At 45.5% G+C, this 72089-nt stretch overlaps 3 annotated features.

Annotated features, from left to right (window-relative positions):
• Positions 34270-34842: an enhancer, noted in NCBI's record as "NANOG hESC enhancer chr16:48995358-48995930 (GRCh37/hg19 assembly coordinates)". NCBI's record gives its function as "activates a minimal SCP1, AML or CMV promoter by ChIP-STARR-seq in naive H9 embryonic stem cells {active_cell/tissue: H9 hESC(naive)}" and the evidence as "EXISTENCE:reporter gene assay evidence [ECO:0000049][PMID:30033119]".
• Positions 36116-37315: an enhancer, noted in NCBI's record as "CDK7 strongly-dependent group 2 enhancer chr16:48997204-48998403 (GRCh37/hg19 assembly coordinates)". NCBI's record gives its function as "activates an origin of replication core promoter dependent on BRD2, BRD4, P300/CBP, MED14 and CDK7 cofactors, with strong dependence on CDK7, by STARR-seq in HCT116 cells {active_cell/tissue: HCT116}" and the evidence as "EXISTENCE:reporter gene assay evidence [ECO:0000049][PMID:35650434]".
• Positions 69755-70403: an enhancer, noted in NCBI's record as "H3K27ac-H3K4me1 hESC enhancer chr16:49030843-49031491 (GRCh37/hg19 assembly coordinates)". NCBI's record gives its function as "activates a minimal SCP1, AML or CMV promoter by ChIP-STARR-seq in primed H9 embryonic stem cells {active_cell/tissue: H9 hESC(primed)}" and the evidence as "EXISTENCE:reporter gene assay evidence [ECO:0000049][PMID:30033119]".

Here is a 72089-nt window from a genome sequence, read left to right on the forward strand (position 1 = left end):
TGCCACGGTCTTGTTATACGAACAGGTAAGTCATCAATCTAGGTGTATGGGGAGATTTGGATATTTACAAAAGTATGAGTCTAGGGTTAAAACCAAGAAATGGTGCAGCACCCTAAAAAGAAACAGAAGGAATGCTTACCAACCCTGGGGCTGAAGGGGCAAAGGAGGGAACAGTTACAGGAGGCCAGAGAGAGTGGTTATTGGAGAGGGCTCCCTGATAAGAGATGGGTCCTTGACAGAGTCATAGTCAACCTCAGCAACCTGGCAGAAAAGAAGCTGAGGGAATAAACATCTTGACTCACTGTCTTCCCACCCTCTGTATCTCCTGCTGGGGCCTTGCCTAGCTGAACCAGTGCTGTCCAATAGAACTTTCTGTGATGATGGAAGTGCACATCTGTACCATCCAAAACAGCAGTGCCTCGCCACTTGTGGCTATTTAGCACTTGGAATGTGGTTAGTGTGAGAGGAATGAAAATTTAAATGTTATTTAATTTTAAGTAATTTAAAATTAAATTTACATAGCCACATGTGGCTGCATTTTGTACAGCACAGGCTGAACTATCTGAAAGCCAGGGGGTTAGAGTGCCCTTAGATGCAGTCCACAAAAACTGACCTCCTGGGCGTGGAACAGAGGTGTGGGGTTAGAGGGGCAAGTGGAAGGTGTCCCACAGCTACATCTAGCTGGAGCTGAGACTGACCTCGTTAGATGTAGCACATGCTGCTTTTCCACAGTTCTCACCCAGGTGGGGGTCACTCATGGATGTGACCTTTCTGGCTCCTGTTGGGTCCCTCACACTTGGTGAATGATGTCATGGGCTGGACTGTGTCTCCCAAATCCATATGCTGAAGTCCTAGCAAATAGTGTCTCAGAGTGTGACCTTATTTGAAGACAGGGTCTTTCAGAGGTAATCAAGTTACTATGAGGTCATTAGGATGGTCTGTAATCCTAATAAAAGGGGGCATATTAATCCATTTTCATACTGGTTGGAAGAAATACCCAAGACTGGGTAATTCATAAAGAAAGAGGTTTAATGGACTTACAGTTCCATATGACTGGGGAGGCCTCACAATCATGGCAGAAGGTGAAGGAGGAGCAAAGACATGACTTACATGGTGGCAGGCAAGATAGTGTGTGCAGGGGAACTGCCCTTTATAAAACCATCAAATCTTATGAGACTTACTCGTTATCATAAGAACAGCACAGGAAAACCTGCCTCCATGGTTCAATTACCTCCCACGGGTTCCCTCCCACAACATGTGGAGATTATGGGAGCTACAGTCCAATTTGAGATTTGGGTGGGGACACAGCCAAACCGTATCAGGGGGAAATTTGGAGACAGGCATGCATAGAGGGAAGACAATGTGAAGAGACACAGGGAGAAGGCAGCCATCCACAAGCCAAGGGGAGAGTTATGCAACAGGTCCTACCTCAGCTTCAGAAGGAAGCAACCTGCCAGCTCCTTGATTTGGGACTTCCAGTCTCCAGAATTGTGTTGTGTAAGACACCCAGACCATGGTCCTCTGTTACAGCCGGCCTTGAAAACAAAGACAAATGGGAAGGCCATTTCCCACACCCTGGCTTCCAGGATTCTGTCTGCCCATCCCCGCAGAGTCAGCTGGGAGGGACGGTAGGACTCTTGGGGAAAGGAGGTTTGAAATCCCATGGGGCACTGCATACCAGGCCATCCTATCTCAGTAAGGCCATGTGACGATCCCGCCACTCACTCATCACCACCATGGAGCCCTTCTCTCCAAAACCAGTCTCTCAGCCTCGTTTGGCATTGCAGAGCTTTACAAAGGCCATGGGCTTCTAATTGCACCTCTGTCAGCTGTACTGGGCTTTCAGGACGAGAGAGGGGGATGCCTTGGCTCGTCCCGGTTGCTGTGGTGCTGCTTTCATAGGGTCTGACAAGTCCCCTCTACGTGGATGTTCTTAAATACTCAGCCTCCTTTCTGTCTGGATTAATTGGTTGGTAGCTATGAGCTGGACAAGCCTATTTTTACTGCATGTGCCAGCAAGACTTATACCAAATTAGCACTTGAAAAATTTTTTACAGCAGCAACCACCATGACCACAAAAGAACCTGAAGATGTGTCTGTATTTTTGAGCCCCCTTTGAGGCTGTCCTTCTTCTCACCCACTTTCCCCTGTTAAGGCTCTCTCATGCCATCACTATGATATGTAGATACTGAAAGAGACCTGGAGGTGCCCTTATCCCACAGCCTATTCTTCTTCCCTTTGGGGTTCCTAAGAAAGGGAGCTATGCACACAAGGAACAATCGCAGGGTTGAAGGTGCAGTCTCATTTCATTAACAGCTGAGTTAGCATTCGAAGTGGAGCTCTTTTCCTTTTTCTAAAATGTTTTCATTGACAAATAATAATTGTGTATATAGGGTACAGTGTGATGTTCTGATACATGTATACATTGTAGAATGTTTACATCAAGCTTATTAATGCATTGACAGTTACAGTTATATTTAAAATCTACTGTCTTATTAATATTGAAATATACAACACTATTATTAACTATGGTCCCCATGCGGTCTAATGGATCACTAAAAGGTATTCCTTCTGTCTAACTGGAGCTCTGTACCCTCTGCAGTATCTTCCCTTTCCCTTCCCTTCCCCAACCCCAGCCTCTGCTATCCACCACTCACTCTGCTTTTATGAGTCTGACTTTTTTGGACTTTTCAGATTCCACATGAAAGTGAGGTCATGCAGCATTTGTCCTTCTGCGCCTGGATTATTTCACTTAATCCCTCTGGATTCATCCATGTTGCCACAAATGACAGAATTTCCTTCTTTAAGTATTCCATTGTGTATATACAATGAATCCTCACTTAATGCCATCAATAGGTTCTCGGAAACTGACTTTAAGCAAAACAACATATAACAAGACCAATTTTATCATAGACAAATTGATATAAACAAAAATTAAGTTCCTGTGGCATATTTCTGATCACAAAAACATCACCAAATTTCTAAAGACTTAAAACACTTCTAATATTGAACACTGAAATAAATGTGAGCTATATATACATTCAAGAAAGATTAATAAAAACAAGTAGGGGAATTATTTGCCTAACTTTTGTTGAAACAGTGAGTGACAGCAGTTGTCATGGTGGTGGGTTAAATCAGGAATAAATGTTGGTAAAGTGAAAATTGTCAGGAGCATCTCCTGCCACCACACAGTTCAAAAACAATCACCAACATAGAGTGTTCACTGAGCGCTTTCGAACAGCATTGTTTACTGTCATGCATTTCTGGGATTACCAGAGACTTTACATATTTTGTACAATAATTTGTACTCATTAATTCATTTTCTAATCTGCTTATTCCAGTTCAGGGTCACGGGTGACCCAAGCCTTTCCTGGCAGCTCAGGGTGTAAGGCAGGAACTTGCCCTGGCTAGGGGGCCATCCCATCGCAGGGCACATTCACACACACACACTTGCTCACTCACATTCCCATACTCACTCACACACACGCATACTCACTCACACACACCCACACTCGCTCACACACTCACACACATCCATATTTGCTCTCACACACACCCATACTCACACCCATACTCATTCATACACCCACACTTGCTCACACTCACACACCCACACTCGCTCACACACTCACACACACCCATACTTGCTCTCACACACCCATACTTACACACATGCATACTCACACACATGCCCATACACACATGCATACTCGCTCACACACACCCATACTCACACCCATACTCATTCATACACCTACACTCACTCACACACACTCACACCCACACTTACACCCACACTCATTGACACACACACTCACACCCACCCACCCACTAACACTTGCTCACACTCACCTATACTCACACACCCACACTCACCCATACTCACACCCACACTTGCTCACACACACCACCCACACTCACCCATATTCACACCCACACTTGCTCACACACACACTCACACACCCACACTCACACATGCTCACTCACACACACTCAGATCCACCCACACTCAATGACACACATCCGTACCCACTCACACATGCCATCACACACACCCACACTTACACCCCCACACTCATCCCTACTTGCTCACACACCCACACTCGCTCACACCCCCCCCACACTTGCTTACACACTCCTTCATACACACCTGCACTTGCTCAGCCCCCCACACACATTCACCCACACACCCACACTCACACACACCCTCAGTCGTCCACACATACCACACCCACTCTCACACACCCACACTCTCACCCATATTTGCTCACACACCTACACTTGCTCACACCCACCCACAATCACACACCCACACACACACCCCCACTCGCTCACACACACACTCACCCATGCTCACTCACACTCACACACCCACACACTCACACACATTCACTCACACACCCATACTTACACACCCGCATAGCTCACACACACCCATACTCACACACACACTTGCTAACACTCACCCAAACTCGTTCACACACCCTCACACACACACCCACAAACACACATACACACACTGTCACAACCACACTTGCTCACATACACTCCCACCTACCCACACCCACACTCGCACCCACTCATACACCCAGCCACACTTGCTCACATGCCCACACTCACACATTCACTCCCACACCCAGCCACACTTGCTCTCACACCCATGTTCACACACAATCACATGCTCCCACACACACCCATACACGCTCATGCACACCCACACTCACACACACCCACACTCAATCACACCCACACTTGCTCCCACCCACACTCACACACCCAGCCACACTTGTTCACATACCCACACACACACATTCACTCTCACACACACACACCCACAGTCACACACCCATACTCTCTCACATTCACCCACACTAACACACACCCACACTTACACACCCACACTCATGCTTGCACACTCACACCCATACTCATTCCACACATACTAACACACACCTACACTCACACACCCATACTCTCACAGTCACCCACACTAACACATACCCACTCTTGCTCATACACATGCCCACACTCATGCTCCCACACTCACACCCATACCCGCTCACACACACTCACTAACACACACCCACACACACACCCATACTCTCACACACCCACACTCACTCATACACACCCACACTCATGCTCCCACATTCGCTCACACACACCCATACTCGCTCACACACATGCTCACACACCCATACTCACACTCACCCACACTCATACCCACAGTCACACACACCCACACTTGCACACACCCACACTCACGCCCACCCACATTCATTCAAACCCACCCACATGCTCACACACCCAGCCATACTTGCTCTCATACACACACATGCACACTAGCACACCAACCCACACTTGCTCATACACATCTACACTCACACACCCCCACACTCACTCACATATCCGTACTCTCTCACACTCACCCGCACTAACACACACACACTTACACACCCACCTACACTCACACCCCCACACTCACACAGACCCATGCTCACTCACACACACCCATACTCACTCATAGCCACATTCACACACACCCACACTCACTCATACTCAGCCACATTCACACACACCCACACTCGCTCACACCCACACTCACACACACCCACATTCACACACCCACACTCGCTCACACACACCCACACTTGCTCACACACCCACACTCGCTCACACATGCTTGCTCTCATACACTCACACTCACACTCTCACTGGGGCCGTGTGCAGAGGCCAGTGAACCTCACATGCACAGCTTGGGGATGTGGAGGACACCAGAGTGCCCCAAGAAAACACACAGATATGGGGAGAAGGTGCAGACTCCACAGACAGGGGCACTGGTCAAGAATCCGTTTTTTCTCTCATCAATCTTACAGCAAAATGACGTTGAACTAAATGATGTTATTTGAAGACCTGCTGTATGCCACATTTTCTTTATCCATTCACCCATTCATGAACACTTAGGTTGTGAAGTGGAGTTTTCTAAGACCCTTCTCAGAGAGACTGAGACTTGTGTAACAGAGACCAGAAATGACAGTTCTTAAACAATGTAGGAGCCGCTTTCTCTCTCGTGTGAAAAAGTCTGGGCGTGTTGCCTAGGGCCAGCATAGTGGCTGCACAGCCATCAGGGAGCTGGGCTCCTTCACTCTTCCTGTCCACCACCCTTTGATGCATGGCTTCCATCACCAAGTTGCCTCCTGGTCCTGAAGGGCATCTGGAGCTCCTGCTATCACAGCTATGTTCCACCCAAAAAGCAGAAGAGGAGGTAGTGATCATAGGGCACATGTCAGCTGTCATTTTCTCAGGGTGTATGCCTCTGCATCCACCCAACATGTCTATCTGCTTATAGCCCACGGGCCACTATAAGCTTCAAGGAAGGCCAGGGACTGAGGCCTTTTCACTGGGCACATTAACTCCAGAATAAAACAGAAGCCTGTTACTAAGAAAGAAGGGAGGATAGATATCAGGTAGGTAACCAGCCACCTCCACCACAACCTAGACCAGCTGCTACCCAGCTCAGCTCAGCACATGGAGGCAGGATTTTCAGACAGGGGGATGGCTGGCCCTGTGTAGGGGACTGAATACTTGGTGACGTTAAATGTAAGGAAAAGATTCACCATGGCGGTAAGCTATGAATGCACATGGGTCTTCTGCACTGGACACTCACAGTAGCCCTGTGTACAACTGTGGACAAATAATCTGTGGCATACCCAGAAAGGAGAATGCAGCATTTAGTAGTGAGAGCATCTCCACTCACCGGCATGAAACATACATAGTGATCCCTGAGCAACCCCACTGCCTCCCTCCCCTCAATTCTATTCTTCAGTTGTCTTGATCTTCCCAAAGGTGGTTTAGAGACTCAGGTGGAGATGTCTGCTTGAAGAGGGAGGGAGGGGTCATCATTTTCAGGAGGCCCTGGGAAAAGAGAGTCAATGTGGAACCTGGTTGGCCTACCCCAACCCTGCAACAGAAAGAAGTCGACATTCAGCTAGAGTGGAATTGAGACTCTGTGTTTCTGGATCTGAGAAATGCTTCAAGTTACTCAGAGCCCAGGCATAAAAACTTGAGCAAACACAGATCCAAAGTATAATCTTCCCTTTGACAAGTCAACTCCCTGTTTCTACAGTGAAGTACTTGGAACTGGGTACACTTTTTCCTAAAAATGGTCTCTGGGGCTCTGATATCTGAGGAGTTCACTTGGGACTATTTAGCACAAATTTACAAGTAGTTTCAGTCAACTCCAATTTTAACAGATGTTTTAAAAAGTAATGCTTTTGATTTTGGATTATAAAAGTTTATTATAGTCAACAAGGCTTATGTGAGCAGAAGGACCGGGGTACTTTTGTGACACAAAATTTCTGGTATTATGTTAAAGGAATCAATTACATATTTTTATGAAGAATGATCATCAAAAATTTCTCAATGGAAAACTTCCTGGGTTACAAAGTAGAATAAAGGTTATTGCCCACTCATCACAAAATATTTTATTGTAGAATATTTAGAACATACAACAAGCAGGAAGAAAAAAGAAACAAACAAACAAAAATTACCCACAGTACCACAGCCCAGAGACAAGCATTGCTAAAATTTGGGTATATCTTAACTGACTCTTTTTCTTTATATGCATGTATATAATTTGCTTTTTAAAATAACTATATCTATTATGTACTGTTATTTACTCTTGGAATATTCTACATTTCTTCATGAGCATTTCCCCACATCCCTAACTCTTCCTCTGTCACACAGTGTGTCATGGCTGCATGCATACTATTTGGTTATTGGGATGAACCACAATTGCTCTCCCCAAACCCCTATTGTTGGACAATCATGATAAGCCCAGTTCTTTTCTATTGTAAACAATGCTGCCTTGACTGTCCTTAAACACAAATCCTGGTGACAGTATAGATTACTGCTTCAGGATACACTTCTAGGAGGAGAGTCACAGTCGAACACATGCACATTTCCAAGGCCTTTGACATGAATTGCCAAATTGCCAAGTTTTCCTTTAGAAAAGCCAGGCCAATTCTCATTCTGAGCATCAAAATAAAAGCAATATATAAATGAGAGTTACAATTTATCCCTCAGAAACATTTATGGAGCACCTACTGTGAGCCTGCCTCTGTCCTGAGTGGAAACACAGTCCCTGCCTTCAAGTCTACTCCAGAGAAGGAAAAGGGACATGGCATCAGCTACCACACAATGCAAACCATCCCATAATCGCTGGACAAAGGGACCAGGAAGCACAAAGAAAGGTGTTTGCCTGGAGAGGCAACAGCCCGGAGAGGACTCTGAAAAGATAAACTCAGTGGTCCTCTGCAAAGACTTTAAAACAGCCAAACAAGGCTATTAAATTATTTCACTGGCATAGCTGCTGGTATCTTGTCAGACTTTTCAAAAGTGGCAGTGAAAATAAGCCAGTTTAGAGGGATGAATACTGCATAATTCCACCTATATGAGGTATCTGTAAGAGTCAAACTCAGAAGCAGAGAATAAAATAGTGGCTGCCAGGGACTGGGGATGGGGAATGAGGAGTTGTTCAATGGGTCTAGAGGTTCAGTTATGCTAAATAAATATGCTCTAGAGAGCTGCTGCATGACACAGTGCCTATGGTTAGTTAACAGTGCTGTGTTGTGCACCTTAAAATTTGTTAAGACGGTAGACCTCATGTTAAATGTTTTTTTTTTTTTTTGAGATGAACTCTTGCTCTGTTGCCCAGGCTGGAGTGCATTGGCTCGATCTCTGCTCACTGCAACCTCCGCCTCCAGGGTTCAAGTGATTCTTCTGTCTCAGCCTCCTGAGTATCTGGGACTGTAGGTATGTGCCACCATGCCCGGCTAGTATTTTCGTATTTCTAGTAGAGACAGGGTTTCATCATGTTGGCCAGGCTGGTCTCAAACTCCTGGCCTCAAGAGATCCTCCCACCTGGGCCTCCCAAAGTGCTACAGGCATGAGCCACTGCGCCTGGCCTGTGTTAAATATTCTACACACACACACACACACACACATACACCCCAAAATAAGACAAAAAGATACAAGAAAACTTTGGGAGGTACTGGATATATGTGTTGCAACTCACCAAGGTTTACACATAAATGTATGAAGTTCTTTGTGTATCTATTGTGCCTTGACAAAGCTGTTTAAAACTGGCCTCAGCAGAGGCATTCTCCCTCGCTTGTGTCTGGGAGAAGACCCTGAGGGGCTCTGAGAGGATGTGATCGCTGTTCCCTTCTACCTCCCATACTGTTCCACGTGAACCATCCTAAGAATTGAATTTCTCATTTTCATCCCCATGGGGAGAGACTTTCCCTATTCCCTTGAGTGACAAAACTTCACAATCTGGACACTCTGCAAGAGTCTTTATGGCTAAGCTAATGCTAGCTGTAAATTCGCTGTAAAGGGACAGGGCCTGCCTCCACCACCAGACATTTTGGGGCCCAGAGCAAAAGGCCCACACAGCCTGAGCATTGTGAGCAGCTCTGTGCTGTGTGGCTAATCCGGGGGTTTGCTCAGGCTTTGGTTTTCCTGGAGCCAGGGACTGACCTTCTTTCAGTTACTGATCTGTTTAATCACCTGCTGATGAGAGAAGGGAAGGAGAAGGCCATGTGTCTTGACTGACGTCCAGCCGCTTGCCCTGGGATGTGGCTCGCAGGTGAATCCTTTCTGCTTCTTTTGGTTGTCCCAAGATCCACACGGAGGGAGCTGGATGTGGCTACAATAAATGCAAAATCAATCGAAACCAAAACAGAGAATGTCTTCAGGACCTAAGTGTGAGCTGAATGACCATAAGAAAGTCAAGAGGTCATGGATGGCTAATGAGCTGGAATCGTGTGGCTTGTTGCCCAGGACTTGTTGGATATCACTTTATCTTTATTTTTGTAGAGACAGGGGTCTCACTATGTTGCCCAGGCTGGTCTTGAACTCCTGGACTCAAGTGATCCTCCCACCTTGGCCTCTGGAAGTGCTGGGACTACAGGCGTGAGCCACTGTGCTGGGCCTGGACATCAGTCTGTAAAGGAGTCTGTGGCCAGTGCTGGATGGAGACGTGTTGTTGCTGACCTGTCTTCACTGGCACTGGACAGAGCTGAGTGGACTTAACCTACCATGTGTCAGACACTGGGTCCAGGAATATGAGGCAGGCACTGTGACAGTTCTCAAGCTCTGCCAGACAAGCTGAGTAATTTGTCTTGGGAGGCAGAGGAGGCAGGACTGGAACTCAGTGCTGTGTGTCTTCAAAGCCCATGCTCTTAAATAGCACATTGTAGGGGAACTAGGTCCTGGCTGAGACTCCCTGACTCTGTGAATTAGAAGGACCTCGAGGAGGTTTTTTAGGTTATGTGGACTGTGTTTTTAGTTACATGGGCTGCTTTGAGAGGCAGCATGGCACCAGGTGTGGGTTCTGAGGCCAAACCACTTTCAAGTAAGTCCTGAGTCTTGAGAGTGGCGGCACAGGGCCTGGATGCTGCCAGTGCTGGGGCAGCAGCCTGATGGTACAGTGTTTCTCTGGTGTGATTGTTCAGGGCACGGGTTGGGATTCACGCAGACCCACTGAGTGACCTGAGGCAAGTGTCTCCAAGCCTTGCTCCTCTGTAAAACAGGGGTAATAACAGAACTCCTACCTCATAGGGCTGTGTAGAGTATTCAATTAATTAATTCATAGAAAGTATTACGAACAAAGTCTGGTGCATTAATGCTACTCAACAGAACTCATCCTATGGAAATGTATGACTTCCTTGGCATTCTACTTCTTGGACAGCCTTAAAATTCTTCCTTCTGCTTGACGAAAACCTCCAGGTTGAGTCTGTAAGGTCCTTCTGGCTTGGAGAGGACTGGAGATGTGGAGAGAGGGAGGCTACTGGAACCTGGGCCTCCAGAATGTGGGCCCCAGAGCCATGCCCCAGGCCAGCAGGAGCACAGGTGGGGACTTAACTCCCCCAGAGCTGTGGAAGCATCTGTGAAACTTCTCAGTCACTCCCAACAAGCGTTTACCTTGCTGCCTCCTCAAGCCCAGCCAAGCTGAGACTCAAGGGGTCTTTCTGCTTTTCCATCTTTGAGGTCTGACCTTTGCAGACCTGTGATGAGCTGGGTACTGACCTTAACCCCTACTGTGCTCTAAGCTTCACTGTTTTCATTAGAAATTCACTCTGTTGCTAATAATAATAATACTAATTTTAAAAATAACAATTCATTACTGATAGCAACTAACCTCTATGGAGGATGTGCTCCGAGTTGGACCCTGTCCTAAGCAGTCTACGTGTCCTAATTTAACCCTCGAAGAAACACTACTAATGGTATTGTAACTCCATTTTCCAGATGAGGAAACAGGTTCAGAGAGGGAACTTGCTCAAGACCACAGATGGATTCAAACCCAAGTCCATCTCAGCCCCCATATTTACTTGTTTGGGGTTAAGACCTCAAATAGTTCAAGAATATGGTGACACTCAATGTGGAGAGTAAAGGGCTCAGTCAGGAAGCAGTCAAGTTCATGCTATTTGTTCTAAAATTAAGGATGCTTTTTTGGACACCAGAGTTCAAGGCCCCAGGTTAGATTTGTTGAGCTTGCAAGGGCCTCTAACAAATACCAAGATGGCTGTTGAGTAAATGCCAGGATCAAGCTGAGGCCCAGACATCCTCCAGCAAGTCAGCCAGGCACCTGAGACTGCAGTGCCCAGAGTCAGAGATGGGTCAGACAGACTATGACCCGGGGCTGGGAAGGCCAAAGCATGTACCATCCTCACCTCACTCAGGAAGAGACCCCAGAGTCCAGATAGGCCAGGCCCCTCCCATACCTTCCAGCCCCCCGCCACAAGATTCTATAGAAAAGGGCCTTTCAAGACATTTGCTCCATTTCTGTAGTTTACAGACCTTGTGACCCAAGAAAAGGAAGGTACGTAGCATTACCTTGAAAGAACCAGGGCCCACATTTATTGAGTGCTTTCTGTATACAAGACCCTGTCCTCATCCTATACCTATTTTATCCCTGCTACAGCCCTAGGAGGTTTTTGTTTGTTTGTTTGTTTATTTGTTTGTTTTTCTCAGAACTTGAGGTTCTGACTTCCAGATCACAATCACTCAATTGCACCTCTGTGTCTCCTAGTAGCCACAGCTCAAGGGTGTTGGCCACTCTCCTCTCAGAGGAGCCTAGCTGAGCCTCATTCCATAGCCACCAGAGGAAGCTGCCCGTTGCACCTTTTAGCCTCAGCTTGGCCACCTCTGTGAGCCATGCTTCCTCGCTTTCAGTGCCTCCAACAGGCCAAGTTTTCTTCCTCAGAGCCTTTGTACGTGTGGCTCTCTCCCTTGGGAATGGTCTCGCTGTCCCATGGCTTCCGCCTTGGCCAGTCCAGCACTACTCATCCTCATGTTTCAGATTAAATATCTTGTGCTCAGAGAAATCTCTTCTAAGTCTCACCTTATCTTTAAATGAGATATCTTCAGTTATTCCTTTTTGTTCCACTTAATTTTGTTTCCTTTGTAGTACATATTCCAATTTGTTAATCAGGCCTATTTGCATAACTCCTGTTTTCTGCTGGACCATGAGGTCATTGAGGGTGGGATGGCGCCTACTTAGCTCACCATAGAATGTCCTTGACCCAGCACTGCATTAGGCACAGAGCTCACTTGACGTCTGTTGAATAAACGATGGGCAGTCGGAAGGAGCAGAAGAATGTTTACTTAAAAGTCTTTATCTCCACCACAAGTTTCTGGAGTACAGGCTTAAATAGAAAGGTTATGGGAGAAATCTGCTGAACTTTCTAAAAAAATGATCAAAGTAGGTAGAAATCAAAATCAGATTTGGGGGTCTAAGTGGTGCATTGACTCAGAGCTGTCAGAGGCTATCAGGGATGCAGAAGCTGATGTCCAAAGAGTGTGAGTGACAGTTCAATGAGAAACGGCAAGCTGGGCTGCCCCAAAGTTTGTTTGTCTTGTGGAAAAGAAAGTTGCACTACTGAGTTGTCTTCATTGGTAGAAAAACCCAGTTCACAAAGAGCAAGATTTGAAGAGCAGGGCACACCACGCTTCTGTTGGGTGAAGGGAAAGTCCTAGAAGTTTACACATGGATACAGCTACGCTGGACCATCAGGGAGTTGGTTGAGAGCTCCTGTGCAATAGAGAGCTGTTTAGAGCAGCCATTAGCTCTGTTATGAACCTCATTTATGATTTTATTTACTTAACAATTCGGTCTTCCGTGTCATGAATTTTTGAGAGAGACATTCAATTAGGAATTATGACTGCAATTTAAAAAAATATATTGCCTCCCTTCTAGGTGGGTGCCAGCTTTCTTTTATGGATGTGCCTGGATGCATTCCAGAACATTTGGAAGAAACAAATTTTAGCACTTTTTCTCCATTTCTCCCTCAAAGCCTGGGACTCCTGCCAGTTAGAAAAACCTTCCTGTGTCCCCTCAATACTAGGTATGGTGTTACATTGGCAGCAGGCAGAGAGGGCAGCTGGCACCCTGGTGATGTATCTCAACTGGTTCCTCTGGACAGATCTTCCCTAAAATCCCACCATCTCAAGTGCTTCCTCAGACCCCACACAGGCACGGGAGTTTCCCCTTTAATGGGTCTTTCTCCCAGCTACTTTCATTCTAATCTTCACTCCTAATGCTTCCCCTCTCATGAGACCCCCAAAATTCATCCTAAGCTTGGGACAGACATACTCACAACTCCTCCACAAACCACAATTTTCCATCTAGACTGTGCTCCAATAGTGTTCCTTGGTTATAAGCAATGGGAATGCACTCTGTCAAACAAGCAGGAAAACTGATTAGTGGCTCATATAATCACTGAAAGGCCGAAAGAACTAAGGAAGGAAAGGACAAAGATGGCAGGAAAGCTGAACCATCTCCCCAGTCAAGACAAATGAACTCCAACCATAATTGCTCTTTGCATCCCTCAGCTCAGGATGGAAGCTCAAAGGGAGAACAGCATTTGGCTTAGCCTGGTAGGTGAGCCCAGTGCACTTTGATTGATGATCTCACCAGATTGTGTGTGTCCAGTGGGAAAAGTGGTCCCCCCTAAACAAAACAAAGTGCCATTGTCCAAAGAAGGTGAAAAACAATCCAAGCAGGCAGACAAAGGCTAACAGAAATCCACTAAAATTGGGAGGAGTCTAGATACCATGGCACCCCAGGAATGGTTAAAGGAGTTGAGGCTTTTTAGCCTGGAAATAAGAACACCTATACTGGGATCTTTAAATTCTTGAAGAGCTGCTATTTACACATATTGCTAATTCCTTACAACAATGTAAGGTAGATAGAGTTATTATCCCCATTTTAGTGATTAGAACACTGAAAATCAGAAAGATTGAGCAGTTTGTACAAAGTCACAGTGCAAGAGGCAAAGCTGGTTCAAGCCCAGATTTGTTTGACTCTCAAACCCATGCTGAAAGCAGCATTTTTCTTCTTGACTGTTAAACGTAGAATTAAGAGCAGTGAATAGAATGGGTGGAAAAGCCAGGCAGGACTTGTTTTCACATTATGGAGAACTTTTTTTTTTAAATAGAGCTATCTAGCAGTGTTCTTTAGAAACAGTGCCATCCCTGGGATGAGCAATTGCTATTTTTATTTCATTGCCCTTATTTACCCTTTCTTTTGCTAATAAGGGGCCCATTTTGCTTTTCAGACAACTTCAGGAATCCCCCTGGCTGGAAACACACTGATGACTGAAACAGATATTTTAGATCTAGCAGAGAATTTGTCTGGGATACTGTGGAGAGGTTTCTTGAATAAGGGAGAAGCAGAGAGAGATGAATTCCAGGGTCTTATTCAACCCTTGGATTCAAGGAGTCTATGAATGCTAAAAAGGTGATAGTAGTAAGAGGCAGAGAGCATTCTACTTTGCTTTACTTCTGATGATCACCAAAACCTTATGTGCATACATGGCACGTGTGTGTGTGTGTGTGTGTGTGTGTGTGTGTGTGTGTGTGTGTGTGTTGGTGGGTAAATGTGGCTGGCTCAGGGCCTCCGTTTCTGAGATAGTCTGTCCTTGGCCACAGGTCCCTCCCTATCCCTGTTTGTACTATGTCAGGATCCTGCTCTTTTCTGCCCAATTTTTGGTCACAGCTTATTAGGCTGGGATAGACCTGACCCAGTGTACCCATCCGTTGTCTTCACTGAGCCAATCAACTTCTCTTTATCTTGAATTTAAAGAAAAATAAACTGTATTCAGGGTTTCAACCTGGTGGCCCATAGGTATACAGATGTACTTGCCTGCTTGCTGACTTTTCTTTTTAAATTAAACTTGAATACATTTGTTGGGGCATGTATTCTCCAGTTTGGCATGGTCCCTGCCCACTCTTATTGTATCACTCAATGCCTGGTTCAGAGGTTTATATTATCTGTTTGGTTCCTGTGGGCATTTGAATTTTCATCCCTCCTGGAGTTTACAATAGCTAGTATTTTTAAGCATTTCCTTGCCAGGCCTACTTCTGAGTGTTTTTCATGAATCAACTCATTGGATACTCACATTAGCTTTATGAGACAGAAACAATTATCATTCCAATTTTACAGAGGAGGAAACTGAGGCATACTGTGTCCAAGATGACACAGATAGTAAGTGACAAAGTGGGAATCTGAACCCCATTCTCCTAACTCCAAGTTTATATTGTCTTGATTATGGTGGTGCAAGACTTAAAGTAAAAAGCAAGCCAAGCCGTCTCATAGCTGACATTTTGGAAGACCAGAGAGGTCACGTGTCAGCAGAAAAAGGCAGATTGCATTTTCTCCAACCAGGGGATGGAGCAGATGTTCCAGAAGAGAGGAGTGATGAGCAGCACCATAAAAAACAGAGATGCAGTCTTGGATGCTGGCTGTCCAGACCCAGACAACATGTGGCCTGAGTGTCCTTGGTTTCCTGTCCTTGGCCGATCACACCTTTTTGAAATCTCTGTTATCTGAGCTGGTTTGAATGAGCCTCTGTTTCTCACCTCTGTTTTCCTGCCCATGACTGCTCCATGAGGCACACCTCCTCCCGGGGACAGTCCACAGAGTCTGCTCTCCACTCAAGGCTGGGACAGCCCAACCAGGGGGTGGGGAGTGCGGCACCCCCAGAACCCTGGACACTCCTCAGGAGAGGACTGCAGGATGTTTTAAGTATCCTTGACTTTGAAAAAGCTCTCAAAATATCCTGTTTGGGCATGACATTTTTGCTTGCTGAAAATGTATGCATGCTTATTGTGCTTTTAGAAAATCAAGGCTTGGCTTACTTCAGCCCACACCCTTAGTAGCAAAAGCATGGCCAGCTGAACCCCACACACCCCAGATAGAGCAAGCTCCCAGGTTGTTTTCTGGGGATCAGGCTCTCTCCAGACAGCCATGAAGTCCTTCTTAGGGTGCTGCAGGCTTGTTCCTGCTGCTCGCCAATCCCAGGCTGCTGGAGAGCATGGCCATCAACTTCTTTCCAGGACATTTTGTTCAAAAGAAAAAAATGCTCTGAGCCTCTCACAACACGAGCCTCTGACCTGTGACAGAAGATCCTCTGGGGCTGGAAGGAGGGTGGCTTCCATGACACAGAAAGGCAGAGGAAACCAATTTCTCACTCCTCAGCAGGAGGGCTCCAAGGTCATCCTCCTACCTCCAAGGTTAAAGGGACACAGGGAACCTGGGAGACTTGCCTAGGCTTGCAGTCATTACCATTCAGAAATGTCCATTAGCGTGCAGATCAATAAAGAAGACAGGAGGCCACCTTTTGCAAGGACAATTCTGTGGCCCGTTCAAGTGGACCAGAACAGGTTCAGCCTTCCCAAGCCAAACCCAAGGGTGCTGACACTGGAGCGATTTCTCTTACCAGCCCTTACCTGAGATGAATTTCTCAAGGGAGGGTGCTTGTGTGGGGTGAGGAAGGCACACTGATGTGGGGAATTCAGGGAGGCTCCTAAAGTAGCTGGCTCAGAATGGCAGCTTCTGACAGGAAGAAAACAGGCCCCATGCCAAGCTCTTACCCACATCGTCTCTCTAAATCTTCATTATAGTCCAAAGACATAGACTGTTGTTACCCCATCTGACAGAGGAGGAAACCGAAGCTCAGGAAGGCTGGTTTATTGCCCCAGGGATTGAGCTGGGACTTGAGGTGGTGATTCCGACCTCAGAGAGATGGAGGCTGATCACGATGCCTCCTACCCGCAGTCTTTGCTCTGGAGGGGTTTTTACAACTCAATTTTCTACCCCCTACCTATCCCCTGCCCCGGTTTGCCAAATCCCTTTCTCTGTGGCTCTTCTCTTCTTTCTCCCCTCCTGGCTGTACCCCTAGCAGTCCTCACTGTTTCCTGTCACCTGCCTCTCACCTCTCTGCACACTTCCTGTGTTACGGAGTGCCCTGCCGAGAGACCGGGATATGATAGCTCAGACCCTCCACTCTATTTCATCACATCCACCCTCTCCTATCTGAATCGTTGACCTTATTTCTCCCTCCTCTACTTCTCCCTCCCCATCTATTTGTAACCTCTGAATAGAGTTCTGGATTTTTTACTCATCCATTCATTTCCTTATGCATTCATTTAGTTGAATAAAGTTTGAGTATTTTTATGGATCTGGGGCCCTGTTCTACGTCTTGGGGATACAACGGCCAGTAAACCACAGAAGATCCCTGCTTGCTTAAGTTCAAGTTTGGGAGACAGATCACAGACAAAAGTACAAATTAACAAAGAAGATAAATAAGCAAGATTGTAACAAGTGTCTTAAAGGACATACTCAGTATGAGCAAATGAGGAGGAACCGGGGAGGGGCGACCTCAGATGGGATGACTGGGTATCATCTTCCTGTGGGCTAAGTGGCCCCCATTGACCCACTGATGAGACTCATGCAGGGGGTTAGTAACCCTTCGTCATCCTTTAGTGTAGGTTCTCCAGGTGTCTGTCCCCTACTGACACTTCTTCCTTCCCCAGGTCAGTTGGGAGTTCTTAGGAGGGGAGGGAATTAGCAGCCAGACTTAATAAAACCTAGTGGAGGAGGAAAGTCTGTGAATTTAACTCCCGTTCGGGCCCTGGAAGGAGTGTCTATTCACTCTTCCCCTCCCATGGGGTTGTTCTTTCCAGCTGCTGGAGAGGTGGTTCAGTCACCCACCTGCAAGATTACTTGTCAGTGGAGCAGAAGGTCAGCCTCAAACTCTCTTTTGTCACCTGTCCAAGTTAACCTGAGGCTTCCCATTCCCTTGGTTTTCACCTTTGCATTTCTAGGCACCATTTTATAACTGTCTCCATTGACCTTCTGCTAGGATATGTTTGTAAGACATTTCATTTATCCTCTGGGGTTTCTGGGAACCTGAAGAGTTTGAGAGTGGCTCTGTCATGTGGGGAGGTTTTCTTTTCTCTGGGAACCATACCCACCTTCCACAGAATGTTCCTCACTCTGAAAGTCTAGGTAAATAGTTGCTGTAACTTCCTACCCCTGTTAGGATAATTGGACTAATGTTGCCCATTAGTGCTATCCTCAGGGGCCTGAACCCATGAAGTCATCAACTAAAAACATCCATTCACCTGCAAAAGCCCAAACTGCTTTCAAACGAAGTCAATTTTTTTCTCTTTATAGATTTATGAACCGAGCCAAGGTAATTTTCTTTTTTATAACATCAGCAAAAGACCTTAATGCCCGCTGAGCTAGTTTGAACTTATAATGAACTTAAAAATTGTCTGCAGCTTTTGAACCAGCTCCTCAAAATAATCTCTGAAATAAGCCTAAACAACCATTGCTGCTGGGCCATTCAAGCTGGTTCACTGGTGCCGCTCTGGCCTGTTGCGGAGGGAGTAATCCTGTGAAATTTGAAAGGACTTCTTTGCAAGGCCTCCCAAGGTGTGGCAAGGTGCTGAATTGACACACACCAATCCTAAACTGGTTCTCACCAGGGAACATCAGAGGTCAGAGAGCTGTGGACACCCGTGTGTCATATCTTCCTCATGTTAGAGTTTGGTGGAGGGTGGGGGCAGATAGAGGACCAGAGGTGGTGGGACAATCCAATTTCTGTACCTAAGATGTGTGCATTTGTCTCCCCCCATCCCAGGGAACTGCATCTTGCAGCACATCAGAATCATCTGGGAGCAGGAGAACCCTTCTGACCATGAAAGCAATTTATTTCCCAGAACCAATCCAGAAGAGGCCACTTCTACTGATCCTGACCAAGTCAAGAGCTGGGCTTGTGGTGGGCTGAACTGTGTCTTTTCAGCCCAGAGCTGGTCAGAGTAAGCCTAGGCTGCCTAGACCTTGCCATCCCCAAACCCAAATTTCATTTCCCTAGCTATAAAGTGCAGGACCTATTCAACTTATTTTAGCTGCTGTACAATTCTTTAATTTCAAGGAAAGGACAGGAAAGCTATGTGAGTTCAGAGCCATTACCCCATTCACCTGGCATTTCCAGTGCCTACACAGTGCCTGGCACATAGCAGCACACTATAAAGATTTGCTGGTTATGAGTAAATGAATGAATGAATCAATGAACAAGCAAACAATACATGCATAGGAATAGAAATTCCCCAGACATGAAAAAACTTGGGCCAGCCTCTCTCCCATTCTTTGCAGGGTTCTGCTACAGGTATGTAATTGTTTATTGAGAGAGATGCAGGGCTAATACTGCTTAGAGTCCAATTCTGATTCCCCTATATTCTATTTGTTTGATTTTGATAAGTTCTTGGATATGCATGAGCTTCAGTTGCTGCATGTGTAAAATGGGATAATAATAGTTCCTATATCACAGCGCATGAAAAAACACTTGGCATACTGCCTGACACACGATAGACGCTTGAATGTTATCTATGCTCAGTATTCATAGAAAGGGTTTGTTTTCCTGTATGTGTATCTGTATCATCCATATCTATTTTTAGTTATTGACCAGTCATAAAGCTCAGGGTTAAGCAATTGCTGTGTTTATCAAACAAATATCTACAGACCATCTCTGGCTCCCTTTAGAACTCTATTTGCCCAACTTATTTTCAGCTCTGAAAGAGTTACAGTCCACGTTTTAAGTGTTACATTAACACTTTCTTTTTGGTTACCAGAGTTACAGCTTATCAACAGCTCTCTTAAATTTTCCATGCCTGTTTTCTATCACTTGTCTCCCGGAACCATCCACTTGGCAAAGCTCTCGGCTCCCTCTCTCTCTGTATTTCTCCCCTCTCCATCATCTGATGTTGTGTCTGTCTCCTCTGTTGTTTTCTGTTCTTCCCAGGTTCTCCTACCTCTTTGGCAGAAATAGCAAATGGTTTTCATCTCATGCATCAGCTCAGATAGCCTGGAGAGCTACATTGAGACTTCTCAGGCCACATCTAGGGTCGGTGAGAAAGAGCATCATGATTGATTAGCAATGTCTGCCACTGTCACGAGAGGGAAGGTAGGGTTGTGTGTAGTAGCCATTTGCCATCCTTATTTGGGCAAAAGAAACACTGTGACTCGTCATTTTACAGCTTTACTACAAATCTTAGCAGAAGATCAAACACTGGCTGAAATACAAAGTTAAATCATCTGATACAGTGTACCACAATTTGGACAGGTGCTAAAAAATGATTTCTTCTAATCTCTCTCTCATAGCCAGAGGGAACATCTATATCCCTCTGTCTTTGGGAAGCTGGGCATCCTCGGTGAAGAATGTTCTTCCTTCTTTCTAGAAAGCACAAGCTACAACAGAAAGATTGTTCCAGCCCTAATAGTAAACCTGCTAAGAAAATTCAGGGATCAGTTTGGGTAGGAAAGAAGCCAGGCTAAGTGAAGGTGAGTGTGGCCTGTGTGGTAAGGCTGACATCCACTGACCTAAGGCCAGTCCTGACACCTGCTTGCTCGCCTCCTAAGAACCCTGAATAAGGCCACCTGATCTTAGCCCCTTTTGTCTCCTTGTTTCAAGAGGAGGTACCTGGGTCAGGGTTAACTTGTGAACAGAGGGCTTAGAAGTGTCCATGGCAGGGTGTTAATGCTTGTATTACATTTGCTCGGCATCTTGCCTGTGCTAAGCCAGGGGCTCATGTCAGATTCAGGAACTGCCTCCTTCTTCTGCTCCCATGCTTAGAAGAGACACAGATTAAGCCCTTGCCATGTTTCTATATCCTGCCCCGGCCCATGCTCCCATGCCCAAACCTCAAGGTTCTCTTGCTCAGAAAACTCTCCTCTGTGCAGAGCCACAGAGCCAGCAAGTCCACCTCTGTGCTCGGCCAGACAGCCCTTGTTCCAAGCCACCACCCTGAGCCCTGCCTGTCAATAGTTACAACCTTGTTGATGATGGCAGCTGCCGCGAGTGTCCTTTATAGTCTGTTAGACCTTGGGCAAGCTTCTCAACCTCTCTGTGCTCAGTTTCCTCATCTAGAAGGTAGAGATTATACTAACAGTACATACTTTGTAAGCTTGTTTTAAAGACTAGAGGAGTTGGCCAGGTGCGGTGGCTCACGCCTGTAATCTCAGCACTTTGGGAGACTAAGGCAGGTGGAACACGAGGCCAGGAGTTCGAGACCAGCCTGGCCAATATGGTGAAACCCTGTCTCTACTAAAAATAGAAAAAATTAGCCAGGCGTGGTGGTAGGCACCTGTAATCCCAGCTACTCAGGAGGCTAAGGCAGGAGAATCACTTGAACCCGGGAGGGGATGTTGCAGTGAGCCAAGATTGCACCATTGCACTCCAGCCTGGGCAACAGAGTGAGACTCCGTCTCAAAAACAAAGAAACCAAAAAAAAAAAAAAAAAAAGACTAGAAGAGTTTGAAGAGTTAACATAGGTAAAACTCTCGAAACAGTGCTTAGGGCATGGTAAATGGTGAAAATGTTAACCATTGTTATTAAAAGTGTTTCCCAAATCTTGTCCTATTTGATCCCCACAATACTGTGAGGTCAGCTAGGGCCACGGGGTTAGAACCCTTATTCTAGAAGGAAACAGAAGTTCAGGAGAGCTAAGCTGGAAGGGCTAAGTTGGGCTGGAGCCAAGTTCTTTTGACTCCATGTCCAGGATTCTTGTGTGATGCCACCTGTGAGTTTTAGTATTTGACCTCAGACCACACTGGTGCCTGATATTGTTTTCCTTTATAATTGTTTACAAAAGAGGATTTTATAAACCGTCTGAAATCCTCAGTCTCGAAGTCAGCCTGGAATAGGCATTTTTATATGTAAGTATGTCAAGTATACACCTTGGTATTACAATTAGTGATTTAGCATCCTTGGGAGAGAAGATATGTAAAGGCATTTCATTTTTTTTTTTTTTTTTTTTTGAGACAGAGTCTTGCTCTGTCACCCAGGGCTGGAGTGCAATGGTACAATCTCGGCTCACTGCAACCTCTACCTCCCAGGTTCAAGTGATTCTCCTGCCTCAGCATCCCAAGTAGCTGGGATTACAGGTGCCCACCACCATGCCCAGCTAATTTTTGTAGTTTTAGTAGAGACAGGGTTTCACCATGTTGGCCAGGCTGATCTCGAACTCCTGACCTCAGGTAATCTGCCCGCCTTGGCCTCCCAAAGTGCTGAGATTACAGGTGTGGGCCACCACGCCTGGCTGGCATTTCATCTTTTATCTTTTCTGTCTGTAGTGGACTGCTGTCATTTTACTGGTTTCAAGACGATTTAACTTCTTTTGCAATATCACCCGAATTTCCTCTCAGGGAATGCCCATACAGGGTAAGTGGTGGGGCTCTCAGTTTTACTCTTCTTGTTTTCAAGTGGCTAGGCCTCTGTCAGACCAGTCCCCCAGCCTCTCCCCTGCCCTCCATTCCTCCCCAGGGAGAGGGAGTGACTCATCTGTTTGGTGCTTTTGAGGGAAGAAACTGGGCATGATCTGCTCAGCTTCTTCTGCCTCCTTCTCTCTTGGGGTATACACATTCCTTTGTCTTCTAAGCTATAATTTTACAAGGCCAGGGCCCTAAAGGGGAGACCTGCAGTTATCCAGTTCTGCCTGTGATGGGCTGTCTGTTCCTGAGATTTTAATACTTAGACGCTCTTTGCAGCCAAACAATGAAACTACATTCTCCAAACCTGTGATATTTTGCACCCCATATGCCTAACCCTGTGTCTATCCTCTTTTAATTGTTCTCAATTCAGGCAGGGAAAAGAAGGAGGTCATTTATTAGCCCCTCATACTCTGACCCCCTCCCTAGCTCTCAGTCCCTAGGATTTACCTGGGGCTGGCCCCACCTACCCAAGCCTGGGTCTGTCATATAATCAGGTCATGCCAATCAGCACATTTCCATCCTTTTGGTCATAGTAATTAGTTCATACTTGGGCACACAATCCAGGTTGACTCAATGAGATGCTATCCTTGAGAGTTATTGGATTATTTTGAGAAAAGTTATGATTTCTGCTGGGATGACTCAGAGAATATAAACCGAGACTTACTGAGCTTCTTCCCGCCATAGAAGAAGAGCCTGCTTGAATAGAGTTGACAGAGCAGAAAGCACAGCACAACTTGCTGATTGGACCCCCATCCCATCTTGCCCTTGATATTGGCCAATATTTACCATACGCGTCAGCTTCCACTGATCTTTCTGTGGCCCTAGGTGTCCTACAGGGTCAAGTTACCCTATTGGATAAATAAAGGCTGACCGAGCCTGGTCTATTGAATGGACGTGTTCATTTGTGTAATAATTAATCACAGGACTTAATGTGCTTGGCAACTGTTACCTTCAGCACATTCTACATGATTCCATAGCTAATCACCATTTTTGTTATTCTCTCAAAACCCATGAGAAAGATGCCCACACCACTCCCTAATTCCCTCTGCACTTAACCAGAAGAGAGAGAGATGATGATCATCATTGCCATCGACATCTTTCTTTTGCTTTTCTTTCTATTTTAAAGTCATGTCAGATAAATGGCTAAATGTAAACCTAAAGACAGGTGGAGGGAAGTGTTCACATTCGTGTGTGAACTAAAACTAACATAAGCTTCTTGTCAGGACAAGTTTCAGAAGGGGCTAAATGGATGTTAATCCAATTCTCCAGATAAGAAACTGAAGCTGCTCCCCCTCCCCCTCCCCCTCCCCCTCTCCCTCTCCCTCTCCCCTGTTTCCACGGTCTCCCTCTCATGCTGAGCCGAGGCTGGACTGTGCTGCTGCCATCTCGGCTCGCTGCAGCCTCCCTGCCTGATTCTCCTGACTCAGCCTGCCCAGTGCCTGCGATTGCAGGCTCGCGCCGCCACGCCTGACTGGTTTTGGTGGAGACGGGGTTTCACTGTGTTGGCCAGGCCGGTCTCCAGCCCCTAACCGCAAGTGATCCGCCAGCCTCGGCCTCCCGAGGTGCCGGGATTGCAGACGGAGTCTCGTTCACTCAGTGCTCAATGGTGCCCAGGCTGGAGTGCAGTGGCGTGATCTCGGCTCGCTACAACCTCCACCTCCCAGCCGCCTGCCTTGGCCTCCCAAAGTGCCGAGATTGCAGCCTCTGCCCGGCCGCCACCCCGTCTGGGAAGTGAGGAGCGTCTCTGCCTGGCCGCCCATCATCTGGGATGTGAGGAGCCCCTCTGCCTGGCTGCCCAGTCTGGAAAGTGAGGAGCGTCTCCGCCCGGCTGCCATCCCACCTAGGAAGTGAGGAACACCTCTTCCCGGCCGCCATCACATCTAGGAAGTGAGGAGCGTCTCTGCCCGGCCGCCCATCGTCCGAGATGTGGGGAGCGCCTCTGCCCTGCCGCCCCGTCTGGGATGTGAGGAGCACCTCTGCCCGGCCCCGACCCCGTCTGGGACGTGAGGAGCATCTCTGCCCGGCCGCCCCGTCTGAGAAGTGAGGAGCCCCTCCGCCCGGCAGCCGCCCTGTCTGAGAAGTGAGGAGCCTCTCCGCCTGGCAGCCACCCCGTCCGGGAGGGAGGTGGGGGGGGGTCAGGCCCCGCCAGGCCAGCCGCCCCATCCGGGAGGGAGGTAGGGGGGTCAACCCCCGCCAGGCCAGCCGCCCCGTCCGGGAGGGAGGTGGGGGGGTCAGCCCCCCGCCCGGCCAGCCGCCCCGTCCGGGAGGGAGGTTGGGGGGTCAGCCCCCCGCCCGGCCAGCCGCCCCGTCCGGGAGGGAGGTGGGGGGGTCAGCCCCCCGCCCGGCCAGCCGCCCCGTCCGGGAGGTGAGGGGCGTCTCTGCCTGGCCGCCCCTACTGGGAAGTGAGGAGCCCCTCTGCCCGGCCACCACCCCTTCTGGGAGGTGTGCCCAGCAGCTCATTGAGAGCGGGCCAGGATGACAGTGGCGGCTTTGTGGAATGGAGAGGCGGGAGGGGTGGGGAAGGGATTGAGAAATCGGATGGTTGCCATGTCTGTGTAGAAAGAAGTAGACATGGGAGACTTTTCATTTTGTTCTGTACTAAGAAAACTTCTTCTGCCTTGGGATCCTGTTGATCTGTGACCTTACCCCCAGCCCTGTGCTCTCTGAAACATGTGCTGTGTCCACTCAGGGTTAAATGGATTAAGGGCGGTGCAAGATGTGCTTTGTTAACAGATGCTTGAAGGCAGCATGCTCGTTAAGAGTCATCACCACTCCCTAATCTCAAGTACCCAGGGACACAAACACTGCGGAAGGCCGCAGGGTCCTCTGCCTAGGAAAACCGGAGACCTTTGTTCACTTGTTTATCTGCTGACCTTCCCTCCACTATTGTCCTATGACCCTGCCAAGTCCCCCTCTGTGAGAAACACCCAAGAATTATCAATAAAAAATAAAAAAATTAAAAAAAAAAAAAAAAGAAACTGAAGCTAAGAGAAGTGAAATAACTTGTGCAGCACTCACACCTGCCTGACTCCAAAGCCCAGGCTCTAGGTCATTGTGCCACCCACTTCTCTTCATAGACAGACTCTTAGTGCCCAGTGGGTAAAGATTGATTTGCTCCTCTCCAGCTGCTAAAGTCCACTTTACCATGGGCTGTGCTGGCTGGGAAGAAATCCTCTGTCCTCTGCAACTCAGAGCCTTGCCTGTCTGCACCGCTTCTTGGGTTCACTACAAGGCATATATTGTCACATAGAGAGGTATTTTTTCCATCTTCACTCCAAACAGGTTGTGATAATATTGCTCAGAAGATCAGGTTGGTAGGAATGAAATCAAGACAGACTCAGTTCCAATCCTAAATGGGATTACGAAGGTGGTGATCTAGACCCTTTCTTTTACTGCTGGTTGGTGAGAAAAGCTATGACACCTGCTGGGTATGAGCCCCCCTGACCCTCACCCACCCCCACTAGCCTTACACACTGTGCCTGGAAGTGTGAAATGATGAAACCTTTTCTGGGGAGGTGGATGAAGCAATTTGATGTTATACAGCAAGCATAAATCTGCATATATGGTGCATTGGTTTTCCAGGGCCGCCCTAATAAAGTACCACAAACCAAGTGGTTTAAACAACGTAAATTAGTGGTCTCACAGTTCTGGAAGCTAGAAGTCCAAGATCAAGGTGTCAGTGGGGTTACTTTTTCTGAGAATGTGAGGGATACTCTGTTCCATACCTATGCTGTAACTTCTGGTGGTTTGCTGGTCATCTTTGGCATTTCTTGGCTTACAAAATCATTATCTCAATCTCTGCCCTTAATTTCATATGGCATTCTCTCTGTGGGTATGCCTGTGTCCAAGGACAATAGTTATATTGGAACAAGGCCCACCCTAATGACCTCATCTTAGCTAATTACATTTGCAATGACCCTATTTCCAAATAAATTTATATCCTGAAGTGCTAGAGGTTAGGACATATAATTTTGGGTAGACACAATTTAATCCATAACACCTGGGAATTTTGCCCCTGGAAATTTAGCCTGGTTATCTATTTGCATGTGTTCACAAAGAGATATTTTATAAGGTGATTTGGCAAAAGCAAAATTGGAATCCTATGTGTTAAAAAAGAAAGTACACCCACGTGTACTACCATGAAAACACTTCTAGGGCATATCATTAAATAAAGAAACATCTCATAAAAGGTGATGTGATCTTAAAACAGAACAAAACTCCTATCTTTGTAAGTGTGCACAGGTGATCAGAAGAACAGACAAGCCAAACAGTTGACAGCAGCAAGTCCTGGTGAGAAGAGAGAGAGTAGAGGATTGTTAAAGTGCCATTTGAAGTTTTCTGGAATATTCTGGTGATTTGAATTTTTTAAAGTTATACTTTAAGTTCTGGGATACATGTGCAGAACGTGCAGATTTGTTACACAGGTATACACATGCCATGGTGGTTTGCTGCACCCATCAACCCGTCATCTACATTAGGTTCTCCTAATGCTATTCCTCCCTTAGGCCCCCCCACCCCACAACAGGCCCCAGTGTGTGATGTTTCCCTCCCTGTGTTCCATGTGTTCTCATTGTTCAACTTCCACTTATGAGTGAGAACATGTGATGTTTGGTTTTCTGTTCCTGTGTTAGTTTGCTGAGAATGATGGTTTCCAGCTTCATCCATGTCCCTGCAAAGGACATGAACTCATCCTTTTTTATGGTTGCATAGTATTCTATGGTGTATATGTGCCACATTTTCTTTATCCAGTCTATCTTTGATGAGCATTTGGGTTAGCTCCAAGTCTTCGCTATTGTGAACAGTGCTGGAATAAACATATGTGTGCATGTGTCTTTATAGTAGAATGATTTATAATCCTTTGGGTATATACCCAGTAATGGAATTGCTGGGTCAAATGGTATTTCTCATTCTAGATCTTTGAGGAATCGCCACACTGTCTTCCACAATGGTTGAATGAATTTAACTTTTTGTAATGATAATGTACTCACATTTTATTACTTGAGTAATAAAAATATTACTCGAGTAAAAAATAAAGACTTTTTTCTTTCTATACACAGTGGTCAGTCTGGACCCAAAGCAAAGTAGTTCAAACCAGACAGTCTCCAGAGCGTCTCCAGGGGTCCATGGAAGAAGGGAACCTTGGAGGCTGGACAGAACCAAAATCATCCCTTATCCACTGGACACCAAGAATCTCAGTGCAGAGGAGTGAGTGGCACAATGGCCAAGAGCCTGGGCTTTGGAGTCAGGCAGGTGTGAATGCTGCACAGGTTATTTCACTTCTCTGAGCTTTGATTTCTGCAGAGTTGGGTTAACACCCACCTCAGGGGATCCCTTCTGAAACCATGCCCCGGCCATGACCCACATTAATCTTAGTTCCCATTTCATGTATGGACCAGATCATATTTCAAAAATTTGCCAGAAATACTTTCAGACACTGTCCCAAGATTCTGGCATTCCAATCAGGCATTTGTGAAATTTGTGAAATTCTCAAGAAAAAGCAAGGCTTTTTGAGTTGGGTCTTCAGATATGGGTAAGATTTCAGTAGGTGAGAAAGGGGAGCTGTGGGCCTATGACAGGAGAAACGAAAACACTCCTACCTCCTCCCCATGTCGTCTTCTGTCTTTCTTGCATTTAAACTTTTTTTTATTCGGGCTGGTTTTTTTGCTTTTCCAATTTTTAAAACTATTTACCCATGTATATACTTGCATGTTGTCATAGTATTCATAGAAAAGATATGCACATATACATGAATCTGTGTGTGTGTTGTGAAAAATGAGGAAGAGAAAGAAAGAAACAGAAACAATTTCTATTAATTTCAAACTGGTTAATGAATAGGGAAATGGGATCAAAACTAATTAAATAGAAATTCTGATTCCAAAAGATATGGCACAAATACCCCTTATAAATGACCAGATTTCAAAGGATTAAAGTCCAACAAAATTCTCTTAAATGAACATTATACCAATAGCTCTCTAATCTCTCTTTTGGGATTTAGAAAGACCTTCAAGGTTCGAGTGTGCCACGTGTTCGCCATTGTAAACCTTCATGAGCAATGAGCACAGTTCTGGTTATTTGAGTGTTCTCAGTGTTTGGATCTGTATAAAAGGGAGCTGGAGTTTCCACCTTTTTCCTCCAGCTATCTGGTGGCTACAGCTCTGTCAGCTGCCTGTGTAATTAATCGTCGGGCTTAGCTAATGCTTCCTAAATTAATGCAATTATCAGTGTCTCCAAATAACCACCTTCGTGCACTGCTATCAAAATACACTGTTGACAGATTTGCAGCCAAAGCAGTGATGTTCTGAGACTGGAGTTGGGATTGATTTTAATTAACTTGTTTCTCATATTACAAAGGTGAGAAATACCAATTCTCAGTAGCTCCAGATTAAAAAAATGGAAGAGGGGGTGTGTGGATGGGAAGAGACTCATGAAAATAATGGCTACAAGGTATTTTTGTTCTGCAGCTTCACATCCACTGGCTGTGTTTTATGACTGCAGTGGCCCAGGCTCAGGCTGGAGCCCTTTAGTGCTCTCTCTCATGCATATTGCAGGGGCCCCTGGTTTAATTTGCTCTGGGCTGAGTGTGGCAGGGGGAGTCTCAGGATCAGGGCAGACACTTCTGCTCCTCACCTCCTTCCATCCTGAAATATTTCACTAAACATGGGGCACTGGACCCAAATTAAGGTGAGAGAAAGCGCATTCTGTTGGTTTGAATTTGTTTTATGCTGTAGCTTCGCTTCTAGAGGCTCCTGTTTTCAAGACACACAGCCCAATCTCTTATGTGAAAGGAGCTGCTTTCTCCAGGCAGACACTTTGGAAGGGGTGACTATTCCTGGGTCTGGGTCTGAGACGCATGGTGTGGAATGGTGTTTGCAGTGTGCATTCTGCTGGACATTAGCTTGCAAGATGTCCAGAAAGAAAAATCAAATATGTGGAAAATACTGTCGATTCTGGTGCCCTGCCCCCTGCCCCAGGAGTTTTCCTATGTACCATAACATATCAAAGGCTCTGAGAAGTCCTGCATTAAGAAAATGTGTTTATCCCTGCTCAGCCTAGTGCTACCTGTGATTACAGGCCCCTATACTTGGATTTTGTTTGGATTAGCATGGGGCAGAAGTAATGTTATATGAGATTCACCTGGGGAACTCCCCTGAGTGAGATAAAACGTGGGCTTGGGGACCTCGTTTTTCCCCTTCTCTGCCACTACTTGCTGTGTGACCCTGGCAAGCTCTTTCCCTGCTCTGGGTCTGAGACTTCCCTTATCGACAAAGAGGAGGTCCTGCCTTAGTTTCTCTGACTCTGTCAGGCCTGCAGACCAGGAGCTCAGTTCAAAACCAGAGGATGTGAAAGGTCAGGGAAAGGGAAGGAGAGATTGACTTAAGGAAATAGGAAAGAAAGGGTTTAGGGAGGCTTCATAAAGAGACCATTGTATAAAATTGGCTTTTTTTGACTACAAATTGGGTTCAGTATATACTCCTCAGGTGATCGGTGAAGCAAAATCTCACAGATCACCACTAAAGAACTTATTCATGTAACCAAGTACCACCTGTTTCCCCAAAAACCTATGGAAAGAAAATAAATTAAAAAAATAAATGGTTGTTGTTTTCTAAAAATAAATAATAATACAATAATAAAAACAGGCTTTTTAAATATTGACACATACCAGCTGTATATATTTTTGAGGTAAATGTGATAATTTAATACATTCATATAATTTGTAAAGATCAAATCAGTGTAATTGAGGTATCCACCACCTTAAAATTTGTCTTTTCGTTATTCTAGAAACATTAGAATTATGAGACCATCTTGAGGAGGGCGTTTTTCTTTGGAGAGGTTTAAGCTGGTTCTCCTGAACGAGGTTCTCTGATTGTGTTGGAAAAGGGGAAGACTGACCACCTTCCATGTCTGTCATGCCAACAGGACTGTTGAGAAGCTCCCCCACCCCCAGGAGCTCTAGTTTTGCTTCTGGTCTTCCCCTGCCCACCCACCCATCCCACCTCCCAGCACACAGCAGTGGCTGTGGCTGGGCACAAGTAAGGAGAGGGCACTCTTCTGCCCAGCAGGCAGGCCCCTACCCCCACCCCCCCAAGCCTTTTCTGTAGCTCGAGGCTGCTCCTCTTCTGGAGAATGTTGTCCTTGTGGTGAAAAGGTCCAGCCCCAGAGCTCAGCCAATCTGGCTTTAGGCGACTCAGAAGGGAGAGTGCCACTTTGCAACAGTTGAAAATGAAGGATTAATAATCCTCCATGTGAGTCTTGTTATAATGTTTTTCATAGGCCTCTAACCTGGGGGGATTAGTTGGTGCAAACAAAAGGAGGGATGGAATGGCAAAGTGAGGCTTATTTTCTTGGCAGAGTTGCTTTCTCAGCCACTTCTCATTCTGCTCAGATTAATTCTTCTGGGAGAATGCACTGGCTCTTAGTAATAATCATCATAATAAACATCTCAAATCTTAAATAAAATCATTTTCATATAGCTGAAATCGTTTTTAAAAAGCAAGCCACACAGAGTCTTTGTTGTGGGTGAGACACTGAGTAGGAACATTCGTGCATGATTTTAGCTACTCTTACTGCAACCCCTGGTGGTCTGTGCTATCGTTATCCCATTGTAAAGATGAGCAAATAGAGTCCAAAGCTGTAGGAGTCCTGAGACCTGAGGCCTGAGTTTTCAGCCTCTTCTCCTCATCCACCTGCTTAGAACAGAAGCTCCGGCCCAGGTACTCCCTCTTGTCTAGCCTGCAGGACTCAGAAGCCCTGTGGATTAATGTGAGAGATTTTGCCTGACTGGTCCCCTTGGTCTCTAAAGGTTCTGAAATCTCAGACAACCAGCTGTCTTTGGGTTTTCAAACCTCTTTTGTGGAATGGTCACTGGCTGCTGCTCCCACACAGTGGCCCTCCTGGTCCCCAATGTCACTGACAGATGCTCCCTGGATGGAACCTTCAGAATTCTCTGCGACAGTGACACTGGAAGGAACAAACAGCTAGAGAACAAACTGTCATCTAGTTGCACAGCCCCTGGCAGCTGGTTGGATCCGAGCGGAGCAGCCCAATCCCAGGCAGGCCAGCAAACCACAGCAAAGTCGATGTGTAAACTCTGCTGTCCAGGGCTTCCTAGATAATGTGGCAATGGGCCAGTCCATCATAACCTCTCTTTTAAGTACTTTGAACTTGAGCTATGGAGAATGAGAAGTCAGTAGAAGGAGGTGGAGTGAGACAAAGAGCCACATCAGAAGACTATAGGCAGGAGGAAAATGGACACACGGAAGGTGAGAGGCAGTGGCAGAGGAATGGTGGGAGCCAAGAGCGAGCACAGATGAATCGGTGCAGTAGATGAGAGCCACTGGGACTAGGGAGTCAAGGAGGGTCCCAGGGAGAGGGTAATTAGAGGCCCAGGTGCTGGAGTTGCCACCTACCTGCCCCTGCCTGTCTCGTGTCCTGGTGTGGGGCTGGCCAGCTTTGCCTATCGTGCCCTGTATTCTAACACTAATCCTATGTAACCTCTATAAGTGACTGGAGCATGCCTCTGGGCCTGGAAACCAACAAACCAAATGAATGCACCTCGTGACTCCAGGACTCTGCTAATGACTTCAGCTCATTAGGTGAACTGTCTGCTGAATCACTTCCCTGGCACCCTTCCCACCCTGTCCATCATCAAAGGAGACCTGGTGTGACCTCAGAATCTCAGCCCTTGCCCTGTCACCTGCTCCTCTCACTTATTCCATCCCTGCTGCCTCCTTTCTCTCTTTCTCTGTCTGTCCTGCTCTTTCTTATTCTCTCAAATGAGACTTCAGAGCTGCTTGGAGTGGGACAAGGAAGCAGTGATGCTCTTTAAAAAGCCTGTCTGATAGAGATGTGGGAGGATTTTACTTGATAGATAAAGTGAGAGCCAGAGAGAGAATTTCCTGGAGAAATCTGTCAAGTAGCTGCTTACAGCAATCTGCATGCCCTGTTGGACACTGGGGTGTCAGTTTTCAGTGGAAGCAGAAGGAAAATGTCTAATTGTGTTCATTGCACTGAGGAAATTTATGTTTTATGAGTGCTGCACCCTGTGTGTCCAAAGCCCCCTTTTAGAAGAACCAGGTCCCAGTGGGTCTGAGACTGGAGGCACAACTGTCCAGGATGGAGCTCTTAGTGACTGCTCCCACTCTGCTGACTCAGCATTTATGAACAGTACTGCAGAGAGACCTGATGGTGTCCAGTCTCCAGGTCTCAAAAACCAGACAGATTCACATTGGGCCACCAAAGAGCATACAGCAAGCCACACTTTCTAGGGCAATAGCTGGGAGACTGCCTAATATCTTCTCCAACCTTGTTGACCTTTGGTCTTGTACTATTTAGGATTATCTGGTTGCCAGTGACAGAAATCACTCTGGCTCGGCTGCTTTCAGTGGCTCATATCTGTAATCCCAGCACTTTGGGAGGCCAAGGAGGGGAGACCACTTGAGGTCAGGAGTTAGAGACCAGCCTGGCTGACATGGTGAAACTCCATCTCTACTAAAAACACAAAAATTAGCCAGAAATTGCTTGAACCCAGGAGGTGGAGGTTGCAGTGAGCCAAGATCGTGCCATTGCACTCCAGCCTGGGCAACAGAGAGATACTCTGCCTTAAAAAAAAAAAAAAAAAGAAAGAAAGAAATCACTCCTGCTCATCTAAACTGAAAATAAAAAACAAAAACTTCTAATAAGAATATGGGATTGCTCATAGGAAGTACTTGACAGTGAGCCTGGAGATGGACCAGGCCGGTTCTGGTGGGTGAGGGAACAGGGCCTCTGTTTAAGGCACTCCTGGTGGCACGAACCATCAGCCAGTGCTTTTGGCCCTTGTGTCCCTCTGCTCAAGGTCCACATTGTCATGAGAGAGAGATTAATGGGGCTGGTTGTGATTTGCCTGGCCCTTTGCTGGAATTACTTTGACTGGCATTTCCACCCAAACTACATACAATGAGGAGAAGGGTGGCTTCTACAAAGGAAAATCAAGGTCTTATCAGAGGAAGAGAGCATGGATGCTGGGCAGCTGCAGGCATCATCTCTCCACACTGATCCTGATTTTCTTTCCTTTTTTTTTTATTTTGGGAAGGGGAGCCCCATTTCTCATAAAGGGTTGCAGCCTGCAGGGTGGCCATTCTGATAGGCTGCGAAGCACAACCTCCAACCAGAAGCCAGAAACAGATACTTCAAGGGAGGGACAAGAGAAACAGGAATTAATGCTGAGTGGTGTGGCCGGATATACATATTCAATACACCACAGGAGCAGTCATGAGTATTTATAGAAGGGGAAATGTGTGCATGCACAGTTGAGCTTCATGCCCTTTCATGGGTGCCATGTACTATAAATGGCAGTGTTAGCACGATCCAAGGGTGGAGTTTTCGACCCTCCGACATCAAAAGGTGACAAAGAGGACATGAAAATTCTTACTATGTGTTCTCTGTAGAATGGTCAGAACCATTCCATGGTCTCCTATCAGGCAAAAAAGGAGGGGCAGTGTCAGGCAGTTGGTTTATGTCAGTGGGGGTGGGGGGGCATCTTTTGAAAGGGCTGGTTTCTGTTCAGCCCTTAGGGAAGAACGGCTGATCTTAGCGAGGGAGGGGTTATAACAAGGTGTGTCTGACTCTCCAACCCCCGGACAGGGCTGAAACTCAGTTTTCAAGTTTTCTCTGGGGTCCCCTTGGCCAAGAAGGTGTCCATTCCATCAATGGAGGGGCTTAGTATTGTGTTTTTAGTTTACATTCTCCCCCTTTTGGCCAAGATCTTCCAGAAGCAACTGTAGGTCAGAGTGGTGGGAGAAATTGTAGGAAAAACGCAAACCTTCTTGGAATGCCAGGGGGTTTTGCAAAGCTTTGGGGGAGAATGAGCCAAAGGTGGCGGTTCTTACCCTGGGGCAAAGGGTGAGAAGTAGGTACAAAAGAAAACAGGGGAGTTTATCTGAATAGCTTGTTTACTCATGTCTCCAGAAACCTGGCCTTTAATCATCTGCCCGCAATTACCAACAAGTATGTTGACTCAAGGCCTTTGTCATTAAATCTACACTGAATTAATGCCCGCAGCTCCAGCTGGTCAGGGCTGTGGCTGCTGACTCTTTACAGCACCTTCCTCAAGGTCTGTGATCAGCCCAGTTCCCTAGCCCACTCTTTCACTGGATACCTGTGTCTGAGTGCATTTGTTCATCCGTCATTTGGCCAGGGTCTGCGGGTCGGACCTGGCAAGCACCATCAATGGCCAAACTTTTATTTTGTCTTGTCCCAGGTCCATCTTATCCTTCTCTGGGACTCCTATTGCCAAAGGACTTAGAGCCAAAGACTTAAAGCCAATTTAAACATTCCAGGCCAGACAGGAATGGAGGTGAGCACTGATCCTGATTTTCTGTGCTTGTCTTTGTTCAGTCCTCCCCACTCTCACTATGCCATTCGCTGGATTTGGTGGTCTCCTCCAAATTCCTCCTGAGGCTTTAAGCCTCAGGCTTCCATTATTAATTAATTAATTCATTCATTCATTCATTTGCTCATGCAATGAGAATGCATTGAGCACCTACCAGGCATCACGAACAGGGTAAGACCTCAGGCTTGGTGCCTCCTTTGACCTTAGTATCCTTCATTGCCCACTGTGGTCCCTGGCTTGGTGAGACCTCCCTGCCTTACCTTGTCTCTTCCCATCTCTCTGGGGTCCCAGCCTGGCCATTTCTAGGCTCATATTATGCGGGAAGGGTGAGGAAGGATTTGGAAATATGTGCCTCATTTCAGTAAAGGCTCTGTGGTCAACTTCAGCTTTAGCACCTGGGAGTGAGTCCATGTGTGTCCCTCAGATGGGATGGATCAGTTTGGGTGAGGGGATGGGAGAGAAAAGATCTGCTATCTTGGGTGCTGATTAAGGCAGCTCAGTTTGGGGTGGCAGTGAAGGTGGTCCCAGGCACCTAAGTGGAGGTGAGGAGCATGCAGGTATAAGTGAAGCATGGCCTGGTGCCAGTGGCTCAGGCCTGTGATTCCAACACTTTTGGAGGCTGAGGCAGGAGGATTGCTTGAAGCCAGGAGCTTGAGACTAGCTTAGGCAACATAGGGAGAACTTGTCTCTACAAAACAAAAAACAAAAAAATTAACCAGGTGTGGTGTTGCGGATCTGCAGTTCCAGTTCCAACTACTTGAGAGGCTGAAGTGAGAGGATTGCTTGAGCCCAGGCGTTCGAGGCTGCAGTGAGCTATGATCATACCACTGTACTCCAGCCTGGGTGACAGAACAAGACCCAGGGAGGAAGGAAGGAGGGAGGGAGGGAGGAAAAGAGGGAGGAAGGAAGGAAGGAAGGTAGGAAGGAAGAAAAGAAGGAAGGAAGGAAGGGTGAAGAATAGGACAGCACAATGCAGGCCTTAGTGGAACTTAACCCTACCCTCCATGCATCCATCGAGGCATGATGAGGGCCTCGCTGAGTCCCTAAAAGGGTCTATCTCCTATGCCTTGTCCTGCTTGAACCATCTCAGCCTTCAGAGCTAACATCATTATTTCAGTCCAGATTATGTTGGATTTAAATTTCTTCTTTATGTCAAAGCCCAAGGAAACAATCCCAACAAGCTGTCACTTAAATCAGAGGAGATTTATTACTTTTAACCAGGGAGAAGCTTGTTACCAATGGAGCAGCTTAGATGTCATGAAGATGGGGGCTGGGCTTGCAGTGCCCTTGGCTGCCTGTCAGGGGCTCATCAGTCATCAACACCACTCATGCCTTTGAGGCACAGTCATCGAGGGTGAGACAGGCTTATGACCCTTGCCGTGGAGCCTTAGAAAGAGAACTCAGGGTCCTGTCCTCAGAGGGAGAAGGACTTTAGATCTATGCACTCTGGCCCCACATGTCCTCTTGTTCCTTAGGATTTGTTTTCTCATTTCTGCAGAACTAGAAGACTCTCATTTAAAATGACCCTGGACGCTTATTCTGTGGTCAGTCCAAAGTGTGAGGGGGATGGAATTGTCCCTCCACAGGTAAGCCCTCGGGGAGGGCTGGCCAAGAGGGATGCTTGCTGGACCACAGGAAGATGAACAGGCTGGGATTGGCTGTTGCCCTTCACAGTGCTTGTGGATGGTACAAGCTGACATAGGGAATTAGAAGGCATGTGCCGTGCATAGAAGAAGGGGGGTCTTTGTTCTGTCTTTGAGTGAGAAAGACACCTCTCCAGTATCTCTTTAGGCTATGGACCAGGGATATTCCTGGCAAAGGCTGTGGTGGGCACAGCATCCAATCATTCAGAATGGCAGATGCCAAGTTTTAAAATGATGTCTGGTTGTGTTTGTGCTGAGTGTTAAAAACACAACTGGTAGAGAATGCAGGAAGTCTCTTGGCATCTGGGAGTATCTGGAAATAATCTCTGCCTCTCTGAGTTGTGGTCAGGACTCAGACTTAATAGATAGGAAAGTGTCCTGAAACTGTGAGGTGCCATGTAAATGTAGTCTTGCTATTATACAGGAACAAGCGGGAGGAGGAGTTTAAACTGGGCCTTATCTCCTCTCACTAGGTAGGAAGGCCTCCTCCAAGGTCATGAATTCTCATCCAGGTCCTCATATGCCTGCAGCTAAACTCACAGTTCTCTAAGGGTAGGGGCCATGCCTTTCACCCCATTTAAGCATTCCTCAGTGCTTAGTAAAACACAAGGAACACAAGAGAGGCTCAATAAATACCTGTGGAATAAGCTCATCATCTGCAGAAGGAATGAACTGTGGAATTAAAACCACAATCTATTAAACAAAAAGGGCCATCCTTACAAATGTGCATGCCTTCAGGGATCCCACAAATAACCTACACAAGTGAGGTGGACTGGGTAGAGCAATAGGGAGTGGTGGCAACTGGGGGGAACTGGAGCACCCCAGTCTCTTCTCTTCAAGGCAGCTGCTTCTCTTCTTGTTTGTCACAAGGGAACATATACTCAATGATGCCAGATCTTCTGAGTATTTTTTTTAATCCTGAAATATACATTTTAAAAATAATGACTCTCTCCATTTTTAAAATGTAGACAACTAAATCAAATATAAAAATAAGACAAGTATTGTGTAGAGCACTCAGCACACCTGCCAGCCAGGCTTGGTGTGAGGGCCATCCTACAGGGCCTCACGCTTCTCCCACTGCTCCTTTTCATGGATGGGGAGACCAAGGCCCAGGGATGGAGAGCCACTTGCCAGAATGCAGAACTGGTGACAGCAGATAGTTGTGATGGGGAGGAGAGCAAGTGAGTGGTTGGGAGCATCCATGTGCCTTCTGGGAAGGTGAGATACCTTTCCTTCGCTCATGGGGGTCCCTGAATTTTGTTATTCAGCCCCCTCTAAGAAGGCTCTGGAAAGAGCAGCCAGGGCACCGGATCTCACTGCCATGAGCGGTTGTCTTTGTGCACTAACAGAACTCATCATGGGGCTTACTCGCCAGGAGGGCCTTGGCACCAGCAGATGGAACAAGAGGAAAAGCAAGAGCTGTGATGCCACAAAGGAAAGGGGCTTCACCCCATTGCCTTGGACCCAGCGGTCTGGAAACAGCCCTGCAAGCCCGCTAACTCTGTGTAGACAGATGAAGGAGGGACGGGGAGGAGGGACAAGGAAGCCCAGGAATGAGTGTAGCAACTGCCATGAGGTGGTCCCTCCCCAGTAGCCCCCTCCCCTCCATAGAGCAATGGCTTGAAGCCCAGGAATCATTGGTTTGCCCACAAATCCAAATGGGATGACATGCACATCGTCTGATTGGCTGAGAATGGCTTGTTAATTAGGAAATCAAATCGGGGCTGCACACTCAAAGCTGTTTGTCGGTTTGTGGGAGTTTGTTTACTTTGCTTTATTGAGTGGGTGGCTCTTGCCATCATGATAATAGAGAGCTGATAAACAAAGAAAACACAGGAAATCATTTGGCCTTCAGCCCAAAATGAAGGCTGGAGGGAACCAGGGTTTCAGTGCTGGAGGAGGGGACAGCAGCTGTTCTAGCCTGTGCAGGGAAAGACTCATCTCTTTTTGGCCAGAACAGACCTCTGGGCCCAGGACGCCACCCCTGCTTCTCATCACAGCCCGAGTCCCTGCTGATAATCAGGTGTGGATGTAGGCTCCAAGGGGAAGCTTGTCCAATTGTGGGATCCTCTTTAAGAAAAAAGAACACGAAATTAGATATGAAAGTGAATATTGATTTAGAGCAAAAAAAAAAAGAAATAATGAAAAAAACAGTTTAAAAGCTGACTTAGATAGTGCTAGTGGCTTCCTGAAAGCTATACAGCACCACAGATGGGCACCACAAACATCAGAAAATCCAAAAAATAGCATGACGTTTGTATTCATTAACTGCTGACACACCTCTAAAATATTTTCCAAATTCTCTCTATGTATTGGCTTTATACTCTTTGATTGCCTCTTCCCATGACAATGATTATGTGTCTATAGGGAAATTAGAAAGATCCTTTTGCAGAAAAAAACTTCCATTTTGATGAGGCATCAGCAAAAGCCAGCTTCTTCATTTCCCATTGCACATGTCTGAGGATTAGGGGCACAAGCCACAGACTAGCTTCTAGGACCTACACTTTCTCACTCTTTTCTGGGGTCGAGTGCATTTGGGCCTGTTCATCTCATGATGTGACCTCTGGCCTTGTTTCTTCATGTCATGACACAAAGGGAGCGAGTAGAGATATTCCTGGAAGTCATGCCTACACCAGAACAGCTGGCAAAAGCTAAAGTCTCCATGAGATCAATTGAAAACTGTGTAAATATATCCCCTTATGTTCATGCTAGATGTAACTCTGACACAACCTCTTCCCAGTCAGATCCCCAAATGCCCACACTTTCCCAACATCGCCTGGCAGGAGCACATGGCCGGGGAAAGAAATAGCGGAGTCAGCTGATGTGGTTCAAATACCTTGCTTTTGCAGGTTGTACAAAAACATCTGAACATGTGAGCCCATTGCTAGTGCCTCTCCTGGGGCCCTGAAAAGGGTCAGTACATGTGAGGACCCTGGAAAGGGTCAGTGTGAATGAGGGTCCTGAAAAGGGTCAGTGCATGTGAGGGCCCTGGGAAGGGTCAGTGCGAGTGAGGGCCCTGGGAAGGGTCAGTGCTTGTGAGGGCCCTGGGAAGGGTCAGTGCGAGTGAGGGCCCTGGGAAGGGTCAGTGCGAGTGAGGGCCCTGGGAAGGGTCAGTGCGAGTGAGGGCCCTGGGAAGGGTCAGTGCGAGTGAGGGCCCTGGGAAGGGTCAGTGCGAGTGAGGGCCCTGGGAAGGGTCAGTGCTTGTGAGGGCCCTGGAAAGGATCAGTGTTAGTGAGGGCCCTGGGGCTTCATCAGCATCATGGTGACTTCCCTTCCATTAGCAAACAAGCTCTGCCAACTCTTTTGGTTCTCCTCTCCTCCACCTCAAAGCTTCTCAGGGTTGGCAGAGTGGAATTCCGATTCCCAGCCCTGGCACAGGCTGGCTGTGGAGCTTTCAGGAAGCCACTAGCCTTATCTAAGCCACAACCACCCTACCTAGATGATGAGAAAACTCCAGTTGCGAAGAGAAGATGAGTTTTCTCCCTTCCATTGGATGCATCTTTTGCAAAGGGAAGAGCAGAATCAGGCTGAATAAGAAACAGCACCATTTTAGGAGCTGCAACTGACCTTTGAGATGACTTAGCTCAGTATTTCCCAAAGACTATTCTGTGGAACACTGGTCAGCTGTTCAGACAACAAAATGTATTGAACACCTGCTATATAGCAGACACTGGTCTAGGCCATACAATCATAGCAGTGAATAACAAGACAAGGCCTCTGCCCTCACCAAGGTTATATTTTAGTGAGGGGGTGGGGAAGGGAAGACCTTTGAAAAAAATAATACTGTTTCAGGTAAGGATAAATGGCTTGGAGAAGACAGTAAACCAAGGCTAGAATGGAGGTTGAGGCTGCTAAAGCAGGTCTGGGGTGGTGACATTTGAGTTGAGGCCTGGATCATGAGGGACAGCCGTGAGAAGCCCTACCAAAGGGGTGATCAGGTGGGACCCTGTCCACAGCAGTCCTTGCATGTTTGCAGGGCAGACAGAGGCCAGTTGTGCTGCAGCACAGAGGATAATAGAGGATAAGAAGAGATGAGTTTGGTAAGGGAGCTGGAGCCAGCGTGCAGGGCCTTAATCCCAGGTAAGGAGTTGGGATTTTATTCAAATGGAGCTGAGAAGCCATTGGAGGGTTTCAAACAGGGGTATGATGTGATCTGTGGTGAATTTTCACAAGATTATTCTCACTGCAAGAAGAGTCTTTTATATGGATTTAAGAGCACAGCTGAGACCAGTTCAGAGACCATTGTGTCAGTCAAGAGAGATTAGGGTCGCCGCGCTAGGTTTATAGAGGTGAAGGTAGAGAAAAATGGTTGGATTCAGGATGTATTTTGGAGGCAAAACCAACATGATTAATATTTGAACTGGCTGTGGAGTGCAAGAAAAATGAAGAATTCAAGGATGACGCCTAGGTTTTTATTTTATTGGTCTGAAAAGCTGGGTCAATTTTGGTGCCATCTGAAGGTTGAGGAATGTTGAAGGTCAGGGTTTCCATGTTGGAGCAGCTGATTTGGGAGGTACACATTGCTGTGTAACAAATTACCCGAAAATGTAGTGACTTCAAACCACAATAATGATTGATTGTTCTAACAGCTTCTGTGTGTTAGGGATTTGGGGTGCTTGCTCAGGGTGTCTGATGAGGCTGCAGCCTTTTGAAAGCCTGATTGATGCTGGAGATCTGCTTCCAAGGCATCTGTCTCACATGGCTGGCAATTTGGTGGACATCTCAGTTCTTCCCTGGGCCCCTCCAGGGGGACTGAATGAATGTGTTTATGACATGATGGCTGGCATCCCCAGAGGGAGCAAGGTGGAAGCTGCAAAGTTCTTTATGGCCTAGTCTTGCAAGTGACATGCAGTGACTTCTGCGATATCCCATTGGTCACACATGTCAGCCCTATTCAATGTACGAGGGGACCACACAGGGGCCTGAGACATCCATGCCCTTTCTTTGCACATCTACTGACCTGTTTCAGCTGCAAGTGACAGAAAACACAGTTCAAGCCAGCTTAAAATGAAAAGAAATTTATTGGCTTACACAAAAGGGAAGTCCAATGGAGGAGAGATGCCCGTTTTGTGGAGCTCAGATGGTGTCGTCAGAACTCAGTATTTATTCTTTTCTTTTCTTGGCTCCCATTCTTACATGGGCCAACTCCTGAAGATGGTGAGGTGGCAGCAGTCTCGTTAGCTTCATAGTCTCACAATGCCAAGTCAAGCTGAGAAGACAGCCTTTCTTTCCCAAGAGTTTGAACAAAACGTCCCAGACCTAATGACCATTCCTACTGACTGACTTAAAAGCCAGGATGAGGCAGGGCGCAATGGCTCACACCTGTAATCCCAGCACTTTGGGAGGCCGAGGCGGATTACTTGAGGTCAGGAGTTCAAGACCAGCTTGGCCAACATGGTAAAACCCCATCTCTACTAAAAATACAAAAATTAGCTGGGCATGGTGGCACACACCTGTAATCCCAGCTATTGGGGAGGCTGAAGCAGGAGAATCGCTTGAACCCAGGAGGTGGAGGTTGCAGTGAGCTGAGCTCGCATCATTGCACTCCAGCCTGGGCAACAGAGAGAGACTCTGTCTCAAAAAAAAAAACAAAAAAAAACCCAGGGTAACACTGAAATTTCATGGAGATAGGAAGTGGGGCCAGATCTCCCAAAACACATGGATCAAGAGAGAGACAGAGCTGTCTCTGTGTTCTGCAGACACTGTGGTGGGAGAAATCAAGTGCTCATCCATATGGAGCTCACAGTCTGGTGGGAGAACAGATACATGCATATATGAATAATTAACATACGGGTGAGAAGTGCCATGCGAAAGGGGCCAGAGTGTGCTTCAAGAGGACCTGAGAGAGGCACCTGATTCTGCTTTGGAGATGGCTCTCTGGGTGAGGTCACACCTGAACTGAGTCTAGTGGTGTAAGAAATCACTGCATGAGCAAAAGTCGAGTCAAGAAATAGCAGAGTGGGGGTGAGTGGAGGACTACAGCCAGTTCTCTGTTTTTAGAGGGTTACAGCAGAAGTGACAGAGAAATGATCTGGCCTGGGAAGCTAGGCTTGGACCACTGCCAGGCTTGGGTCACCCCAAAATGCATGTGTTGGAAACTTAATCCCCAAAGCAACAGTGTTGAGAGGCAGGGCCCAGTGGGAGGTGTTTAGATCATGCGGGCTCCACGCTCATGAATGGATTAATGCTGGTTATAAAATGGTTTGAGGCTGCAAGTTTGATCTCTTGCTCTTTCTTTGCCCTTCTGCCATGGGATAACACAACAAGAAGGCCCTTACCAGTTGCCAGCCCCTTGATCTTGAACTTCCCAGCCTTCAGAATTATGAACCAATACATTTATGTTAATTATAAATTACCCAATTTCAGGTTTCTGTTACAGCAGCACAAAACAGTCCAAGACAACAAAGTGCCTTGCATGCCACAGTGAGGAATTTGGGCCTTTTCTTGGGATGCTGAGGAGCCTGTGGTTAGGCGGTGGACCACCCCATCAAGTTTACATTTTCAGTAAGTTCCTCTATCAAAGAGTAGAAGCAGATTAGCCAGGGCCAGGGCTGAACTTGGGGGTTGGCCAGTGAGAAACCGCCATGGTGATGGTTGAGGCAGGGGGTAGGTGGGTCTGAAGGCGAGCGGGCCCAGTGAAACGGATGAGAAGCTGTGAATTCGGAAGGCAAGGTGAGATCACCAGCCAGCACTGGTGATTGGCTGAAAGGGAAAAGAAAGACCCCTGGGTTCCTCGGGCTGGATAGTGGGTGAGGAGGGCAGAAGTGAATCCATTTCTTGGGAGCTGCAAGTCCAGCTATCTATGCCTGTCCCCAAAAAGCCCTGGCATGTGTCCCAAAGGGTCTTTACAAGGAAGTCCCCTGCAGTGCTCTCTGTGACTGAAAAAAATAAAAGTAGAATACAGCCTAAATGTCCTGTGATAGGGAATAATTAAATTAATTACGGTATATCCAGCTTGTAAAATAATATGCAGCAGTTTAAAAGGCTGATATTTACTTGAATAGGAAAAGAGTGAGTTGTCAAATGATATATTGACTATAAAGTCATTTAAGTAAACAAAACAGACAAACATGCATCTACATATCTATATGCGTGTGTTCACATGCACATGCCTTTAAAAAGATCTGGCCTCATGCAAACCAATCAATAATGGGGCTCCCCTCCAAGGAGGGGACTGGGGATGGGATGTGGTTCAGGGGGTCTTTAGCACTCTCTCTAATGTTTGGACATTTACAGTAAAATGGCTATTGAGTTTAGGGGCCTATAGTACCCCAAGTGGAGAAGTCCACCAGGCAGTTAGATATATAGTTCTAGGGCTTAGAGAAAATCCAGATTGGAGGCTTATTCAGTAGGTCCATGTTGCAAAATGCCATAGTTTCAGACTCTTTTAATCAAGACCGCTTTGGTTGCAAGAAACAAAACCACTTAAGCTGCTGTACAGCAGAAAAGGGAAGATGCATTATGAGGACACAGATCTGAGACCCCCAGGCAAGTAGTTTCAGGGCCAGGTCTCAGCAACATCTAGAACCAGGAGCTGCAAATCTACCAGGGATCCAGGCCGTCGTCCTGTGATGTGTGCTCTCCTTCCGGTCTGGGGAGGGCTTGTTAAAGATCCTTCCCTGGCTCAAAGCAAGGGGTTAGCTTAGATGGGGCCTTTCCATCCCTCCCAGCCCCAGAATTCTAGAGGTTATAAACTATGTCCCTAAACCTCACAGCCTCCCCCTCCCCAGGGGGAGAAGACCCTCAGCCCCTCACCTGAAGCAACCAGGCCGCCACCTCCCTCCTGCCAGCCCTGATCACAGCAGTGTCTGTGCTGTCCCCTGGGGGTGCCACACAGCTTCCCCCGCTCCTACCTCCTCTGTGCTAATTGAGCCCTGGCTTGGTTGCATCTGCTTTGCTGGCAACTTCATAGAGACTAAAGGGAGGCATCAAGGAAAAGGGGGGAAGCTGCTGGAGGCTTTCCTGTGACTCACTGCTAATAAAGTTGATTAGACTGACAAGTCTCTCTTGTCTTATTCCTGACAGCTTGTGTCCTCATTTTGATTTTTCACCACCACCCCTACCTGAGTCAGGAGTGGAGATTAGCCCAAATTAAAGCTCTGGTGACTCAGGAGAGGTGAGACGTGACAGCAGAGGGGGCTGAGGGAGGGGGAAGGTGGGCAGCTGACGCCTCATGGGTGGGATGTGGACAGGCCCAGGCAGGCCTCCTGGAACCAGTGAGGGTGTCCCTAGGATTGGCTTTCCTTCTCTCCATCTAGGGAGCTGGGAGGATTGGACTGTTTTTTTATCTGGCCATAAAGGGAAGAAAGTCCATGAATAAAGCTTGTGGGTGTTTTATGTGGCTCTGCCAGTCTCAGGAGGATAATAAACCTTAATCAAGACCCATCTCTACAGACACCTGGGAACGTGAGAAAAATTATCTCCAATATGAAGTTGTACATTCTGCCCTTGTCACCCTCTTTAAGAAGTACTGGAGCTGGGGCTGTAACCCAGCGGTTTCTAGGTGTAGGCTGGCCAGAGGTGCACAGGGCTGCTACATGTAAGCCCCTGGGGGTAGCATGGAGCCTTTCTGCAGACCCTCCATGAAGGCCTTCTTAAAGGTTCCTGGCTGCTTACAATTCCCAGATTTATCACTTAGCTGCGAATGTTGGCAATTTGACCCCAGGCTTTCTGTTTCCCCCGGAGAATCTCAATACCAGAGACCTCTCAGATCGCTTCAAAGAGCACAGATAGTGTGTGCTCCATCACTGGAGGTAATCAAGCTGGTCTAGGCAAACACTTGGAGGAGACTTGAGTAATGACTCTGAGATTCTTTCCCAAGGGGGCCTCTGGGACATGGTCATGAGTGGTGCAAGGTTAGAGACAACCAGGTCCATGCATGTTTTTGTCTTTCTGCAATGTCAGGTTTTTATTGATGCTGCTTCAATCACAAAAGCCATAACCTCCTCTTCAGGACTTCTCGTTCACTCAGGAGTCAGAGCCCACAGGCACACAGGATCAAGCCATTCTTCAAGTCAGTCAATATTGCAAACCATATATAATAGTATGCTTAATATACACATGTTCTAGATTGAACATTCCACAGTAAACAAAATAGCATTTAACACGAAGAGGAAAAAGGAGAGTAAAGGTTAATGAGCCAGTCCAGGGAGAATGAAGAAAACAAAAGGAGTCCTTGTCTGGTACTTCTTCCATGGGTCTCTCTGTCTGGGAAGAAGAGTCCTGGATGTGGCAGAGCCTTCTGGCTGAGGCCAAGTTCTTATCACGAGTAACTGCAAGACAGTGCCAGTGAAGACGGCCATTTTGAGCTGCAGAAGGCCTGCTCTTTTTTTTTTTTTTTTTTTTTTTTTTTTGAGAGAGAGTTTTGCTCTTGTTGCCCAGGCTGGAGTGCAATGGTACGATCTCGGCTCACTGCAACCTCTGCCTCCTGGGTTCAAGTAATTTCCTGCCTCAGCCTCCCAAGTAGCTGGGATTACAGGCATGTGTCTCCACGCCCGGCTAATTTTGTTTTTTTAGTAGAGACGGGGTTTCTCCATTTTGGTCAGGCTGGTCTTGAACTCCTGATCTCAGATGATCCGCCCACCTTGGCCTCCCAGAGTGCTGGGATTACAGGTGTGAGCCACTGCGCCTGGCCTGCTCTTTTATAGTCAGAGTCCTCTGGCGAGAACAGATTGTGGGAGAGTGCACTTGTGTGTATCCTTATCTGGTTGGATGCAGTCTTTATTTTTTTTATTTGTTTCTTAAGTGAAACATCTTATCCTCATTGGCAAAGGGCCCTATGAAATATAAAATGGAGTCTTTTTCTAAGATGGAGTTAGTTATGTCAAGGGTGCTCTGTACAGACACCAAACTGAGAAAAACCCTGGAATAAACAAGTAGAGCATTGATATTCACTGGGGTGGCCATTCAGCAGGAAAAATAAAATCTAGATAGCCCCATTATATACCAAAGATCCAGGGCTGAGTGGACAGGTCCTGCCTCAAGCCCTGCTCATGTCACTGTAACTCCATCAGCACTGAGTCTAGGCCGTAGAGCACAGTAGACACTCCCCGGGTGTTTGCTGAGTACATGAACACCGAGCTGAAGGAGGGAGTGGAATTCAGAGCTAGATGGTTAGAAGGCTGGTCCAGATAATTTAGGTCCCTACAACTCAGCTCTTAATGCCTATATCCAAGTGCTTTCCTGACATCTCCACTTGAGTGTCAAATAAAGATCTCAGTGTTAGACATTCAAGTCAGGACTTCGATTTCTCTCCTGTCTTCCTCATCTCAGGAGTGGGCAAGACATCCAATCAACCAACTGCTCAAAGCCAAAACCTAAGCGCCATCCCTGAATCCTCTCCTGAAATTTCTCCCCTACCACATGCACCAGCCGATCCCATTACCTCTACCTCCAAAATATACCCCATTCAACCACTTCTCACCCTCTCTCTGCTCCCATCCTAATTCAAATGTCCATCACCCCTTGCCTGGGCTACAGCTGTAGCTTTACAGCCAGAGCTTTCTAACTGTCTTCTCTGCTTCTGCGCCTCCATGCTATCCCATTCCAGCAGTCCGTTACCCATGCAGCAACCAGAAAGAGCTTTACAAAACATAACTCAGGACAATTGTTTCCTAACACAATTCCTTTCTATAAAAACCCACATGTTCTTACATGATACTCATATTGATTAACTTTTTAACTGTCTCTTATCACTCTCCCTTCACTCACTACTTTCTCACCACACAGACATTCATTTTTATTCTTCCACCCAAAACTTCTTTCCACCTAAGGGTCTTTGTATTTGCAGTTTCCTCTGTCTGGAAGGCCTTTCCCCCAGATCTTCACACAGTGGCTCCTTCCTTTCATTTAATCTCAGCTAAAATACTACCTCCTCCTCACCACTTTTTTTTCTTTCAGAAATGCCATTCCAAGCTTTAGTAGCCCTTTTACAACTTTCCCTATAGCATCCTCACTATCTGATGTTTTCTTGTTTACTTGTTTGTTTGTCTATTTATTTTCCATTTCCTCCTACCAGAATGCAAGCTCCATGAGCTAGTCGATAGTGTTCACTGTCGTATCCCCAGGGCCTAGAACAATGCCTGGTGTTTACATAAATAAATGAATATTTATTGAATGGATAGAGCCTAAAATATAGTTGTTCCAATCAAACATTAATATGGAGGCTGCATGGTCACATTTCTTATTCCTAAAGAAGCCAGGGCCGTTGTCTTTATGAACGGAGCTTAACCTTGGCATCAGGGAATCATGTCACCTTCAAGAGGAAGCCATGGTGATGGGATAAGAAAAGAACTCTGCAAGAACAATCCTCTACCTGCTGCCCAACTTCTCTGTTCTTCTCAACCTTGTGTAGCTTCTCTGTGTCACAGATTTTGTTTTCATCCATGTTGCCACCCACCCCCTGGGACATTTGCTTTGGGTTTCCAAAACCCACGCCTCTAATTTGCTTTACCTGGACTACAGCCATAGCCATCACATTGTCTTCTCTGTTTCCACTCCTCCATGCCACCCCACCCCAATAGTCCATTACCTATGCAGATCTGCAAAGCTGGACCAGACTTGAAGAAGCCTAACTTGCAAAAATAGCCAGAAATTTGAGCTTTCATCAGAGAAGATAAAACTTGTTGTATTGATTGGGGTAAAGGTAGGAGGGGTAAAAGGGAGCGAGAAGCAGCCAGAAGCTCCCATTTCTATATGATTATAATGAACTCAGAGGTTTAGCTTCTCAATTTCATTACACTGGGGAAGAAAGAAAGAGCCAACCTAACCCCACCTTCACAGTCTAACACAGCTGCAGGTAATATCTCTAGCTTTCCAAATCTTTTTTTTTTTTTTTAACAATTTTCCTTATTAAACTTGCACTAGGTGAATCTCCATTGGCCTATTGATTTGAGTATTAGACTGTGTATCAAAGATATGAAAATACAAATTGTTGTTTCAGAGAGAAATGACTGTCTTTATATTGTTTCTGTCTCTAGGGTTCTGAATATTCCCTGGAGTTTCCAGGCTGAATGGAATTAAAACAAGGGCATCTTCTTGGCAAATGTGGAGTAGATTCTCTGGATAGATCCTGAACGACTTCCTGGTGCTGTTGCTGAGGGGCCAGTAGCAGGACAGATTTTTCTATTTACTTTTTTTTAAACCACAGGTTTTCATTAGAGAGGGATCTGCATTGATACAGATCCTGTGTATATCGTTTCAGCATTTAAATCTTGGCAGTAGCCTCTGTGTAGGACCCTGTCCATGGCTGTGTGTGTCAGAGTCCTGGTACCTTTGATTATCTTTAGCCAAAGTGAAATTAACTCCCGAGCGATGGCAGAGTGAGGGGAAGAGGGACATGGAGATCTTGATGGAGGGAGAAGGGGAAGAAGGTGCAGTTAGCTATTGGGCTTTTTGCTCATTCTTAGAAGCAGGTGAAAGTAATCTCAGGCAGAGTTGGAATTGTGGTTCAGTCCATGGGTCTTTCAGGAAGCAGCGGTTCATGACGCTTGTGACATTCCTTCTTCTGCATTGGCACTGATTTACACTGGCCCATTGTATATGGCTTTGCAGATTATGACCTGAAGTAAGATGGCTGGCTGATGTGCTGTGGGACTGAAATGCTGCTGATGCTCTACTTGCAATCCCACCTTTCACACCCAGTTTGGTTTCATTCCATGTCTGCAAAGTACCCTCAACTTGGATGCTCCTCACCTTCTTCACGTCAATTTTAATTCTTTCAAGTGCTTTTTGTTTTTTCATTTTAAACACTATTTTTCATCTCTAGAAGTTCAATTTGGGTCTTGATATTTCCCCAATTTCTTCTTTTTATTCTTATGCTTTCTGTTACCTTCTTGAACATATGCAGTACATTTATAATAGCTCTATTAATGTCCTCTTCCACCACTTATATTCATCTGTGTTATTTCTGGGTCTGTTTTTACTGTTTTTTTTTTTGGGTGGGGGGTGTTGTATTTTCCTGATGCTTTCTTTGTCTGGTAATTTTTGACTGAGTATAAGACATTGTGAGTTTTACATTGTTTTGAGCTGGATTTTTTTGTATTCCTTTAAGTGTTTGTGAGCTTTGTTTAAAATTTATGTAAGTTACTTGAAAATTGTTTGATCCCATTAAGACTTGCTTCAAAAAGCTTTGTTAGCTCGTATCAGACTAGTCTTTAGAGCTAGTTTGGTTTTATTAGAGAGGCAATTCCTTTCTGAGTACTCTCTCTGATGTACTATGTAGTATGAGGCTTCTCCATGCTGGCTGTTGGGAATGCGAATCATTCCAAACTCTATTTGAGCTCTAGCAATTGTTCTGCCTGCTCATGTCCAGTGGATCTTTCCCCAGCCATGAACAGCCCCCTCACATGCATATGCAGTTCAGTACTCTGCAGAACACTAGAGGGGGAATCACCGGAGTCCTCTTTCTGTGCAGATCTCTCTTCTGTGGTACTCTGCCCTGCAAACTCTAGCTCCCTTGCCTTCCCCAAACTTCCAGTTCTATCTCTTCAACTCAGAGAGACCACTGAGCTCTGCCTGGAATGGTCGGTCTTCCCTGCACTGCAGCCTGAAAACCCTTTCCAGGCAATAAGCTGACAGAATTGAAGGGCTCACTTCATTTGTTTCTTTATCAGGAATCTTGCACTGCCTGTAGCCCAATGTCTGAAAATTGTTGTTCCACATTAAAAAAATTTTTTATTGTGGTAAAATATACATATACAGAAAATTTCCATAAATAGCGTAAAATTCACTATTTTAACCACTTTTAAGTATACAGTTCAGTGATATTAAATACATTTATTATGCCATGGAACCATCACCATATCCTGAGTCCATAATGATTTTCACCTTGGAAAACTGAAATTCTGTACCTGTTAAATACTACTCTCCCTTTTCCCTCACCCCCCAGCTCCTGGCACCATGGTTCTACTTTCTGTCTCTATGAATTTGACTACTCTAACTACCTCATATAAGTGGAATTATACAGTACGTGTCTTTTTGTGACTGGCTTATTTCACTTAGCATAATGTCCTGAAGCTTCAGCCATGTTATAGCATGTCAGAATTTCCTTTCTTTTAAAGATGGGCAATATTCCATTGAATATATGTACCACATTTTGCTTATCCAGTCGTCTGTTGATGGACACTTGGGTTGCTTCCATGTTTTAGCTATTGTAAATAATGATATTGTGAACAAGGGCATACAAATTGTTCCATATATTTTGTCTGGTTTCTTAGTTGTTTAAGGTGGGAAGATGAATCTGTTACTTTATTTTGGTCAGAAGTTAAGGTGCCTCATGTCAATTTATATAATGATTTTCTCTCATTCAAAAATATATTGCTTTTAACAATTCAAATCACTTTTTGTTTCTGTTTGTTTGTTTGTTGTTTGCCTGCTTGCTTTTACAACAGTCAGCTGGCTTCAGTGGAACAGATATTAATAGTCGCCTGATTTTTTTTTTTTTTTTGAGTTAGAGCCTCACTCTGTCGTGCAGGCTGGAGTGCAGTGGTGTGGTGTCAACTCACTGCAACCTCTGTCTCCTGGCTTCAAACAACTCTCTTGCCTCAGCCTCCCGAGTAGCTGGGACTACAGGCATGTGTTATCATGCCTGGCTAATTTTTGCATTTTTAGTAGAGACAGGGTTTCACTATGTTGGCTAGGCTGGTCTCGAACTCTTGATCTCAAGTAATCTGCCCCTTTTGGCCTCCCAGAGTGGTGGGATTACAGGTATAAGCCACTGTACCTGGCCAATTAATATCCCAATTTTAAAAATAGAAGAACTGAGGGTTCTAGATGCCTACCCAACAAGATCATGCAGCTGGTGAGTTATAGTGACAGAAGCCCAAACCCAAGCCACATGCCATGTTCTTGCCCAACTAAACCACTGTGCATGTCTTTACTTCCTCAGATCTCACCACTCAGCTCCTCAGAGATCCATCCCTGACTACCCAGATAACCAGTGCATTAGTCATTCTTGCGATTTTTGAGATTGAAAATATTTTCCCAATTCTTTCACAGGGGATCAACAAATATTTGTCGAATGAGCAGAAAAGACAAATTCCCAGGAACAAAACCTCTTTGATCTAGGGTTCAAGACAGGGTTTTCTTGGACACGTGAGCTGGCCTTCATGCTGCCCTATTTGTGCCATTAGGACTCATTCAGTCGCAAGTGACAGAAAACCCAGCTTAAATTGGGTTAAGCAAAAAAGAGTATTGTCTTACCAAGTTATGTCAGCTTCAGACATGGCTAGCTCCAGCCACTCAAATGCTCCTTGATCATATCCCAGTTTGGATCTCCTCTGTATTGGCCTCACCCTGGGACAGGTTGTCCTCATGAGGTACCAAATTGTCTGCAGGCAGCCATGGGCCCATGTCTGTAAAGATAGCTTCTAGTCCCAATAGTTCCATCTAAGTTTCAAATCTTTCCCTTATTGGACCAGCTGGGATCACTTCTTTACTCCTGAACCAATCACCGTGGCCAGGGAGATGGAATGTGAAGATTGGGTAAGCCCAGGTTAAGTGCCCACCTGTGAAACAAATGGGGATAGGTGTCAGCCACACCCTAACCACACAGAGGAAGAGTAAGGAACAGGTCCTTCTTCAGAGGACAGCTGAGTAGCCATTGCTAGAACAAGAGAAGAATGAATTTGGGCAAGCAGAAACAACAGATATCCACTGAGTTACCTTAGATTGTGTGTGTGTTTGGGTGAGGGTGTGGGTGGATAGCCATTACCTAAGACTTCCTCTGATAAGGACTTCCTTCCAAGTACTTCTAGAGTCATGTGGCCAAGTGGAGACTCTTGAGGCTCTCAGAAGGGAAACCACCTAGAGGAGAAAACACATCCCAAGAGGGTCTGCTGTCCATTTCTGGGCACCTGGTTGCCCACAGATAGGAATGAGTCAGATGACCCACGGACCAGCCAAGATTTCATGTGTCTTATCACCAGTCATAGAGGCTATAGCTCAGGGTTAACTGAGGCTACAGTATGCTCAAGGAGTTCATTTATTCATCATGCATGTGCTGAGAGTCTGCCACATGCCAGGCACCATGCTAAGGGCTGTGTTGGATAGGACCTGTTCAAGCTGGACAGTGAAGCCATCTGAAGAACAAGATTGAGCAGGGGGCTTAAGGAGCACATCTCCATGAGGCTTGAAGTTCTGGCTCAGAGAGGAAATGGCAGGCTGCCACTTCCTTCCACTTCAGGATTTTGAGGACAAGACATGAGCCTTCTCAGGCCCTAGGACCAAACTGTAGACCTAGCAGCAAGTCCAAGATATGCAATAATGTGGTTCAGACCTTGGGTGTTTGGGAGTTTGGGTAGCTCCCTTCTTTCTGTGAGATGGGCGATGCTAAATCCCAGGTGATTAGAAAAGCAGAAATGACCCTGGTTCTAGTCTCAATGCTTTCTGGCCTTGTAGCTCTGAGAATGTCCTCCCCACCACCTATCTATACTTACAGGTCCAGCTCATGAAACCTCGTCCAGAATGCTTCTTGGGACCCCCCAGTTATGTTCTCTTCTCCTTATTCCCACGGAACTCTGGCTTCCTTCATGGCTTATTCTGAAGTCCTTGCTATAGTATTGGTGATAATGAGAGTACTAATGATTGATGATGATGACGATGGTGATGATTATGATAAAAACGATACAGATAGCATTTACCAAGTATGCACTATCTGCCAGGAATTTTACACGTGTTATCCCATTCAATCCTCACTGCACCACTGAGATAGGCACTGTTGTTATTCTCACTTCACCGAGAAGAAAACTGAGACACAAAAACACAGAGTCTTTGTTGCTTGCTAAAGAAATGTGGCTGATGTCTATGTCTGGTTCCTGGCTGCTCATAGGTTGGGCCAAGCTGGGATTCTGAACCTAAACTTTCTGATTCCAGAACCTTGCTTTTAACCTCATTGTGCTACATCTATTGTTGGTGCCCGTCCTCCCAAATAGCCCATGTTCCTGAGGGAAAGATTCCAGTCTTGCTTATCTCTCTCCATTCCCACAGTGCCTAGGATGCTGTTCACACCTAGTAGATATTTGACAAACTATCCCAGAAAGGAGTGCCAAGAGCAGGAACCTCTACTCTGAGATAGAGATGGAGTTGTTTACATCAAATCTTCTTCTCTGCCAGGCTCATCTTTTTTTTGCATAGACACTAATAGCTCATGTAAACAATATTAATCTTTTGGAACAGCCAGCTCCCTCAGCGGAAGGACTGCAAGGATCTTAGTGCAGGATCTATGTGTATGTGAGAGTTGGATGCCGCATCTTGCCTTGCCATGGCCCTTCTGCAGTCTCATCCATTTATCATCCATGGAACTGATGGTTTGTCTCTGTTAGAAACATGTCTCTGTTTTCAGTATCATGGCCATGGGGAAAGGTATTGGAAGGTTTTTGCTGGGACCAACTGGTCCATGCTGTGTACTGAGGATGTCAGTGTAAGTTCACAGGCCTGCTTCATGAAAGGTTAGGCCATGGGTTAGTGACAGAAACCCAGTGCAAGCTGGCTCAAGTGCACAGGATGCACTGTCTTATGTAACTGGAGACCATGGCCTCCAGAGGCTCAGGTGAGGTTGCTTTCTTCCTCTGTTCCTCTCTCTCATTTCATGGATTCTCTTCATATTGGCCCCCATCGCTTCTACCACTGATGGACTCTGTCCCTGCATGCAGGGAGAGTAGGCATTACCTTGCCCAGATCCAGGCTTGCATCATCTAACTCAGCAACATCAAAAGAAAGAGTGTTTCTCCAGCCACATGGGAGGCAAAAATCCACGATGGACTCTGATTGATCCAGCTCTGGCCTTTAGGCCAATCCTGGGCCAGAGATTGCTGCCTATGGGGAGGCAGACTATGATTAGCCAGGCCCGTGTTTATGTCCTTTCCTTGCACCACTGGGCAGGGCAGTGGGATTGGCAGCCACTCCACAAACATGTGGCATGGGAAGGGGGAATTCAGCAGCAGAAGCAGTTTGCTCTTGCAGGATGGAAGGGTTGTTAGGCAGATAAAAACAACTGCTATCCTTTGCACACTAAAAGGGCCAGTGAAGAATCTGGATGGGCCACAATGCTGGTGGTCCTAGCAGATGGGACATCAGAACTGGGGTCTGAGCCTGGGTTGCTGGAGCCTTCAGGTGGGGATGTTTTACAGCTGCCCTAGGCCCCCTATTGCCTTTTTAGCAGGAGGACCTCTGGTCTTCCCAATCCCACACACCCATTCTGGCCTACCATTCAATTTATAGAAGACCCTGCCAGTCTCTTACCAGGACTTCAGTATGAGAAGAAAGTTACTGAATTTAAGATTTTTTTTTAAAATCAAAATGATTATTGAGGTAATTGTAGATTCACATGCATTTGTCAGAAATAATTCAGAGTGATTACTTATACACTTCGCCCAGTTTCTCCCAATGAAAACATTTTGCAAAATTATAACAATATCACAAGGAGGATATTGGCATTTACACAAAAATAAAATGAAAGTTCCAGAAGTTTGCCTGCCTTGAGGAAAGGGTCCAAGCCCTGGTGTTGACTTTCACTTGCAAATTTCTTAACCATGGCCTTGAGCTCTTTAATAAGCTGATCCCTACCTACATTCTCCACATTGGAATTTGGCTCGTTTTTAACTTTGAATTGAGTTTTCCGGTAATGTTTATGTCTTGGTCATCATGGTGAAATCACTTCGCCTTTAGGTTCTTATTTCTCATATGGAAAGGAGGTTAAAAAAGCACACTTGGAAAAAGGGCAAACAGGGCCAAGTCCTCACTGGATTAACCCACCCTGACATCCCAGTTGTCCTTCTACCCATAGGTGACATTCAAAATATGTAACATCCTATATGGCAAAAGGCACCATGGAATTAGAACAAATGCCAGTTATATAAACCAGGCCCTGCTCTGCCAGGTGTGAACCCTTCAATTTTCAAGCTGTAGGGAGATCTGAGACTCTCAGAAGATGGCCCAGGGCAGTGGAGGTTGCAGAGGAGTTTTGGGGGGAGCTCAAGGTAGTAGCTATTTTAAAAAGAGCCTGGACTTATTTTAGTATCTTAACAACCAATACAGCTCCACTAGTGAATGCCAACTAAATGCCTCTGCTTCTTCCCTTACCCCAGCACCCTTGATTGCTGAATTATCACATCGTTCATGTCAGGGGCCGTATATCTGTCTTGGTTACTACTGTACCTAGTGTCTAGCACCATGAGTAGGTGCTCAGTAAATATTTATTGAATTGGTATATGCATGGTATGTCCTGCCTATGTCCGGGAAACTGTAATACCTCTGATCACTTCAAGCAATAATGATTTTTCTCCTTTCTCTGACCTCTTATGTAGGCTAGACAAATGCACAAACAATAAGGAAAAACAAAGACTAGGATATAGCAACGTTTCAGTCCTGGAAGGCCAGCCTTCCCTCCCCTCCCCTCCCCCTCTTCTCCCCTCCCCTCCCTCCCTGCCTCCCTTCCTTCCTTCCTCCCTTCTTTCCTTCCTCCCTTTTCCTTCCTTTTCTCATCTTTCCTCATCTTAGAAAACATGCATTTTTCTAAGCAGTGGAGATGGAACAGTAGACTAGACAAAGAGGATAACAGCTCATGTGGAGCTTCCACTCTGGAAACATAGAGCAAACGAGAATGAGCAGGAGCTACCAGGAAGGCTGCATGGATGAAGTAGGCTTACAAAATGAGTGAGATTTGGGTATCAAGAACAAAGTCTAAGGGGGCAAGCAAGTAGAGGCAATAATTGGAGGAGTAGGATGGGGTTAGCGGCAAACGTGTGGGAGGAAGACCATGTCAGCTGAACTGGCTGGGAGCAGTTTTGCCTTGGGAAGCAGTGAGCCATTGAAGAGAGAGAGAGATACACGCATGAAACCATGGTCCTGGATTGTCAAGAGTCACAGTGCCCGGAGGAGATAGCATGTGAGCAATTGTCAGGTGGTTCGATCTGTACTCTAGCAGGACTGAGCACAGGGGAATGCTGATGCGGGTGTGGGGCAGAGGAGGAGCAGAGCCACAGAGCTGGAAGGGGAGGGTGCTCTCTGATGGCCATGGACCTTCGATGCCCTGAGGAGGAAGCAAATAATCCCTCAAAGGTTTGTGAGTAGGGGAGTGGCAAGACCAGGGTGATACCTCACAAAGAGAATTTGGGGGGTTGTGTGAGGAATGACTGGGAAGGACAGAGTAGTTGGACAAGGCGATCACACCCAAGATGGTAGGTCATTCAGGAGAGAGATGGCGACAGCCAATGACTGATGGGTGAGGAGGTGGGGCAGGTTACAGAGGCAGTCAGAAGCCACAACAGGTTGTTCATTGTATGCAGGAGATGAGCAAGGGGAGAAGTTTGAAATGAGTGCAGTTTCCAGCTTGAGGGATGAAGCGAATCAGGATGCCATAAACCAGGATTGAGGACACTGCATGCGCTGCCCATGTTGCACAGTGCAGGCATGGCAAGGGGTGGCGTGGAGAGGAGGAAGAGGAGAGCTGCGTTTCAGACACATGGATTTAGAAGTGCCCTGCAGACCTGCTGGTGGAAGGTTCCAGGATATCTTCTAAGTGGACGAAACAGACAGACAGGACAGGGCATTCAGAGCCACAGAATGAATGCAGGAAAGATAACCACAGCTTCTTCCCTTCAGGACACCAAGAGGTGAAGTGGGGAAGATGCCATCCAAGCAGTTTTAGAATGTGGTTATGGGCTTCGCCAATATTCTGCTTTGCGATGCTATGACCTCTACCTGGGGTCCTGGAGTGAAGTCTTCCTCCTAGAGACTGTCTCCAGAAAAACATGCATTTTATATCTGCCTCTTCCTGACATCCCCAACCTCCTGGCACCAATTAATGTATCAGTGGGCCTCAGAAATTTTCACCCAAGATGTTGCTTCTGCTGGGAACATCTGGCAACATCTTTAATTTTATTTGGTTTCTTCCTTTTTTTTCTTGAGGAACATCCTGAAGGGAGCAGATGGCAATGTGAAAGGGCAGATCAATGCTGAGGAAAGTGGCCCTCTTTGCCCTTGGATTCTCAGAGGCGCATTCTCTGTTCCTGAGAGTGGCTATTAGAAGCAAGCTCTTTTTTTTTTTGACAAAGTTTCATTCTTGTTGCCCAGGCTGGAATGCAGTGGCGTGATCTCGGCCCACTGCAACCTCCGCCTCCTGGGTTCAAGAGATTCTCCTGCCTCAGCCTCCCAAGTAGCTGAGATTACAAGCGTCTGTCACCACACCAGGCTAATTTTTTGTATTTTTAGTAGATACAGGGTTTCAGCATGTTGGCCAGGCTGGTCTCAAACTTCTGACCTCAGGATTACAAGTGTGAGCCACCATGCCTGGCCAAGATGGAGTCTTATAATGTAACATAATCATGGGAATAATGTCTACCACCTTTCCCATATTCTACTGATTAGAAGCAAGTCACAGGTCCCACATGCACTTCAAGGGGAGGGAATTACACAAAGGCATGGGCACCAGGAGGCAGAGGTAATTAGGAGCCACCTTAACGTCTCTCCACCATAGCCATGGAATAGTTGTACTCTGACATCTTTTTTTTTCCACTTCTTAAGCTCTTAAGGCTAATTATTTGTGTGTCCCAAATATCTCTGGGGAGTCAGTGCTTGTTTGACTTGTTTACAGCTATATTTCCAGACTTTAGTGCAGAGCCAGGCCCACTGCAGACGCTCCAGAAATGCATACATTTATGCAGCAAATATTTATTGAATGACAACCATGTTCTAGGCACTGTTCTGGGCACTGGGGATTTAACAGCAAACAAAATGAACAAAAATGTGTGCCATCACACAGCCCATATTCTAGTCATTTTGTTGATTGGTTGGTTGACAATCAAATTTTCTATTGCTGCCATATGCCAAGCAGTGTTCTAGGTGCTGGGGATATAACACAGTGGTGAGCAGTCCAACATGCTCCTGACTCCAGGGTCTTGCATTTCAATGGTGATACAACATCTCATCAGATCTGCCCAACAGTTAGGAATCTTTGTTTACAAGCTACAGAAATGGGTGTGGGTTACTTTGGGCAAAGAGTAACTTATTAATATTAGAAAACTACTAGGGTGGCTGGGCATGGTGGCTCATGCCTGTAATCCTGGCACTTTGGGAGGGCAAGGCATTTGCATCACCTGAGGTCAGGAGTTCAAGACCAGCCTGGCTGACATGGTGAAACCTCATCTTTACAAAAATACAAAAATCAGCTCAATGGCAGGTGCATGTAATCCCAGCTACATAGGAGTATTGGGGGAACCCACCCCCAATATTTCAATGTAGGTTCTTTCTATTTTCCCTAGGTGTCAGCTGGTCTGAGAAATAAAGAGAAAGAGTACAAAGAGAGGAATTTTACAGCTGGGCTGCTGGGGGTGACATCACGTATTGGTAGATCCGTGATGCCCACCTGAGCCACAAAACCAGCAAGTTTTTATTAGGGATTTCAAAAGGGGAGGGGCTGTACAAACAGGGAGTAGGTCACAAAGTCACATGCTTCAAAGGGCAAAAGGCAGAGCAAAGATCACATGCTTCTGAGGAAATAGGGCAAGGACAAAATCAAAGATCACAAGGCAAAGGGCAAAATTAGAATTACTGATGAGGGTCTATGTTCAGCTGTGCACGTATTGTCTTGATAAACATCTTAAACAACAGAAAACAGGGTTCGAGAGCAGAGAACTGGTCCGACCTCAAATTTACCACAGTGGGATTTTTTCCCCCACCCTAATAAGCCTGAGGGTACTGCAGGAGACCAGGTTGTATTTCAGTCCTTATCTCAATCACACAGGACAGATACTCCCAGAGCGGCCATTCATAGACCTCCCCCAAGGAATGCAATTCTTTTCCTAGGGTCTTAATATTAAATATTCCTTGCTAGGAGAAGAATTTAGCGATATCTCTCCTACTTGCACATCTGTTTATAGGCTCTCTGCAAGAAGAAAAATATGGCTCTATTCTGCCTGACCCCGTAGGCAGCCAGACTTTATGGTTGTCTTCCCTTGTTCCCTGAAAATCGCTGTTGTTCTGTTCTTTTTCAAGGTGCCCTGATTTCATATTGTTGAAACACACATTTTACAATCAATTTATACAATAGTGGTCCTGAGGTGACATACATTCTCAGCTTATGAAGATAACAGGATTAAGAGATTAAAGTAAAGACAGGCATAAGAAATTATAAGAGCATTATTTGGGAACTGATAAATGTCCATGAAATCTTCACAATTTATGTTCCTCTGCCGCAGCTCCAGCCGGTCCCTCCATTCGGGGTTCCTGACTTCCTGCAACACAGGAGGCTGAGGCAGGAGAATCGCTTGAACCTGGGAGGCAGAGGGTGCCGTCAGCCAAGATGGCGCCACTGTACTCCAGCCTGGGCAAGAGAGCTGGACTCCTTCTCAAAAATAAAGAAGACTATTAGGGTATAGTGGCAGAGGGGAGAGAATTCAGGAGACACTGTTGGTTGTCTAATGCCTAAACTATCTCTCTCATTGCCTTTTTCCTTGATAGTAAAGCCCTGATTATATGCATGTGTTCATAGAATTAATCAATCTTTATACTGCTAAACCTTTGAGCTTCCAGTCCTGTGAGATAATACAATCTCCATATTATTTTCAGAAAGCTGTTATTTGCAACCACACACAGCCTAACTGATGAGAAGTGTTGGCATGAGGTTTAGAAATAGGCAGAGACCATGAAAGTTTGGGATGACTGAGGTGCAGAATGCAGAAAGCACAGCATTCTTATGACCCAAATTAGTTACTCTTCCACCCAGAACACCCGAAATGGGAAAGCAAGGTTTTTGTAATTAAAAATACAGTTGTAATTAAGAGAGAAAATTGCTTCTGGGAGACAAAATTGAACAGCTATGGATTATACTCTGTAAAGTAAAGTTGTGATGGACCAGCACTTGCTAAGAGTGACACCTGGCCTCTTTGGAGACTGTGTAGTGTGGTGGGAAGAAGCCTGGATCAAGAGGCTTAATTTTTTTTTAATTACAGATAGTAAAATAGATCACCTTTATGGGGGTGTACAATGGTAAGAGTTTTAACACATAGACGTGACTACAGTCAAGATGCAGAACAGTTATATCACCCCAGAAAATCCCTCATGCATACCTTCATAGTGAAACCCTCACCCTGTCCTGATCCTTAGCAACCACTGATCTGTTCTCTGTCCTTACAGTTTTGCTTTTCATATGTATGGAATCATAGGGTGTGCAGCAACCTTTGTCTCTGGCTTTTTTCACTCAGCCTTTGAGATTCATGTTGCTGTGTGCATCAGTAGTTTGTTCCTTTTTATTGCTGAGTAGTTTTCCATTGTATAGGTGTACCACGTTTTTTAATCCATTGAAGAATATTTAGGTTGTTTCCAATTTTGAGTGGTTATGGAGAAAACTCCTATAAACATTCATATGCAGGGTTTTGTCTGAAGACAAGTTTCTATTTCTGTAAATACCTAGGAGTGAGATAACTGGATAATATATTAAGTGTATGCTTAACTTTGTAAGAAGCTACCACAATTATTTTCCAGAGTGATGTGCTATTTTGCCTTCCAACCAGCAATGAGTAAGAGAGTTCATTACTACATCCTCAGCAGCACTTGCTATCGTCAGCTTGTTTTTTCCTTTTTTTTTAAAGTTATTCTAATAGGCGTACGGTAGTGTCACATTGTGGCCCTAATTTGCATTTCCCTAATGACTAATGATGTTGATCATCTTTTCATCTAATTATTTGCCATCCACATATTTTCTTTGTGAAGTGTGTTCAAATATTTGCCCACTTTTTAATTGAGTTGTTTTCCTTATTGTTGAGTTTTGAGTTATTTAAATATTCTGGGTACAAGTAGTTATGTAATTTGTAAATGACTTCTCCTTTTCTGTAGTTTGTTTTTTCATTCTCTTACCTGTCTTTTGCAGAGGAAAATCTTTTTAGTGAAGTCCAGTTAATTACCTTTTTTCTTTTATTGTGTTTTTTTTGGTACAAAAAATGTCTAAGATCTCTTTACCTCACCTAAGGTCACAAAGTTTTTCACCGTATGTAGTCTTTTAAAAATTTTATAGTTTTATATTTAAGATCTGTGGTCTATTTTGAGTTAATTTTTGTATAAGGTGTGAGATATATATCAGTGTATTTTCTCCTTCCTCCTTCCCTCCATTCCTTCTTTTCTTTCTTTTTTCTTTCCTTCCTTCCTTTTTTTTTTTTTTAAAGAAAGTTAAGTCTCTTTTTCCTCCTTTCTTGGGCAGAGGTGTGTTCAATTGTTCCCACACCATTTGTTGAAGAGGCTATTCTTTCTCCATTGAATGGCCTTTGCACCTTTGTCAAAAATTAATACACTCTATTTATATGGGTTTATCACTGGACTCTCCATTCTGTTTCATTGATCTATGCGTCTATCTTTGTCTAATACTGTGCCATCTTGATTACTATAGCTTCATAGTAAGTCTTAAAATCAGATAGTATGCAATGGAACAGAATAGAGAATCCAGAAATAAAGCCACGCACAGCCATCTAATCTTTTACAAAGTTGGCAAAAATGAGCAATGGGGAAAGAACTCTCTATTCAATAAATGGTGCTAGGATAGCTGGCTAGCTATATGCTGAAGAATGAAATTGGACCCCTACCTTTCACCATATACAGAAATTAACTCAAGATGCATTAAAGACTTAAATGAAGACCTCAAACTATAAGAATTCTAGAAGAAAACCTAGGAAACACCATTCTAAAAATCAGACTTGGGAAATAATTTATGACTAAGTTCTCAATAGGAATTGCAACAAAAACAAAAATTGACAAGTGGGACCTAATTAAACTAAATAGCTTCTGCACAGCAAAATAAATCATCAACAGAGTAAGCAGACAACCTAAAGAATGGGAGAAAATATTTGCAAACTATGTATCTGACAAAGATCAAATATTCAGAATCTATAAGGAACTTAAACAACTGAACAATCAGAAAACAAATAACTCTAATAAAAATGGGCAAAGAGCATGAACAGACACTTCTCAAAAGAAGACACACAAGTGGCCAACAAACATATGGAAAAATTCTCCACTTCACTAATCATCAGAAACATGCAAATCAAAACCCACAATGAGATATCATCTCATACCAGTGAGAATGGCCATCATTAAAATAATTTTTAGAAAATAGATGTTGGTGAAGCTGCAGAGAAAAGGGAATGCTTATGGACTGTTGGTGGGAATGTAGTTAGTTCAGGCATTGTGAAAAGCTGTTTAGAGATTTCTCAAAGAACTTAAAACAAAACTACCATTCAACCTAGCAACCCCATTACTGGGTATCTACCCAAAATAAAACAAATCATTCTACCAAAAAAGCACATGCCCTTGCATGTTCATCACAGCACTATTCACAACAGTAAAGGCATGGAATCAACTTAGCTGCCCATCAACAGTGTATTGGATACAGAAAATATGGTACATACACACCATGGAATACTATGCAGCCATAAAAAGGAAAGAAACTATGTTCTTTTACAGCAACATGGCTGAAGCTGTACACCATTATCCTAAGGAACAGAAAACCAAATACTGCATGTTCTCACTTATAAGTGAGAGCTAAACATTGGTACTCATGGACACAAAGATGGCAACAATAGACACTGAGGACTACTAGAAGGGGAAGGGAGGGAAGAAGGGGGACAAGGATTGAAAAACTAATTTTTGGGTACTATGTTCAGTACCTGGGTGATGGGATCATTTGTACTCCAAACCTCAGCATCATGCAATATACCCAGGTAACAGATCTGCACGTATACTCCCTGAATCTAAAATAAAAGTTGAAAAAAAAAGCAGACAGTATGAGATTCTCCAACTTTGTTCTTTTAAAAAAGGTTTTTGGCTATTTTGACTTTCTTTGTAAATGTTACAATTAATTTGTCTATATCTATAAAAATTCATGCTGGGATTTTGATTGAAATTGCATTAAATATCTGGATCATTTTGGGAGAGAACTGGTATCTTAACCATGTTGAATTTTCCAATACATGAGCACAACATGTCTCTTCCATTATTAGATCTTATTTAATTTCTTTCATCATTGTTTTGTAGTTTTCAGCATACAGATCTTGCATACATCTTTGTTAGATTTATATCTATGTAGCTAGTTTTTCTGAAACTATTGTACATGTTATTTTTTAATATTCCAGTTTTCAACTGCTCATATCTGGCATGTAAACAACTCTTGACCTTGCTAAACTCAATAGTTCTCATTTTTGTTTTTGCGTTTTTTGAAGATAGAATTCTTTGGGATTTTCTATGTATACAGTTCTGTTATCTATGAATAAAGAGGATTTTCTTTCTTTCTTTCCCAGTTCTGTGTCTTTTTTGGTTTTGGCCTTATTACCTACGACAGGATTTTCACGACAAATTGGAGAATTGGAGTTGTGTGAGTGAACATCTTTTTCTTGTTTCCTATCTTAGGATGTAAGCATGTATTTTTTTTTTTTCATCATTAAATACGATGTTGGCTGTAGTTTTTTTGTGGATGTCCTTTATCAGGTTAAAGAAGTTCCATTTTATTCCTAGTTTTCTGAGAGTTTTTATCATGGATAAATGTTGAGTTTTTAAGAATGCTTTTTTTTTGTATCAATTGGTAAGACCATGCAATTTTTCTTCTTTAATCTGTTAATATGGAAGATTACAGTGACTGATTTTCAAATGTTGAACCAGCTTTGCATTCCTGGGATAAACTGCATCTGGCCATGATACATTATCCTTTTAATATATTACTGGACTGGATTTGCTAATATTTTGGTGAGAATTTTTGTGTCTATATTCATGAGAGATATTGGTCTGTAGGTTTCTTGTATCGTCATTTTCCGGTTTGGGGATCAAGGTAGTTCTGGCCTCTTAAAATAAGTTAGAAGTGTTTCCTCTTCTATGTTTTTGGAACAACATGTGTAGAAAATTTTCTTTAAATGTTTGCTATAATTCACAGAGAGACAATCTGAGTCTGCAGTTTTCATTTTCAGATGATTTTAAGCTATAATTTCAATTTCTTTGTGGATAATGGGCTACTTAGTCTATTCTGGATGAGTTTAGTAATTTGTGGTTTCAAGGACTTGAGCAATTTTATCTAAGCTGTCAAATTTGTATGTATATGGCTGTTCATAGTATTTTCTCATTAAACTTTTAACATCTGTATAATCTGTAGTGAAATTTTCTCTTTAATCCCAAATAATAGTAATTTGTGTTGTTTCTATTTCTTTGAGACTCTGGCTAGACTTTTATCAATTTTATTAATTTTTTCAAACAACCAATTTTGTTTTTTTTATTTCTCTATTTTTCTGTTTCTTAAATTTCATTGATTTCCACTCATTAGTATCTCCCTTTTCTTCTGCTTGCTTTGGATTTTTTATCTCATTTAGTTTTTTTAAAAGATAAATACTAGGTTGTTAATATGAAACCTTTACTTTATTAAATATAAGTGTTTAATGTTGTACCTTTGTCTTTAAACATTGCTTTAGCTGCATCCCATAAATTTGACATGCTGTGTTTTATATTTGTTCAATTATTTGTTCAAACTATTATTTAATTCTCCCTGAGATTTCTTTCTGACCTACGGATTATTTAGAAGTATGTTGTTTATTTAATATCTATATACTTGAATATTTTTTTCCAGATATCTTTGTTACTGATTTCTAGTTTAATTCCAAGAGGCCTGCGTTTTGAGCCTCATATCCTAGAGCTGGAGGTAGAAATTGGGGCTAGCTTTGGGAATAGGTACAGCAAACTCTTTAGAAATGTTTATACCCTTTGACTCAACATTTCCACCTCTTTGCTCATATCCTAAGGAAATATTTATTAATGTAGACATAAATTTGAGTAATTCCCCCAAATCTGAAACAAACCCAGATGCCAAACAGTAGGAGACTAAATTATGATAATCCAAACAGTGGAATATTATGCAGCCATTAAAACTTATGCCTCTAATCCCAGTGCTTTGGGAGCCTGAGGCAGGAGGATTGCTTGAACCTAGGAGTTCAAGACCAGCCTGGGAAACAGAACAAGACCTTGTCTCTACAAAAAATAGAAAAATTAGCTGGGCATGGTAGTGCACACCTGTAATCCCAGTTACTTGGGAGTCTGAGGCAGGAGGATCCCTTGAGCCCAGAAAGTTGAGGCTGCAATGAGCTATAATTGCACCACTGTACTACAGCCTGGGCAATAGAGGGAAGTCCCTACTCTTAAAAAAAAAAAAAAAAAAAAAAAAAAGACTCATCCTGAGGTCAATGTGGAGCATCATGGGAAGGAGCTAATGATCTATTAAGTACTGGGTTTTAGGTCAACTCCCGTTAATCTCAATGAAATAACAAACTTTGCCTCTCTTGTTTATTGGTTTTTCTTTAGTGCCTGGAACATAGCACATACTCAGAAATATTTTAGTAAATAAATAAGGAGGATGAAAGTATATTTCCCCACCTCATTATTGAGATATACGTGTGTGTACACCTGGTTCTGCTTTTATTTTATTTTATTTATTTATTTATTTTTTGGGGACAGAGTCTCACTCTGTTACCCAGGCTGGAGTGCTGGTGTGATCCCGGCTCACTGCAACCTCTGCCTCCTGGGTTCAAGTGGTTCTCCTGCCTCAGCCTCCCAAGTAGCTGGGATTACAGGCGCCTGCCACCATGCCCGGCTAATTTTGTATTTTTAGTATAGCTGAGGTTTCACCATGTTGGCCAGGCTGGTCTCAAACTCCCGCCCTTAGGTGATCTGCTCACCTCGGCCTCCCAAAGTGCTGGGATTACAGGAGTGAGCCACCGCGCCTGGCTGTTCTGCTCTTTTTATGTGAGTTGCATTCTTGTTCCTCACGCTGGCTATATGTCATAAGCATGTTTTCCCTTCTTTTCCCTGTGATTCATTCCAGATCCATTTCAGCTGACACCCGGACACTTCTCCACATTTGCGGAGTGAGTCCTATTTGGGAGGTATTCACAGTCATCATCTTTGATCACTAATTACGTACAACATCCTTACAACTAGCAGGTATAAGTAACCTCATTTTTCTGAAGAACAAATGCAGACAAACGTCACTGCCTAAAGGTCTGGGGTAAGTGAATGGCAGAGAAGCGTCTTGGGCCAGGATGTCCTGCTTCCAGCCCAGTGTCCTTCCCTTCACTCCCCATCCCAGCAGCCCTGGCCTACCCGAGACAAGGGCTCGGGAGCGTCTGGGACCCCAATTTCATCAGAGGTGTCTAGCTTACCAGTGCCACGTGAAATGCCACAGTGGCTCTACAATCTTGCTGGTTCCTATGTTTCCCAAATACCAAAAGGGCACAGTCTTCCATAGCAACTAACAGTCTGAAAATGTAATGACTTTTTAAAAATCTTGGGCAACTGGGCCACTTGTGCTTTGCTGCTCTCTAGCTTATGTAAAACCACATAAAATACTGCAAGTGCACTCAGAAACCCTCAGCAGGCTCCAGTGAAAATAAAATGGGCTTGAGGGTGAACTGATCAAAAATTTTGGCCCTGTCACTGCGTGAACTCAGGCACATTACTGAATCTCTCTGAAAGTCACTTGCCTCATCTGATAATTGTGATAAGTGGGCGTTAAAGGTAGTATTACAGTGAAATGATGAATGTCTTGTGCCTGGAAAATAGTAAGGGCTCAGTAAAGGGGATTTGCGCTATAACTCTCCTAGTCGGCAAAGATGCTCTAAATTCCTAAGTGTCCGACTTTTAAGGGAGGAGTACTCCAGTGGAACCGGAGTGAGCTCTGCCTGTTCCGGACCTGCTTTGCCTGTTTGACTTACTTCCCTCTTGTCTTTTCTTCCTTCCCCAAGATCTTGCACAGTCTCAACAAGAGTCCCTGATGGTAGGTGAGATCTTGCGGCTTCACCAGCCTAACTTCTGAGATGAGGGACGTGAGTGGAGCTTTTCACCTGCTCCAGATCTGCTCTGAATGGTCTTTGTTAAGTGTATGAATTGATACTAGAGACTGTTGAGAGACACTTACATTTGGGGAACTTTTTCTGAGGCTGAGAAACTGGAAGACTCCTTGGCTCTGAAGGAGAATTTCAGAGCTGGTTGTCCACACTCACCACAGGCCAAGGCTCCATGGGGGAAGGACAGTGTGGATACTGGAGGCCCAACTCCCTTGCCTAGCACCGTCTCCTGCCCTTGTGTCTCCCCAGCATCTGAGACCTTCCTCCATTGCAACAGCACCCCCCAACTGGTAGCATAAGCACCTGGATTTATTTCCACTGTCCCAGCAGACTAGGAGCATCCTGAGAGTAAGGGCTGTGGCTCGCTCATCTCTCTATGCCCAGCACAGAGTTTAGTGACTCTTCCCTGAAAGAAGGAATGAAAGATGAGTTCATTTGAATCCTGAACTGCAGGCCACTGGGTGTAAAAGGAAAGCAAAGCTCTCGCCCACCCACCCACACCTGAAAATGTGGATCCTTCAAACAAGTTTAGCAAACAGGCTTTGTTCTCAGGTACAGAGACAGCGTGACATTGTGTGAGTTGCTCTTCCTTTCCCTCTGTCTCTTTAGTGTCTGAGCAAAATGTTCTGCTTTTCATTGTCGCTCTTCAAACAGCATGTTATTGTCATGCTTCTGCCTCCTTTTAATAAAGAGGAATGAGGAGGGTTTTCTTGTACACGCAAAATTAACACAAATCAAAACTGCTGCTGTTCTTTGATCCGTCCTGGACTCTGATTCGTGTCAGCCTTTTCATTTTCCCACTGAGAGTGTACAGCTCAGGAAGGATTACACGGGGAGGAAAACCGCTTACCACTTCCCATTTGATTAACACAATTTAATGCAGCAATAATGCCAGGGAAGTTCATTACCAGGGAAAAGCTCTGATGCAGGCTGCCCACAGTGTCTGGGGACGGGGTCTTTTTATTTAAAATGCAATCAAGCCCCTATGGTGAGTGGATCCGTGAAATCCTTCCTAAGCTGGGGAAGGTGGAATTGCCATTTAATGTAGACAGACAAAAATCCCTCCTGTTTGTACAGCTTTTGACAATTTATTCACGCTGTCTACGAATATTTAGTGTGGCTTCTTATGCTCAAAACCTTGGGATGAAGAAAACTGAAAGGGACTGTACCCTCATTGTGCTTACAGCCTAGAAGGGGAAGTGGACATTTTTCAAAGACGAGCACATTGCTGACAGGTCAGGATGTCATGAAGGGGTCGCGCTGGGAGTGTGGGAGCAGGTGGTGCAGCACCTGTCTGGGAAATCAGGGAAAACCACCCTGAGGAGGTGACATACAGGCCAAGCTCAGAAGCATGAGTAAGAGTTGATGTGGAACAAACACAAAGGGGAGAGGTAGAGCTCTTGAAGTTAAGAAACTCCTGTGTGAGTTGCGAGGCAGCAGGAGCCTGGCCCGCTAGCAACACTGTCAAGTTGTCCATGTGCCTGGGGCAGATGGGGCAGGGGACAGATGGGGATGGCACCGGAGAAGAGTTTTGACGTACCCAAGGCCCCAGGCTGCCTCCTTCTTGCTCTGTGGCAGCCTGGTGTGAACAACGTAGAGTCTCCCTCATGGCCAAGGAAAGATCAGGAATGTGTGCTCTCTCAGCCTGGGCAAGATGGCGAAACCCCATCTCTATAAAAAATAAAAAAAATTAGCCGGGTGTGGTTGGCGCACGCCTGTGTTCCCAGCTACTCAGGAGGCTGAGGTGAGAGGATTGCTTGGGCCTGGAAGTTGGAGGCTGCAGTGAGCTGTGTTCAAACCACTGCACTCTTGCCTGGGTGACAGAGTGAGATCCTGTTTCAAAAAAAAAACAAAGAAAGAAAGAAGGTGAGAGACAGAGAGAGGGAGAGAAAGAAAGGAAGGAAGGAAGGAAGGAAAAGAAAGAAAGAGGAAGAAAGGAAGGAAGAAAGAAAGAAAAAAAGGAAGGAAGGAAGGAAGGAAGAAAGAAAGAAAGAAAGAAAGAAAGAAAGAAAGAAAGAAAGAAAGAAAGAAAGAAAGAAAGAAAGAAAAGAAATCTGTGGCCTGCAACTCAGAGCACCCCCTGCTTCTCAGCCCCACGGGGACCCTCCTCAGCTCCTAGGATGGGAAGACGACGGCCTAGAAGGTCCAGGCTGGAAGCCCATCCTGAGTTATCTGGTTCACTTGTGTCTCAGTTTCTGCCTCTGCAAAATGAGCTCACTGGGGTCACTCTTTGCTTGCCTTGCAGCACTATTGGATGGACAACCTAAGATAGGAGACTCAAGCAGTTTCACAGAGTTCTGGAGAAATATCAGGGCTAATCAATGGTAACCACTGGCAGAACCTGCAGGGTGGGAACCAGATCGGCGCTGGCTGGGCATGAGGAAGGTGCCTTGAACTACGTGGAGATTGGGAAGATTCTGCCTGACTTCCAGGAATAGATTTGAGTCTTGTGAGGAACTGGGGCTCTGAAATCATCCTTGTGTCACCATAGGCTAAGATATGTTGCAGTAAAAACAAACCTCAAGTCTCTTAGTGCCACAGAAGCTTATTTCTTGTTCACATGAACCTGGCTTCAGGTCTGGGCAACCATCCAGGGCCACCGTCCTCGATACCATGGGTCAGCTGTCCAGGGGAGGGAGGCTGCGGCTGACTGCCACAGGTCATCAGAGTCTCACCCCACCTGGAAGTGACATGGTCCTTCCACACTCATTGCAGCGGCCAAAGCGGGTCACATGGCCATACTCATGCTCAGGGGGCAGAGGCACTCCATGGTCCTGCGTGGCTGAAAGAAGAGGAAAGTGGGAAGTTTGGGAGAGCAGCGCTCACAGCTACTGTCCTCCTCTTGGGACTCCTCAGCTGTGTTCACAGGACTCCAGACACTGTCCATTCCCAGCCCTCCCTCGACTCAGGACAAAAGCCAGACCCTGCTGTAATGAAGGAGCTTTCCAGTTGGGCCCCCACTGTGTGTCCAGCCCACTCTCCCGGCAGCACCAGTGCCAGCCAGACTCAACTGCTTTAAGTGCCCTCCCCCTGCTTCCTTTCCTCCGTGGCTCTCAGCCAGCTGCTTCCACTTTTGGAACCCATTCCTTGACTTCACAGAATAATCCCTACTGAGGGCAAGCATCCCTGCTTTGCAAACCTGCCCTGCCCCGCCCCTGCTCTTCCTCTCTCCACCCCCAGCCTGGGCCAGCTGCTTCTCCTCCAGTCCTGACAGCGTTCAGGCCACTCTGCCACCTGCCCCCACAGCCCTGACCATGGGCATCCTGCCTCCTTAGCCCACATGCCTCCTTTGACCCCATAACATTTATCACCTTTTAACACACTACATATTTGTTTGTTTCTTATGCACGCTGTTTGTTTCCTGTCTTCTCTTCTGGAATCTGGACTCCACAAGGCAGGGATCTTGCTCTCTTTCATTCACAAATGCATCCCACATGCCTAGCATGGGGCCCGGCACTTATTAGGTGCTCAAGAAATATGTGCTGAGTGTCCCCAGGGAATGCCCAGCCATGCCTTGGCTCCCCCAGCTGTCTAGTCCCAGAGCATAGAAGCCTCTCTTTCCAGATCATCTTGCTTGCATTTAGAGGCAACTAAAACCCCTCTGAAAATGAAGGATCTCCTGGTCAGCGTGTCTGCCCATCAGGACATTAATAGTAAATGACAATGCCTCACTGAGGCCCACTGAGAGGAAGGGAATTGTTGAAGGGTGTTGCCACCATGGCTGCCTGCCTCTGGCCAGGGAAGTCAAAGGAAAGGCCGGGAGAGGCCTGATGAGCAGCCCAGTGGGAGGGAAGCCCAGGAGAACAGGGTCTCCAATCCCTGAATAATCCTTAAAAGGAGAGAAAGACCAGCTCTTTCTCATTTCCCCTGAATGGCAATGGCAGAGGCTGTCTTGAGGAAGTACAGATTGCTCTGATTACCAGATTTGAACCAGAAAATTAAAGTAGAGGCTAGCGATATAAAGAAAAAGACACACAGGCCAGGGGCGATGGCTCACACCTATTATCCCAGTGCTTTAGGAGGCCAAGGCAGGAAGATTGCTTGAGGCCAGGAGTTTGAGACCAGCCTGGGCAATGTAGCAAACCCCTTTTCTACAAAAAAGTTTAAAAATTAGCCGGACGTGGTGGCGCACACCTATAGTCTCAGCTACTTGGGAGGCTGAGGTGAGAGGATTGCTTGAGCCCAGGAATTCGAGGCTGCAATGAAATTGGGCTTCACTTTGTGGTCTTGGGTGGAGGGGACCAGACTGAGGGCTTGTCGAAGTTTTCTTACTATTTCCTATCGGTGTGAATTCAGCTTTCTCATCCTGTACATAACTGTCACATGCAATCTTAGGAACGCACTTTACTTCCCTCTTGCAGGCAGAAGACACATCTGTAATCAGCCTCCTCTGTTGGAGAGAAAATACCTGCATGAGCGAAGCGAATTGAATAGGGGGAGGAGAGCCTCTTTTTGCCAGCTGAGAGCCTGAGCCTGGCTCTGTGGAGCCACCTGGGCCTTGCATGGTGACAGGAACTCTTTGCTGACAAGCCCTTAGTCTGTGGGAAGGTTTATCTGCCAGCGCTTTAATAAACTCTTCATTATAGCAGCTCAAA

This window comes from Homo sapiens, chromosome 16 (genome assembly GCF_000001405.40).
Source record: "Homo sapiens chromosome 16, GRCh38.p14 Primary Assembly".
In the NCBI taxonomy this organism is placed as follows: Eukaryota; Metazoa; Chordata; class Mammalia; order Primates; family Hominidae; genus Homo; species Homo sapiens.